This window comes from Sceloporus occidentalis, unplaced genomic scaffold, assembly GCF_023333645.1.
Source record: "Sceloporus occidentalis isolate IW3139 unplaced genomic scaffold, rSceOcc1.0.p SCAF_1, whole genome shotgun sequence".
In the NCBI taxonomy this organism is placed as follows: Eukaryota; Metazoa; Chordata; class Lepidosauria; order Squamata; family Phrynosomatidae; genus Sceloporus; species Sceloporus occidentalis.
In genome coordinates, this window is record NW_028316981.1 from 197,365,200 (window position 1) to 197,437,288 (window position 72,089).

The window sequence follows — 72,089 nt, forward strand, 5'->3', positions numbered from 1 at the left end:
CTATAGTGCAATCAACAGAAATGCTAATGAACCCTCCTAGTGAGTTGGAGATGCACATAAGGACACTGGCAAGAGTGTCCTGACATGCACTGGACTCTACCAATGAGCATCAACACACACACCCCAAGCTGGTGTTTGTGGTGTGTACCAGTCACTTGCTCCCCTACGTAGTAACGTAACAGCAGCCCCTTGCTGAATATGCACTTGTGAAGATGCAAGTCCTCAATTAAATTCTGGCCTGAATTCTCACTGGTTTTGCACTTCTGTGCTTAAAATGATTGGTACAGGGTTAAGACTAGTGGTTTGCTGATAGAGCAGCTGAAGTTTTAAAGGATTGTTCCAAGCTCTGCTTGCAGTTGCCCGGGATTGAACTGGGGCCTTCATACAAACCATGTGCTCTGTACCCTTGAGCTACAGCCTTTCCTTCAACTGTAAACAAAACTGTAGCAAACTTGATTGACTTGTCTGAGGCTAGCAGAGAGTGAGTCCTGTTTGACAGGTAATGTGATAAAATGGTTAAGAAAACATGTGTTAAGCTTTCTTCAAGCTTCCTGGAACTGAGAATCAGAAAAGCATGCTTGGAAACTTTTTTGGATGTCACAATGTCTCGGAAAGAATACAGATTACCAAACATGAAACAAAATAGAACTACATCCTAACAATTGGTGGTTTATCACATATGCTGAACCACGTGTGTTACCTGAAATTTTACATGGACATGTACTTAAGGGGTATCTTGCTAATATAATTTTAGCTGTTCCATTTTAAAAAGTTTATAAATTCTTAAACTTCCAAAGTAGGCTCGCAAAAGATATGTCAGTCTTAAAATGGTAACTTGCTTCAAAATATTGTAGTATGTGTTTGACAGAAGGTATCAGGCATGGTCATCATAATGCCAACCATTCAGACATTAATTGGAAAAATGAAATTTGAAGCATTCCTGTTCATTTTTTTGGAGGGGGGAATCTGTCTTTTTGTGATGGACAGCCTGTCCAGCATGTGTCACCAACCAACCACAGCTCTCAGAATATGGGAGGAGGGGCTGAAGAGGAAAATGAAAGGATTGGGTAGTCAATTTGGGAGCTTGGGGCTGGTAAGGTGGTGAGCTGGTAGTGGAGTGTCTGAGATGAAAGTTCAAGGAGGACTAAAGTTGATAAAAAAGTAGATACAAATGAAACACTGAGATAAGTAGACAATGAGTAGTGGTATAAAGGAAGTTTAACACCTCTTGTTGCCAATTCTTTCTAAACATGTGCAGAGGTGCTCACCTTCAACACAATTTTACTTTTGAGAAAGAAAGTAACTACAGTGGTTCAACCCTAGATATATTCAGTCAGGAGGAAGCACCACTGTGTTCAATGTGGCTTTTCTGTTACGTGCTTTAAATCATTTCCCAACTTAGGGCAACTTTAAGGCAAACCTATCAGGGTTTTCTTGGCAAGATGTGTTCAGATAGAGTTTGCCTTCCTCTGAGGCTGAGAGAATGTGACTTGCCCAAAGTCACCAAGTGGATTCCCGTGGCTAAGTGGGGATTTGAACTCTGGTCCATTGAGTCATAGTCATATGTTCAAATCACAATGCCACATGACACTGGCTCTTACTTTCAATAAGGGGAAAGAACAGTTTGCAGATACCAGGGGCCGACATTGTGATGATTCCACTTCATGTGACATGGCTGCATCCTATGGGATCTTGAGATCTGTAGTTTGATGGAGACATTAGTACTATGTGGCTTAAGCTCTTAAATGCCCCTCCCTAAACTTCCACAGGATGTTGTCAAGCCAGTTAAAGTAGAATTATAGGGCTTTAACTATGTAGTACGAATGAGCCCCAAGACATTCGCACAGACTCTAACCTGGGCTTCCATTACCTACCTGTTCTCTGATTTCTCTAACTACCCTGGGTTTGCTACTAAGGGGGCCGAAAGGTGGCTACCAGTGTGGGCCAACAGATAGTATGTGTCTGTATGAGAGAAAGAGACTACTTACTTACATTATTGCACATGGCTTTTAAACTGGAATTTCACTGGGAAAGCAACAGCTTTGGCAATATTGCACAACAACGCTTCAGACCTGTAGCTGCCATGCGTCTCCAAACCCATCCTTTTTTGCACACAATAATGCCAAAACTCAACCCCAATTGATGATAATGGTCTAGGACTGGCTCTGCCATGAAACAGCATAAGGCATCTTCCTCAGATGGCAGATTTTGGCATGCCTTGAAAAGGCAGCAAATACTTACTTCAATAGTTCTATCCCACCTTACGTCAAAAGTTCTTAGGAATGGGCAGGTAAAAATCAAGGCTAACAGGCTAAAAATCAAGGCTATATCACTAACAGTTTTTTTTTTAAAAAAAACTGTTTTATTGTAAATTATAATAAAAATAATTTCAGTAGAATAAAAACATTAAAACACTTTAACAAGTCAAAGCAGCATTTGACAACTGAAACAGGTGCAGCAATGGCTGCTCTACAAGCGGTTGTTACCATTTTATCAACTGCGCAACTCCTGCAAGAATGGGGCTTGTGCAGAAGACTTCTAATATTCTCACAATCATTTCACATAAACGCTTAGATGGCGATCGACAACAAAACACCAAATGTTTTATTTAATGAATGCCATTTCAAAGCATCACTACTCACTGGCTACTTATTTCAGTGCTGCAATTTGTATCTACTTTAACTCTCCTTGGACTTTCATCTCAGACACTACTACCAGCCCACCTCCTTAACAGCCCAAGCTCCCAAACTGATGGCCAATCCTTTCCTTTTATTTTTCCTTTTCAGTCCCTCCTCCCACATTCTGAGAGTTGTGATTGGTTGGTGACACATGCTGGATAGGCTGTCCATCACAAAAACCCAGATTCCCCCTCCCTCCACTGCCAAAAAAATAAACAGGAATGCTCCGAATTTCATCTTTCCAATTAATATCTGAATGTTTGGCATTATGGTGGCCGTGCCTGATACCTTCTGTCATACACATACTAAAATATATTGAAGCAGGTTAACGTTTTGTAAAGACTGACATGCTTTCAGGAGTCTATTTTGGAGGTTTCTCAAGATTAAGATCAATTTTGTAAAATAGAATAGATAAAATTACAATTATTTTAGTAAGATACATCTTAAAATACATTGCCTCCTTTAGGACAGTTTAAAACAGTTCCCTCCCTTTTTGTCTTAGGGCCTTTTTACACTGCACAGCCACAGAGCTATTATTTCACTTTAGCCGTCATGGCAACATTTCTTGGGATGTGCAGTTTAGGGAAGGGTATTAGGAATTCTTAGCCATAGAGTTCTAGTGCCTCACCAAATGACAAACGCCAGGATTTCAAAGGATGCAGCTGTGGCAGTTAAAGTGGAATCAATGTCTTGTAACAGTAAGGTGAAAGACCCTTATGCTGGGGTGAGCAGCTGTTCCTTTCCCTCTCTATGCTCAAGAGCATGTGGAACAAGTGTGGGCACACTGTCATTGCTGATCAGTGGCAAGGAAAACAGCTGAACTGGACACCTTCCCTTACCCTTTGCTCTATTCCAAATGATGCAAGCAGGCAGAAGGAGAAACCTCCCATAAGTACACTGGCAGACTTACACCCGCCAGCACATTGCAGCCCATGTTTCAAAGGAGGCGCAATTCTTCTGGTATAAAGGACTGCAAAGGAATTGCACTTTAAGGGAACCAAAAACAGAAAGGTGGGCCTGCCTGATTTCTACCTCTAGGCTAGGAGAAAAATGTAAGTAAGAACTCTATGTTCACTACTTGCCTTTTATTAAAATTGGGCTACTGCATAGTTACATCAAATAGTTTTTAAAGGCATGTATCTGCTTCTTTCACATCTAGTTTGGTCCTCGGAAATCATGTGAGAAACCTGTTTTCATCAGGTTTTTACCACCATCAAATTATACTCTGATTTTTTTAACTAACAGGTGACTTGTGTATTCATGAATGCGTTTCTGGCAAGAAGGCTGTCTGCAATTAAAGAAGGTGCGGTCAGGCATGTATCGTGCTGACTTTTTTGGAGGAAGGAGTACGAGACAGTTAAACTTTTACTATTGCCTTCCCAGTGTTTTCTCCTTTCAGCATTCCCATGAATGCTGCTGGCATGTTGTCAAATCCTTCAGTGATGTGTTCAGGACACTTTAGTTTTCCCTGTTTAAAAAGAGAGAGAAAAGAATGAAAAAATGGCTTTTGTGAATTGAGTTTTTTCTTTTTAAAATCTAAGAACAAAAGTCAGGTTTAAAAGATCAGCAAATGTAAGCCATGCTAACCTGTTACAAATAAATAAATAGCCTCATGGCACCATTACTCTTTAAAGTACCATGGGACTCTTTCTTTTGCTTTAAATGACTATTTCAACGAAGGCTGAAATAATCAGGAAAGCTGCTGTTGTTGTGTGCCTTCATCTTTCTGCTAGTGTTACCCAAAAAGGTGGGGGGCACTTGGGTCCCCACCAACTGTGTCAGCATCTCCTTAAATGTTGGGGGAATTGCTTAATTCAAGGTTTGTGAGAGGTTGGGTAACTACAGGACCATGTTCACATATGTATGCCAGTACTAACTGTGGGAGGACTCTCAAGTTTGGTGAAAAAAGGTTTTCATTCAGAAATATGAAAAAGTGCAACTGAATACACAATAGCAATTCAAGCAGAAATGCCATATATGGCTAACCAAAATAAAGGTGTGGAAATTAGATAGTAGAGGCTTAAGGATGTAGAGGGGGTGGTATTTACCAGTTCTGAAAGGGAATCCATGGGTGTGTCTCAGACAGCGTCTGAGGGCAAAACAGAGAGTGGAAGAGGCAGTCTGCACACATGTGGTGGAGCTGATAAAGCTGGGGCTGATATTTATATCTGGTACACTAGTCTTGAGGAGCACTTAACATTCTCACCTGAACTCCAAAGAGTTTCAGTGCTTTCTCACAGAATTGACAAAAAGGGCAATTGGAGTACATGGACTTAACTGCAGATTAACAAAATAGTGATTGGATGTAGGACCCCAAAATATAGGGATAGGGAAATTGGCTGAGAACTTGGCAGGGGGTTACGTTGGAGATATAGGGCCCGAACAGAAAGGCCAAAATAAAGCTGCTTGGGGTCACTTTGGAGGTATGCTGTTTAAATGATACATGTGTCCTAAGAGGCTGGAAGCCACACCAAAGTCACGCTCCAGTCTTAAGGACCGGAGCACAGCTTTGATGCAGCTTCTGGCCTCTTAAGATGCATGTGTCATTTAAGCAGCATATCTTCAAAGTGACCCAAAGCAGCTTTATTTTGGCCTGTCTGGGCCCATAATCTTCAACTTTGTCTCCAGTGCGAGAGGATATGCGGAAAGCCAGTGGGGGCAGGACAGAGTGGAGTGATCAGCAAACCCATTTAACCTTTATCTTGGTATTTCCTGGGTCCTTTATTCAAGTTTTCAAGTCAAAATGCCCTTCCCATGAGAAAGCTTCCAAGTGTTTCAAAGGTCATTGTGATTCTCTTAAAGCACGCCTGACATCAGATATGAAACTACAAATCCCCATATACAGCACGGGAGTGGGGGGGGTGTATGTGTGTCAGGTTTCCTAACAGCAGAATGTAAGTATTACAAACAAAATCTTAACCAGCAGCTACTATAGACTGATCATGGGTGGTCCTTCAGATGTTCTGAGCTTCAGCTTCCACAGTTCATTGCTCTTGGCCATACTGACTGGAGTTTCTGGATAATGAAATCCAAAATACCTGGAGGACCAAAGGTTCCTCAACCCTAGCTTTGAGAAGCAAGAAAACACCAAAAATAAGTTAAACTTCATTGGACTTCCTGAACCCTGTTTATTGCCTTCTGATCCTCTCCCATTTTGCATGTGTGATTGACATTTGAGTGATCAGTATAAACTTCATCCAACTGACAATCCACTTACCTCTACCACCAGTTTCAACAAAGCGTTCAGACCTTCCTCCTTCCTGTTTTCCCAGCGTTGGACCAGGAACCCTTCCATGCACAGTTGGTTCATGAGGATTGGCCACTGGATGTAAGGTCCTGGAAGGGGAGAGTAGACAGCCTTAGTGAAATTCAATCTCCAATGACCTTGTATGGGAGCTTCTTGCTGTTGCTGTGTCACGTTCTGGCAAAGCAACCTTGTTCAAGCTTCATTTGTTTCTGTATGCAAAACTACCCCTTTTAAAAACTAGTACCCATTATTTGACTCATCCAGACCGTTTTTAAAAAGAGCAGAAAGTCCCAAGGTTTTGTTCCTGTTTTTTCTGATTTTCTTTTGGAGATCCATACACATTTTGTTTATCCCATAATATTTTCTGTCAGCTCCTGATATGATCAGAGACCATTTATACCAGCTCCCTAGATCAGTTTATTTTAACCCAGGGATTGTCTGCACACACCAAATTGGCCCAGCTTCCCCACAGCCTCGCACTGTCTGGTTTAGATGACGCAGACCTAAATATCTGGGGTAGGTTCAGGCCCAATCCTGCTTGTTTATACATGGATCTGGAAGATCCAGCCCAATCTCGTGGGAAATACCCTTTATCCCAGGATTTAAAAAGGCATGGTTTTGCACAGTTTTCTTGAAACTCCACTGCAAAACGAGGCTGTTTATACCTCCACTGGTTTTCCTTTCCTTAACAGCTGGAAATCCATCTGGGAAGATGTGTTTGAGTCTCGTGTTTTAGGCAGAAACGGGTTGGCTGGCCACATCAGTACAGCTAGGCACGTTGTTTCTGCATTAGATGTGGCAATTGGGGGGCTTCTCACATGAATCTTCAGCTGTTATGGTAAAGAGAGGCGCACAGGTCCCAGATCAGTGCGGGGACAAGTGTCTGAACAGCTACCCCATGCTGATCCAGGAACAAAGCTGTGTGAACACCAGAGCCAGAAAAGCATGGGCTCGACCCGTGCTTTCCTGGCCAATCTGCTCCAGCCCCCAGTATAAAATAAAAAAGAACAGGAACAAAATCTGGGACTTTTCCGTCAGTTTGGATGTGCCCTGAAGTTGGGTTAACTGCAACCTTGTATTGTGGATCTTCCAACCCAATGGCCTACCTCTTTCTTGTTGGTCACACGCTTCCTATTTTCAACCATCCTAATTTCTTCTTGTTACAGACAGAGGCAACAATAACACTTTCTCTTGCAGAAGTAATTTAGGCTCTAATTAACTGTGATCAGGTAATATTTCCACCCTTTTCCTATAAAATCCAGAAATGCTTCCATACTGTGTTCATACTCAGTTCATGTGTGTGTGTGTGTATCATGTCCATGTTTGCCCTGCCAACTTCTTCTGCTATACTTTTATTCTGGGTGGGGAAGAATAAAACAGCTATGTTCCTGTTATCGAAGAAATGGCTGCTCCGCAAACGCTTTGAGGACAGGAGAGATGCAGGATGCCTCAATGATGATTTACAAGCGTAACAGCTATCACACCTTTGTGCTTCAGGAACGCTTCAGGAATGTTTTACCGACATTTTAGCAATGGTAAGCGCCGCCACGTGATAAGAGCCATAAGTCCAGCACTCAAACCACTACTCCATACTGGCTCCTAACAATATATATATATATATATGTACAGGAGTCCTATCTTCTTCATGTACCACCTGAGCATGATGTAGACTGGACAACAAATTCTGGAACTTTCTACCCATGGAAGCAAAATGGTTTGTCCATGCAGTCCCACGTCTGCTCCCATGTATGTGCTGTGGGTTTTTTTTAATGGTGTGCAAGGGGATATGCTCTTGTGCATTCTGCTATGTCCAACCACCCCCATCCCCCACACTAATAGAATTGTCATGTCCTTGAAGGGGCTGTGGTGGTAGCAATGGAGAAAAGGAGGGAACAGGAATAACAAATCTTTCACAGGAACTATGCCACTTCTTCTTTACAGCTATTTCTAATGGACATTTAAAATTCCTTTCCTGAATCAATTTAACGGCTGAGAGCAGATGATAATTTTCTTTTCTTTACACAACCAAACTTTGCCCATCCTGAGAATAAGTGATTGAAGCACGCTAGGCTAAGGACTTTATCACATGAGGAAAATTGGGGATTTAAACAGTGAAAATCACACAATTATGATTAACATTTTCACACAACACCTCATTAAAGTGCCATTATCCCAGGAATAAACAGGCAATAAACAGCAACAAATCATTCACAGGGAAATCCTGTGAATGATTTATTGCTGTTTATTGCCTGTTGGTTCTGGGGATAAGAGCCCTTTAATCATGATGTGTGTGAAATTGTTAATTGCGATTGCATGATTTGTATGTGATTTTCGCTGTTTAAACCCCCAATATTCCCCGTGTGATAAAGTCCTAAGACATGATCTCCTCCCTAATTCTACTGCAGCTCCACTGTTGGCGAGTTTTTCTCAACACAGATTTCCATCTCCAATGCTCTTTCTATGACATCACACTCTCTTAAAGAGCACAAGTCCCATGTTTTAAACAATCTGATCATCCCAAATCTATGGTAAATAAAATTAGCTACAGCATGAAATACAGTGTGGAAGATGAACAATGAAAGAGCCAACAGGTCACCAACAACTCCAGAGATTGTAGAAAGTATTTAGGAATTCTGAGGGCAGTGGCAGTTAATAAGTTTCTCAGTGTGTTGCTCAAACAGCCTGAGGTAAAGGAATATCAAGTTAGGAGTGAATTGCTCAACTGTGCTTCCGCTGGAAAATTCCCAAAAGCTGAAATGCTTTACGAAGAGAAGGCATCTCTCTTCCGTCTCAATACTGACTTCTTGTGGTGTGAAACTGTATTACAGTCAGCCCTCCATATCCACCAATTTTTAATCCGTGGATCCACAGATTGAAAATATTAAAAAATATATAATTCTAAAAAGCAAATCTTGATTTTGCCATTTTATATAAGGGACATCATTCTACTACACCATTGTATATAATGGGACTTGAGCATCCATGGATCTTGGTATCCACGGGGGGTTCTGGAATCAAACCCAAGCAGATCTCAAGGGCCCACTGTATTTGTTTGTTTATAATTGTATCATCAATACATTTAACAGCATCCAACAAGCCAAAATCTGCTGAATGGCCAACATTGGCTACCTTGGAAATGTTTTCATTCAATTTAAGATTGCACATAATCAGAAATATTGCCCTAGGCCTTTACTATTAATTTTCTGGGTTTTACTTTTGCAGGAATCCTAGGGTTGCCAGAGTGAAAATTTCAGAGGCTCCTGTACATTAATGGATGTGTGGAAGAGAAAATTTCAGCAGTTGTTGCTTGTTGTGAGATAATAACGAGTTAACAGCAATGCCTGCTGAAACTCCCTCTTCTATACAACCATTAAAGATACAGGAGCCCTTTCCAGTTTTCACTCTGACAATGCTAACAAAGAAGATTTTCATACCAGTGCTTACCATGGGGTAAGCACTGGTAAAACGCCAGTAAATTGTTTAGGAAGCACCTGTGTCTGAAAGCCTTACGCACTAACTAAACGTCTGAGAATCGTTCCCTTGCCTCCAGCACCCCTGAATTGTTCAGGGAGCAGTCATTTCCCATGAAAGGAAACTTTGTGTTCATGGAAAATGACTGCTCCCCAAACGATTCAAGGATGCTGGAGGCGCCGTTTTACCAGTGGTAAAGCGCTGGTATGAAAATCTTTAATGACTCCTTATTTCCGACACCTGCTTGTAAGAAAAATGTAATTAACTCCTGTTAAAAATACATCTGCTCCATCAGTACAGATGTGAATCTGCACTCATTGTCTTCTCAAAAGCAGTTATGAGTAATTTAGCTTTTTTTTCCCCTGCTGCAGGAAAAAGGCCATCAAAAACAGCACAGCAAAGAGTATTCACAATTCTGGACTTATTCCGTGCAGAATTTGCACGTGGTTGTGGTGATACACATAGGAGATTATCACACACGGTCTGGAATGTCGCCCAAACATCATCAAAATGAGGTGGAAGTGTCACGGAAACAGAAACGTTATCATCATGGAATCGTCAGCGGAGAAGCTCTTTTCTTATTATTAACGGATTAATCCGTGAATAAGAAAAGGGCTGCTTCCCTGATGATTCCATGACAATAACACTTCTGTTTCAGTTTAGGCGTGCCAGGCATGATCACACTGTGAGGCTTCCACCCCATTTTGATGATGTTTGGGCAATGATGGTGCCACATGTGATACTCTCCATAGCTACAGGAATAACCAAATTCAAATTTTGTGTAAAATCCTTCTTGACCTGTTAAGATTTTCTTTAGTGCAAGATTCTTCTTGTTGGAGTTTTTCAAGAAGCATGTTTTTTGAACATTTTTTTCATATTTTCAAATATTCTTTCCATCCCTCTCTGTCAACCACATCTGGGTTGCTTCCAGAGCTGGAGCCATGGCTCAACACTATAGAATTCTAGGAATTCCAGTTTGTTGTGGCACCAGAGCTCTCTGACAGAGAAGGCTAAATATCTCACAAAATTACAATTCCCAATATTCCATAGCATTCAATCATGGCACTTAAAGTGGTGTCAAACTGGATTGTTTCTGCAGTGTGGATGCAGCCTTTGGAAACTTCTTTTTTGGAGTATAACATTGCACACTTGAGGAATGAACTTCTGCATTTTCTGGCAACAATGTGTTCACTCACAGAACCCTGCCATTGTAGCTGAATGGTGGCATTTCTTTTGTGCTTTTATAGGTCTGATTTGTGGCACTTTCTCATTTGTCATGTCCTTCAATACAACTGCAATGTCAACCTCCACATTATAGGCAAGCATGCTGCTATTTTAAATTTTAAGGATTGTGTTTTCACTTGAAAGATTCCTCCTGCAACTTCAGCATCTCTTGAATATGGCAATACAATCTACATTAACAGGGGTTAGAGACAAACTTCTCACCCACAAAAGTGGAAAAAACATTAATATAAATAAATATAAATCACAAGCGCATTTTTTTTACCTGCCAGAATACTTCTCTAGGAATTTCTAGGTCTTCCAATGTGACCTACCAGGTCAATTTCCGCTAAAAGTTGACCATGTTGGAGGACCCAGAAATTCCTACAGATAATATTGTATATTAATCAAATCATCAAATCTGAAAAACAGAAACCAGAGAAGGTGAAGAGACAACTGTATTACTGAAGGAGAGCTTCTCAAATATTGTTTAAGCTTGAATCCTTTTGGTCCAACTACAGCAGACCTATGGTCAGCAATGGAGTCAATAGATGACACTATCAGTACAAATCAGGCCAAAAGATCAATTCCTATTCTGACAGAGATGGTTGCTAATTACTGTTTTCATGTTATTTTGGAATAAAAATGCAGCACCATTTCACTGTAAAAGAAACCGAGGAAAATGCTGAAAGGGAACAAATAATGAAGTCCTCCCCCTACTATGGGAATAGGAGTTAATACTAAGGGGTAATTTATATATAAGTGAGTAAGCAGTGGCAAGTGCCTCTCTGCAGATATCAAAACCAGCCAGGAGAAGGAAGAGAATCAATGAAGCTACTGATACCCATTAGCCAGTTCTTTTCTTTTGCCCTGGCTTACATCCATTGAAGCCAGTAATGAGATTACCTTAGAAGAAATACCTAGGAGCTTCAATAGCAGTATTAGCCCACCATGAGACACTGTTCTAGGACATTTCTATGAGGGTTTTTAAAAGGTAGCTGACATGAAAAGTGTTCACTGACTATGCAGTCTCCCACCAAATTTCACTCATGTCACTCAAACCAAATTCCAGAATTGGTCTCCATCCCTCGCTCCTCAATTTTTACTAGTTACAGTCAAGCCTGGTCGGGGTGATCCAGCAGTTCTATCAGTTTTCTCTCCTTTCAAAAGTTTTGATGGAAAAAACAAAAAGGAACTGAGTTTTGGGTTGTTTTTTTTTCTTTACCTTGCTGGGGTTCCTTGTCATTGTACAATGAGATCATGCCACACACAGCTATTCTCCCAAATTTTCTCATCTGGTTCAGAACAACGGTGGAAAATGCTCCTCCCACCTGAGTAGACAAAGACAACCACTAGACTTCAGTCAAACATAAATAGTTACTAAATGTATTATAGTCAATGAGACAGTAAATATCATAGTTTCTAACCTGCTATCAGTAAGTACATTTTAAGCTTTGTTGTTGTGGTTATGTGCCTTCAAGTCATTTCTGACTTACAGCGACCCTTATATGGGTTTTCCTGGCACGATTTGTTCAGAGGAGGGTTGCCACTACCATTTAAATATAATTTTAATAGTAATCAAGTATGAGTCAAGGAATTTTCATTACTAATGAGTGCTGGCATTTGATTTGTTAATAAAGAGAATTAACACATTCAGATACTAATCAATAAAGTGTGAATGTGGGGAAACTGTATTTGTTGATACAGGTTCAGTCATTCTTATGTAAGATGCTTGGGATGAGAAGGGTTTTAGGTTTCAGGGTTTTTTTTATTTTGGAATATTTGAATATACATAATAAGGTATCATGGAGATGGGACCCAAGTCAAAACAGAAAATACATTTATGTTTCAGATACACCTTATAAACATACCCGAAAGCTAATTTTACGCACAATATTTTTTAAAATTCTGTACATGAAAGAAAGTATGTGTACACTAAACCATCAGAAAAGCAAAGGCGTCACTATCTCAACCACCCATGTGGACAATTTTGGATTTTGGAGTATTTTGGCTTTTGGAATTCTGGATAAGGGATACTTGCCTATATTGAGATTTATGATCAAAAATGATTAAAATAAAAAAGTAACCTATTATATGTTGTCTATGTACTTTTCATTGTAAGAGCTCAGTCATACCAGTGGTTTCAATCAGCTGCTTTGACTCAGTTAAATTCTTAATAGACATGGAGAGGTCAAAAGGGGAGACCGGAGTGTATGAGAAGGATGGAGAAGTAAGAGGGTCAGAGGAGAGGAATGGATGTCTGGACCCTTGGGGACAGCTAGTAATATGGATTATCCAGCACAGCTGCTATGAGGCTGGAGGAAACACCAGTCAGATGTGGAGCTAGGATCCCAGCAGGGAAGCAGCAAATGGCTCCAGATGAAATGAGACTGGTAGGGCACATTTACATACGTAGGTTTAAAAAAAAACAACAGAATTCATTGTTAATTATTTTGATTGACACCACTGGGCCACACTACCTGGACGTGTTGTATTTGAACATCTGTTGAAAACAGTGAGAAGACAAACTCCACATGAACACCTGGAAAGTACCCCCCTCTCATCCCACAGAAGTTGCCCGCTCCTGTTATATACTCTGCTTCCTCCAATGCAGTTCTAGTCATGCTTTGATTAAATTACAAACCAGACTGATGGTTTTATCAAAAATGAGATTCATAGTGTGCACGCACAAGCACGCACACACACACAAATCTTTGCTAAGTGTTCTCAAAAAAGTGCTGGGCAACAACACAGAATTTTTCTTTTTACACCCATTCTCATCATTTACAGCAGTGGTTCCCAACCTTCCTAATGCTGTGACCCCTTAATACAGTTCCTCATGTTGTGGTGACCCAAATCCATGAAATTATTTTCATTGCTACTTCATAACTGTAATTAAATAGGTGTTTTCCAATGGTCTTAGGCGACCCCCATGAAAGGGTCATTCGACCCCCAAGGGGGTCCCGACCCACAGGTTAGGAACCACTGATTTACAGGGAAATGTCGTGAAAAGTTTTACATCTCATGGGTGAGTATGTAGCCACAATACAGAAATAAAGCAATTTGACACCACTTTCACTGTCATGACTATTCTGTGGAATCCAGTGTTATGTAGTTTGATGATGTATTGAGCTGGATCTGTCAGAGCACTCTGGTGCCTCACCAAACTGCAGATCCCAAGATTCTATAGAATAGAGTCATGACAGAGTAGTGTCAAACTGCCTTATTTCTGTGGTGTGACCACATCTTGAGATGCTGTTCAATATATGTAGTTCCACCACCACACCCGAGACACCAGTGCCATTCTAGTGCAGAAATGTTCACCTTCATTTTCATTCAAGGGAGGGAAAGGGAAAAAGCCTGGTCCCTATGCAAAACAGCCTTTAAGGCAGATCAGCGCAAAGCAGGCAAACAGAAAGCATTCATGTAAGGAGTTATGAGATCAGGAGTTACGCCAGTGTAATGTTCCACAGGACTCTAGTATGCAGGACGATGCTCCATATTCTCAATTCACTTCACTTTAACCCCTCCCAAAGTCTGAACTCCCATTTCAAGGAAATATGCAATATGGAAGCTTTTATGGGAGCTAGGAGGAGGGTTTCAAGATCAGACCTTGTGCCAGGGGGAGATCCTCTAGGACACCCTCCCGGGGTCACAGGATTGCAAGCCTAAGTAAATCCAGACTTCTCCAGAAAGGACTAAAGGATCGGGTAGTTGCAGTATTTGCTGTTGTAGTTTTCTTTTTTTCTTTTTAAGAATATTGGCCAAATCCACATGGGAAGTTATGAATGAACATCTGTGACTGTTTTGTATCCAGGATCCCTTTGTGAAAGTCCCTCAAACCTCACTGCAATTGATTGGGGGGGGGGGGTCTGTTCTCCTGTTGCTCTGGAAGGAGTTGATTGATATTTCCTCCCCACAACCATGTGAGTAATCTCCGGTGTGCAAGGAAGAACTGCAACAGGAGCCCTGCTTCTGCCTATCATCGCTCATTGGAAGAGGTGGGAAAATCAGTCAACTGCTTCCCAAGTGACAGAGTAAGACACCCCCATTGATCACAGCCCTTGCTGTCCAGTAAGTGAGTATGGGGAGGGGTTTCTCTTCTCCTGGACTATTTTCTGGCCATTCCCAGCACCAGTAGTGAGATTTATTCCCTCTCCTAAGTGGGCTTGTTTTTCATTTTAAAAGAGATTGGAACAGTTATATTCCCTTCTCTTCTTCACCTTTCTACTTAGTAGTGTATTTTAAATTTAAGGGTTATACTGCTGTAGTGCCATCAATGAAATGGCACTTTTACACTAATGTTAAAAATTTGTTCTTCAATTTAGAGGCGAAAATATGCCCTGCAACCTATAGGACCACATCACAAACCATGCCCTAGCTTCTTCTTCTTCTTCTTCTTGTAAGAAGTGCACTAAAGAAGAGCAGATCCAAGAAATCACAAGAATCAGCCGCTCAGAAGATAAAATGAATGGATGTGGAGTGTAACATGGGCACACAAGTAATTTTGTTGTTTCCAGTGTTAAGTAACAGAGTAAAAAATCTTTGCTGATCTACTGTAGAAATCTTTTCTGTCCACATCAAAGCTTCTGTTGCATTGTGCTGGGATACCCTCAGGTTCCTCCACTACCAAGGACTGTAGCAGCTTCCCTTTGTCAGAGCAAAGTCTGTGCATACACAGAACTTTGCCCTGCCAAAGTCAACCCAATGGCTCTCAACAAGGTGAGTCTGTTTTATGATCCATCTCAAGGGCAGCACAGAGCACTGCTCAGTCTGAACTTACATTATCAAAGTAGCAGTCATAGCCCTCTGGGGATGCTTTCTTCAGGGCCTCTGCCAGGGACCCCACTGTCTTATAGTTGAAGACTTCATCAAAGCCAAGTTTTTTTAGGAAGGCCACTTTCTCTTCAGAACCTGCACAGCCAACCACTTTGCAACCCTGCCAGATCAGAATAAATGGAAAATATAACATATTTGTGTCACTCATCAGGCTCCTGGCACTTTAATAGGAAGCAATCTTACAAAATCAAAGAAAGCTACCTTACATGCCACTAAGAAACAAGTTTGGCAACTCTTCTTACACTCATTCATTATCAGAGTACTTAGGTTCTTGGATCTCCTGAGTGAGCAAGTTCACACTCAAGGTTACATGTGGTGTCAAAATCTAGTGTTGAGTGCTGTATTGTGTTAGGATGGGATGACATGAGAAGAACCTTCCCCTCTAATTCTCTGAGTCATCATATGGGCCAACATTTCAGGTGGAAAGATATGCCACAGGATAAAGGAGTAGATGGGGGCAGAAGACTACTGCCAAGCTTCAGGTGCAATAGCACACTCCTTGAAACAGCCCCCATTGACTGAGGTTTGTGACTGAGAGCATATACCTCCTCAGTTACAACAGCTTCACTGGCCACCAGTCTGTCTCTGGGCACAGTTCAAAGTGCTAATTATGACCTCAAAAGCCCTACAAAAGTGTTGGTTCATGATATCTGGAAGAATCTCTTTCCCCATGTGAATTTGCCTAGGTTTCTGAGATCTCTCGGGGAAGGCTTTCTGTCAGTTTTACCAACATCACAGGCAAGAGCCTTCTCAGTGGTTACTCCCAGACTGTGGAATTCTCTTCCACAGGATGCCAGTCCAATCTCTGGTCACCTTCCATCAGCAGGCAAAGATCTATTTTTTGCCCATTAACTTGGTGGCAAGGAAGGGTCTTTTAATGGGGATTGCTGTACATGTATCTCATTGCTATGCTTTAAATGCTTTTCAACTGTTTTAAAATCAATGTTATCTCAGCTTGATAGCTTTTAATTATTAGATCAAGTACACAAAATGGTACTCCCTACAGATTTTGGACTATAACTCTGATAAGACCGACTCAGCATAGCCAATGATAAACAATTGTGGGATCTATAGCCAAAAACACCTAGAAATGTTCCTCAGTCCTAGTTCACATGTTTTTGCAACCACTTACCTTTAATTTAGCAAGCTGCCCTGCTACAGTGCCCACAGCACCAGCTGCTGCATTTATCATGATGATCTCTCCTGGTTTCAGGCGGCAAATCTCAGACAAGGCAAAGTAGGCAGTAAGCCTGTGAAAAATAAAAAGGCAACCATTTGTTCATTAAAAAATTTCTGACAGGTTAAAGTTGCTGCCACACTGCATAAATAATACAGTCTGACACTGTTTTAACTGCCTCCGCATCCTATGGAATCCTGGGACCTGTAGTTTGCCCTCTGACAGAAATATATAGCATTGAGCCATGGTAGTTAAAGCAGTGTCAAACTGCATTAATTCTGCAGCGTAAATGCCACTAAACATGTGTTTGGTATACATGTCCAAATGACATTGTTTGGAAGGAGAGTGAACCACTACTGATCAGATCAAAATGGTCAAAGACACAAGACAGCTGAGCAGCTCTGCTTCTACACAGGAGGGGGAATTTTGATATGCAGCTTTTGCACCCACCTGAAGAGCCTTTTTTACACAGCTTATCTTTTCTCCCCTTTTTGCCACTGGCGCTCTAGCATTTCATGTATCTCTTAAACAGAGAAGGGGGTTGTTTCATTTTAAAAATTTATTTACAATTATAAACAGTAACACAAAATCAATACAACCAAAAAAGAAAAACAAGAGAAAATACTAAAACAAAACCAGCAACATTGTCAATCAAGCAAAGGAAACATCAGATGGCATTCTGTTAGTGATTTATAAGAGTGCAAGTCCCAACTTATACTATCATAGCCCACTTTTGTGGTCATTGCCAAGGTTGGAATTCTTCACCAAGACCACACAAGCACCAAACCCCTCCAAACCCACCTTTTAAGTGATGTATCACTCCCAAAATGGCCATTTCTGCATAACTGGAGAGTCAGCAGAGAAACGTTCAGCTATTCTTCTGTAGCTGCAAGTGCTATAAGGACATAATTTGCAGGGGTCTCCCAAGCTGCCTTTTGTAGCATGTCCAGCTACAAGAAAACAGCTAGATATGTCTCTACTAATCTCTCAGCTCTTCAATGACATGGAAATGGCCATGTTTGGGAGGGGATGCATTGCTTCAAAGGCTGGCATTGCAGGGAGAACTGGGGAGATGTAGTACATACCAAACATACATCTCCCAATGCAAGAGGAAAGCCACTGTTAAGTTTAGCCCTATGCAGTAATGATTAAACCATATTCCTTTAAATACATATGAGAGAGACAAGCCCAAATGTTTGTTGATGTGATGGTGGAATACAGGACAACTCTTAATCAGTTATGGATGAAATAAAAGGTACCAAATTATACAAATATGTGGGTTTTTTTAATTCCTTGAGTATGAGCCAAGAATTATAAAGTGTGTCTTCCCATAAAAATTGTCCTCATTTCCCAAAGAGAAAGCCAATTTATCACCAAATTTGGCTCAACTCCCTGAAATGCTAATTCAAGAATTTTTCAGGCCTGTCTTACTTTGTTCTCCCCTGAGCCTAAGTTAAAGGTTTTTTTGTTTGAAGATCCCTCATAAACCTGGAGTACTGCTGGGAACGGTGGGTTGCCTGCAACTGCCTCCACCCAAATATCCAGGTTAAGGGCCATATGGCAGAGCCCAAAGAGGAAGAAGCTACCAGAGCATGGAAGTAACTAGCCACAGACAACATGTTACTGGTAATTTATTCATTTTTGTCATAACTAAAACATAAACAAAAATGACTCATGATCTGAGCAGGCGTATGGGTGCCTCCCCCCAAACACATAACTAAGCCTTCTGTCGCTCCACAGAATTAATGCAGTTTGCAACTGCTGTAACTGTCATGGCTCCATGTGCTGGAATGTATAGTTTGTTGTGGCACCAGAGCTCTCTGACAGAGAAGGCTAAATATCTTACAAAACTACAGACCCAGAATTCCATAGCACTGAGCTGTGGTCATTAAAGTGGTTTCAAACTGCATTAATTTTGCAATGTAGATGGAGCCTAAGAGCCTTATCGCATGAGAAAAGAAAGCCAAAATGGAGCAGGAGACTAACTTTCTCTGTGCCTCTCCACATGCTCTACTTCCGTTCTCTTCCAGAAAGAAACGGTCATAAAAGTGTGCCTTTTGTCATACTGGAAAATCTGTTTGACAAAAGGCATACTTTTATGACCGTCTCCCTTGGGAAGAGAAGTGTTATGATGGCATGTAGAGAGACATGGAGAAAGCCACCACTTTCCCGCTCCGTTTCGGCTTTCTTTTCTCATGCAATAAGGCTCTAAGTTACATTACAACTATAATATAAAAAGGGATAAGGATCAACTATTTTATCCTCACAATACCTACACTAGATTTCTCCCCATTGGAGGAGAAAACAAATATTCCTCCACAGTATTCTTCTCATAGTCAAACATACCAAGATGCTGCAGAGGAATTATTCTGCTAAAGAAATGTTGTTGTTGTTGTTGTTTTTTGTTCAGAAAATAGGATTCCTGCACGGGAAACAGTTTTTATGCAAAAAAATTAATAACAATGACCATGTGTTTTTCTCTACAGAATAATTCCTCTGCAACACTTTGAGATGTTTGAATACTGCAAGAAACTTGCACAGAATTCTCACTAGTCTATTATTCCTGACTGTTGGTAAACCTGTTTTTCAATTCAGGAATGAATTATTATAAATATTATTTCCATCCCTAGCGAGAAATAACTTCACTTTTTCAATACAGCTGTTATAGTTACATCTATAGTTACAGGGCTGTGTTCTTACTTCTTAGGAGTGTTTTACACTGCAGGTCAGTTACTAAAACTAATTGGTATTGCTACTTTTAGTCAGCACAACCAAGAGCTACTTTGAGAGTGGGAAATAATTACTATAATAAGTTGCCAGGTTTTGCTCTGTAAAGGTAACTACTTACTTCTAAAAATCAATTCTACAAGTTCTGGAAGCCATGTATATTAAGTACATCCAATGCATGGATAAGTTATTTTCTAAAACTACAAATCCCAGTCGCTATACTAACTAGGAGACTCTGGAAACTGTACATTTTTATCATAACACAATGAAGCACACTCACCCTGGCATGCCAACTGTTCCAAGAGCCAGAGATCTGGAAAGATTTTTTGGCCAGTTAGGAGGCATTAATGATAGGTCTTTGCCATCAGAAATGAAATGTGTCGTCCAGCCTGCCTGAGCAACAATGTATGATCCCACTGGATATGAGGGATTCTTGCTTTCCAGAACCCTGTAAACCCAGAAAAGAAAAAAGCAGGCACACATAAGCCAACAAAGATACTATTGCAAAATGAAAGCAGCAGGCTTGATAAATGCAGGAGCACAATAATGCATAGCAGGATCTGGACTGGATGGCCTTTGTGGTCTCTTCCAATTTTATGATTCTATAAGCCATTACTCAGCCCTGGTGGCGCAGTGGTTAAATGCCTATACTGCAGCCAATCACTCACAAACGCAAAAGGGCTGAAGCTCGACCAGGCTTGCATCCTTCTGAGGAGGTTACTAAAATGAGTACCCAGATTGTTGGGGGCAATTAGCTTACACTTTGTAAACCGCTTAGGGAGTGCTTAAGTGCACTGAGAAGCGATATAGAACTGTACTTGCTATTGCTATTGGTACCCTTCTTTAAATTACTGCAGAGGTTCCTGTACTGAGTTATCAACATGCTACATAATGCTCTTGGTACTAGGACAGAAAATTCTCATTATACTGCTAGTCACTGTGCTCAGTGGTAAGGTCCATGCTTTGTACCCAGAAAGTCCCAAGTTCACTCCCTGGTATGCTCACATATAGCTGGGAAATGTAACCTTTGTTTTAACCATACAATTAACCTCTAAGGATAATTTTCCCAGTCAAATCCTAATTCCCCACATACAAAATGAAGGTGGAGCACTTGAGAAGACAGGAAACGAACCAAAGAAAATCTTACTTTGCAACTTGAGAGCCAATAACTTTGTCCCCTTCCTTCATTTTAATCTTACTGTATGGTCTGAAAATAAAAACAAAGAAAATCAAGAAAATGCCTGTACAACAGTGGAGACACAGACATTTAGTTAAACTGAAGCCTCATTGATTCCAATTGTAAATAAGTAAAGCCATGGTTAATTTGTCCAATTGTTTCCCGTGGAATTTTAGGTCACTAAAACTAATCCAAGACTGTTTTAAAGTGGAGTACATCTTAGAATCAGCCTTTCACTATTATATTTGTTTTATGTTTGCGCATCATGCTAACAATAAACACTTGGGTTGATACATGTTTTCGTACACTTTACTTTCTGATTTCATCTTATGCTACATGCCTCATAACTGCTAGCTGACCAGAATAATGGTCTTTTTGTGCAATTAACCACAGCTCAAGAATGGAAAAATCACTCGGATGAATTTTAATGGCCTGAAAGATAATTAAAATCTGTAAAGGGTATGCAGATGAGGACTTGGTAATCGCATGTGTGGTTACAAATAAGTGGCCTGCAACTTGGCAGTAGGAACCAGGACTAGACAAAAATGGAACTGAATAGCAGCTTAACCCTTGGAGGATTAAAAGCACATGCATCCTGGACAGCATGTGCAGTTACAATGTCTATGTCTTCTTATTATTTTTCTATAAGGCACTGCTCTCGTAGCATTTGAATTCTTCATAAGGACCAAACTACATATTAAGGATACATTTACACTGTAGAAATAATGTAGTTTGACACCACTTAAACTGCCATGGCTCCATCCTACAGAATCCTGGGATTTGTAGTTTTGTGAGCATTCTTTGGAAGCCCTTGTAAAACTAAAGCCCCCCACCACCACTCCCTTCTCCTTTTGTGTCGTGTCTTTTTAGATTGTAAGCCTGAGGGCAGGGAACCGTCCAATTAAAAAGACTGTATGTACAGCGCTGTGTAAATTTACAGCGCTTTATAAACAAAGGTTAATAATAATAATAATAATAATAATAATAGATCCCAGGATTCCATTGGATGGAGCTACAGCACTTATAATAGTATCAAACTGCATTATTTCTAGTGTAGATACACCCTAACATAACTATAATTCTGACCCCTTACAAACTGCCAGTCTATCCTGGAAATCTAAATTGCCCCAAAACCCCATTGCTGCCCCAGCCAAGATCAATCTCTCTTGACTGCAGTTTCAGCTATGGTTAGAACTGTTCAATAGCTGCCTTGGATCCTATTTTGGGGGGAATAGGCTGGATAGTACAATCACTAACTAAATAAATAAAATAAAGCTGAAACAGAGTTGGGCAACACCTGAGGACTGGGATTTTCACTTAGGGAACCTTGCAGGACCATGCCTATTCCTGCTATGACCCCAGATTTCTTTTTTTCACTAGTGAGCCCCTGGTTAATCTTTCTAAGAGGAGGTCTTTCTTTCTACAGATCCTGTGATAATTTCACTATTCTATGTTCAGCTTCCTTGGGCTGCTTCAGGCGCAAGAGAGGCCTTCTTGCAATAACGAAATAAACTGGAAGTCAGCTTCTCATTCACATCTTGACTGAAAAAAGTTATTCCTTGGGCTTAAAACAGCCTGGATATGTGGAATTGCCTACCAATTTCTTGTAACTCCCTCATGAAAGACGTTGTTAATGAGAAGACAAATATTAAGCCATTACAAGAAGACGGACCTCGTCATGCAGAGCTCTTCATTTAGAATGTGTTATTTCAAAGGATAATTGATTTTAAAAGGTTAATACCTCAAGTAGGGATCAACACTGAGGAATACAGCTTCAAGTAGCACTTCTGAAACAAAGAAGACAAATTAAAGCTCAGACTACTGTACCTTTGAGATCTACTGCATGATCTGTCTTTTATTTTTCTTTTAAAAATAGCCATGTGGGGCAAGAGAGTGCATTGGTTAGGTGCACATGTGCACACTCATGAGAAAAGATGTCAACCCCCCTACTGGCCATGATCATTTCCAAACCATGCCAAAAATGGTACTGCCTTCCATGGGTGGTCTGGTTAGTAGCCTTCCTGCACTCTTTCCATTAGTTAAGATCTTCTTGTTTAGGCAAGCCTTTGATTTGGTTTTTTAAAATCTTATGATGAAATAGTGTTTGTGGTGGCATGGTATGTTTTTATCTTGTATGTTTTAATTATATTTTAAATTTATGTTAAACTGTTTTAACTATCTGCTTTTAATAGTATGATTTAATCGTTTTCTTTTTAAAAAACTTTTGTAATGTAACATTTCAACCGATTTCTGTTTTAAAATTTTGTAAGGCACCTTGGATCCCTTGCTGGAAGAAAAGAAGGGTATAAACTGAATACATACATAAATAAAATGTTTCCTCCCATCATTGTGCACTTCAGAGACTGTTTCAAGTAACTTTGATAGGATTGCATTCCAAGTTTGGCAAAGAATTGGAATTCAAACTCTAGTCAGGCTGTAAAATTTTAGCCATTTAGTAACACACCAGTTGCTAGTGTGAGGACCAATGAAAACCAAATGCAAATGAAGATGCCAGCCACAGATGCAGGTGAAATGTCAGGAATCATTTCTTCCAGAACATGGCAACATAGCCTGAAAGCCCACAAAAAACAACAAATGTACTGTTTTACATGTAAATTACATAGTTTATTCATTTTAATTTAAGTACTTACTGTAAGCATTTATTTTTGTGTAAGGGCACTGTTTATTTTCTCTTAGGGTGTTTAGTTACCAATGAAAGGGCACTATGCACTTTTTCCATCTTTTCCTCCATGATCAGATTTTTGTATGTATTACTGAAAAAGAAAAAAGTATGTGGAGGGCAAAAACAGCAGGATCACAAGTAGAAGGCGATAGTTATCTGATCTGCCTCTCCCTCCATATAAAGTGCACCCTTCTTTTACGCGGGGATCCATTCTGGACACACACACCCCATGTAAAAGAAATTGCGTGTATGCTTCAGCCCCATTACAAGTAATGGGGCTCATGCTCGTGGTGGTGCAGCGGTGCATGTGCACCACAGGCGTGCATGCCAGTGTTACTTCCGGTGCACAGCGCTGCTTCTTCTGATGCTGCTTTCAGCGTATAATGCGGGTGCACTGTAATTCCAAGAATGTAACATGGCCTGTATGATCATAAAAAAAATCATTGGTAAGCACCCTTAGAATAGTTGATGTGTGAAGTAGTTCTATGAACCAATTATTTGAGTGCTGTGGTGGTAGTGGAGAATTAGTATATTTTGTTATGATGAGAGATTTGAAAAGGGACAAATTAACAAATCCACAGAATTTTTCTGGGCAAGTCTAGGAAAAGGCTACCTCTTTTTCTTTTTCTTCTTTTCTTTTTGTTTCTTTTGCTTTGCTAACTTTTCACTTCTAAAATGCAGATATTGAAAAACAGGGCTTTAGAAAGATACTGTTTTGGGGTGACTTCTCCAAGAACGGCCATGTTTGGTGGAGGATTTAGGGAGATGTAGTGTCCAAAAGTTCTTTTCCAGGTTCAACCAAAACCTGAAAGAGCACATCCAACATGCAAAGATTCTATGTCTACAACTACTCTGAAACTCAGCCAATCAATTAAGTTTATTGCACAGCCCCAAGGACATGATGGGGGTGGAACGAAAGGGAGCGGGATGGGAACAGAATGGGGCAAGGGAAGCATTTTACTGCACACCGGAATGCAGCCGATGCCGCCGGACACGCCTCTGAACAGTTCCTGAATATCACCTCCTCCAGGACAGATCTGGAATGGAAATGTTCGGCGGCATTGGTGGCATGCGGTAAAATACGTCCCTTGTGCTATTCTGTTCCCATCCCGCTCCCGTAGTGTATATATACTATTAAGAGGGTTGGAGAGGGATTGATTGTCCTCTCTTCCTCATCTCACTCTCCTGGGACTGGCTGTGCTCAGTAGCTCATGGGTGAATAAACTTACTGCTCTTACTTGAAGACTGGACTCTGTGGATTCTTATAAGATTGGATTCCAGCAGCAGACATCACACTCTCATTCCACCCCCATCACGTCCCCAGGGGCTGTGTGATAAACTTAAATATCTGAATGCACTGAAGTAAGGGCCTCCTAAAAGACTGAAGTTTTAATGGAAACAAAGGCGGGGTACAGACCGCCCAAAAAGGGTCGTCTGCCGGCGCCTTGTTTTGCCGCGTGAGGAAGCCGCAGTGGACAAACCAAAAAGCGGGTTCTTTCTGCAGCGCCCTTGTGACATCACAATGTCACAAGGGGGCACAATGTGCGGACATTAAGCGTGTCATGTCAAAATGACAGCGCCCGTGTGTACAGGGTGCCGCCATTTTGATGCCCTCATCACGTGCTAGGGGTGAGGCACGTATGGGCGGTGCACCCTTGGCTAACCCCTACCACGTGACGAGGGCACACTATAGGCCCGTTTGTCCAGGGCCAAAGAAAAGCCAAGCCAGTTAGCCTTGTTATTGTTGCTGATGTATGCCTTCAAGTTGTTGTTTTTTACTTATGGTGACCAAAAGTGAACCTATTATGGAGTTTTCTTGGAAAGATTTATTCAATAGGGGATTTTGCCTTCGGTTTTCTCTGAGGCTGAGTGTGTGACTTGCCCGTGCCATGTTCAGCCAGGCTGAGGATGAGGAGGATGAGTTTGAGCCCCAGGGGGAGGTGGAACCTGAAGCTGAGCTGGGTCCTAGCTCTGCTCTGCCAGCTCAAGCCTCCCACCAGCAGAGATTCCAGGCACAGAAAATATGGATGAGCAGGATGCTGAGGTACCTATCTTTAGCCAGCAAAGGTCTGAAAGGGTGCACCTCTGCCAGTCCAGGAGGCTTCATGAGAAACGTGCAGCAGTTGGGAAGCACATGTGATTGGGAATTGGGTAATATAAGCAAGTACAGGACTCTGAGCTTCCTGGAGAAAGCACATTTCTCTGACTCCCTTGGACTTTGTGGCTCTTGGATTACTGACTGACTTGGACTCTCTGGAACCTTTGACCTCTGGACTGCCTGGCTAAGCCTGCCTTTCTGGAACCCTGGACCCAAGGATTGCCTGACCTTTCTCTATTGGACACTGAATTGGTACTTTGACACTGTACTTTGGTTCTTGTATTTGCAAAGACCTTTTGCTTTCATTATAAAGCTCTGCTAGGCTGTGTGAGATGTTATCAACAGTCTTGGCAGCTTTCTCAGACAGCCCAAAGTTTTCATGGCTCAGCAGTGAGTTGGTTTCCAGAGTCACAGTCCCATGCTCAAACTACTACACCACCCTGTCTATCAGTGATAGCCATCTTTTATTATTAAGTGTGTCACAAGTCAAGTACCCAGGGAATGTTTATTCACTGGGTTTCTGATCCAATTCAGGCATGTCATTAACTGTTGCTGCCTGTTCCATATGCAGCACTTCAGACACACCCAATTCTATGGGTCCTTTTCAACACCCCATTGTATTGGCTACTGTTTGTCAAATCTTTGTTTGATATTATTAGAGATAGAAGATTAAAGTATACTGGAGAAAGGAAAGTAGAAGCTTGGAATTTGGGTTGGGAATTCCTGTTTGAGAAGGTTAAAGGGAATACGAAGTACAACGAAGTCAATAATGTAATTAAATCCCACATATTGAATGTTAGGTATTAATTGTAAACAGTACTGATTCTAAACTCTATAAAGCCGTACAGGAGGGGGAGTAGGGAATGGGGCATATGCAACATTGTATATATGTTAAAATAATTTAATAAAGACTTAATAAAATAAAAAACAAAAAACTGATCTATAAAAAAATCTTTGTTCAAACGTTTTTCAAAGGATTAAGCAACAACTCTGGACCTGTTTACTGAACAGGAAAACACACGGAGTTTCTCAGGAAGAAACAGGTTCAAATGCTATCAACTGACAGTTTTTTCCTAGACAATGAAATTTCTCAAAGATATCACCACAGAGGAGCTTTCTAAATTCATGGGGCAAAACCTAGTCACTGGACTCACCTGTTTGGCTCATTCTCACAAACATTTGGAGTACAAAACCCAAGACACATTCTTCTTACCTCCATCTTTCAGCGGTGGTAATTCAGCCACTTTTAGTTCAAAATCGCTTTGCTTAGGAAACCCCTCAAAGTGTTTCTTCAGGATCCATGTTTTTGCACGCACCATCTTCCACTGCCTAAATGATTAAACGACATCACCCAATATTATATTATAAACTGCTCAGCAAGTTTGTACCATACATACTCAACTATAAATTGACCTCATGTATAAATTGTGGAAAGATTTTGGGGCTCAAATTATAGATGTGGATATGACTCATGGCTAAGTCAAGGTTCAAACCTAGAGGCATGTAACAGGATCTAAAAGATGAAGCACAGGAAAACAGTGCCAAAGAACTTACAAAATTCCAACAGGCATAAATGTTTGTGCTTTCCCGAAAAGGCTGGATGGATGAGAGAGAGAAGGGGATCAGTGCTTCCAGGACAGATTACACTCTTGCCTTTCATCAGGCAATGGTTTCATCTTTAAAAAATAAGAGTTAAAAGTACAGTACAGTACTTACACTGACTCATGGTAAGTCAACTTAGTTTTTTTCAGTCAACTTTTTGACTAAAATATCTAGCCTTCTGCAGGAATATATACTATAATTCTTCCAACAGAATGGAGGAATTCTGGGGGAAAGGTTGTGTTTTCAGGATTAGAAAAGGAAACACATGGCATCCGCAGAAAGACTCATGTTAATTTTCTTAATCATCTTCCTCAACAAGGGACAGACATCTCCCTTGCAGTTGTGTGTGTGTGTTTTTCTTCAAGTCTGTCCACTTATGGTGACACTATTAATTTCATACCATTTTCTCAGGCAAGGATTACTCAGAGGTGGTTCTTCCAGTCTCTTACTCTGAAATATAGCCAATTAGTAGAGTTTATATTCCTTTTTGATTACCAGCCTTACCCTTTGACATTCAGGCTTCATGACTGGGAGAGTATTCTCTGAGGGAAGCAGGCTTCCAAAGATTCATGAAACAGGGTACTGACAGCACAGCCTAAGTTAGCAAATCCCAGGCTGCATCTGCACTTAATACAGATTGATTCTGCTTTAACTTCCTTGATTCAATGCTATGGAATTCTGGGATTTTTAGTTGTATGCAATCTTTAGTTTTCACTGTCAAAGAGCTCTGATGCCATAACAAACTACAAATCTCAGGATTCCACAGAATGGAGCCATGATAATCAAAGCAGTGTCAAACTCAGTGCTGGAGAAAAATAATAGAAAGAAATCCCTTAAGTTATGTTGCAAAGTTCCCAGTGCATTTACCTAGCTGGAACTTTTCTGTCAGAGCCAAACACGTGTCTCGGCACTGAACAGGGACGGCTTGGCGCTGGGGGACGGAACGGGGCCCTTTTGAGAACGATTTGCTGTGCGATAAAATCCGTTTTTTCCAGATTGCGCGTGGCTCCAAGTGCTCCCTTCCAGTTCTCAGAATGGAGGGGGAAAGGAATGCAATAGGCTTCAGGATCAATCTTCCTCAACTTGGCAACCTTTTAAATTGGTGAGATGCCATGTCCCACGATCCCCACCTAGTTTGCTCAGGAGCGGTTAGAGCTGCAAGCCAACACACCTCTTAATACCCACCCCAACCACAGAAAGGCAAATGTGCCCAGGCGATTCCTCTCGCTTGCCATTCAATGCTGCAAATCCAAAGAGGCTGAAAGGAACCCTTCCCATAGAGATTAAACTGGCATTAGAAACAGTTAGCAGTTTACAAAGAGAGCTTGAGTAACAATACAGGCTGTGGTCATAGCATGCACCTATTCTCTCTAGTTAGGTTCCCCTTTTCACCACATTTTTTAAAACAATGCTAAGAATCATCACCATTGCAATTCCAGTTTCAAGACTCCTCCCAAAGAATCAAAATTTGGCAGTGCCACCTTATGCATATCTGTTCAGAAATAAGTCTCAACAAGTAGAATGGGGATTATTCTCAGGTGGGTAAGTATAGGATTAAAGTTTAAACTATTTTTTTTATAAAAAAAAAAGCTGTTATCAGCCATTAGAACACAATTCTCAGCATCTATTATGGACCACCTAAATGCCTGGCAAATTGCCATTGTTTAACGATTGATTAATTAACATTTCTTTCTATCTGATTTTTGAACAACATGAATCCACTTCACAGGGCACTGTCATTTTATGTAGCCAGTAAGTGCAGGTCAGCATGACACAGCAGTATCACAAAAACGACTGTTGTAATGCCTGTATCACAATAATATACACTGCCAAGGGGTTGTACCTTTTATTGTTGCTATAACAGACTGCTGGCAAAATGGATTATTGCACTCTATGATACATACCCCAAATCTGTTCAACAAGGTCAGGGATCTGCCAGATCAATGACATGGGGGCAAAGGGAGCACAATCTTGAATGAAGCACGAAGTGCCGCATAAATGTAAGCTCCCCAGAGAAAGGTGTGCTTATCACTGAACAATGTCAACATAACACAGTCACATATTTCTAAAGCAGACCAAAGCAAGATTGGCTTCATAGAGGTATTTAGTTGCTAAAGTCTGCCGTTTTCTAGGGATTATGGGATTTATGTCCGAGTAACCATGCCTACAGACTGTACAAGGGGGAGTGAGGATGGGTCTAATGCAAATCCCATGATTCTGTAGGATAGAAACATGGCAGTTAAAATGGTGTCAAACTGCATTATTTCTACACTATAGACCAGTGATTCCCAATCTTTGGCCCTCCAGGTGTTTTGTACTTCAGCTCCCAGAATTCCTGACTGCTGGACAAGGTGGCTGGGGCTTCTGGGAGTTGAATTCCAAAACACCTAAAGGACCAATGTTTGGGAATCACTAGTCAATACTGTAGAAATAATGCATTTTAACTGCCATGCTTCTATCCTACAGAATCGTGGGATTTGCAGTTTTGTGAGTCACCAGCACTCTTTGGCAGAGATCTTATAAAACTACAAATCCCAGGATTCCATAGGATGGAGCCACAGCACTTAAAAAGTTGTGTCAAACTCCATTATTTCCAGCGTAGATGCACTCTGAATCTCTTCCTTCACGAGTCATCCAGCAAAGATATCAGACACTCCGCATTCTAAACAACTCTAACAAGCAGAAAGTCCTATTGACTTAAGTCAATAGTACACATGGCTACAGTTAAAGAATGTCATTCATATGTACATTGGCTGCATCCACACTGCAGAAATAACCAGGTTTGAGTTTAACTGGTACTCCAAATAGTCTTAGAAATAGGTCCTATTGAGCCCAGCAGGAGCTACTGTATAAGTCTAGAAATTTTAGTCAAAAAATTGACCCCAAAAAATCTGAGTCGGCTTATCCATGGGTCAAAATAAGTACTGTATTTAAACTCTCATAAAAATAGAAACCATCTCCTGGTGAAACGCAAGACTGTAATCTTCCTGGAAACACTAACCTTCCTCTACCCTCTCATTCATCTATCCTTCAGTGTGAACACAAAAAGGTATGGCTCCTGCAACTTTGTAAGTTCTTTGGCATTATTTTCCCTTGCTTCATCCTTTAGATCCAATTTAAATGACCCTAAGTCTTACTCTCAACTTATCCACAGTTAATATCAAAATCCATCATTTTGGCCCCTAAACCTGCCCTCAACTTATACAGGTGATCGGTCAACTTATAGTTGAGTATGTGCGGTACTTCTGAATAAATGCATATAGGACTCAGCTACAGTGGAGGAAGGATAGAGATTGGTAAGCAAGAAAGGATCCCCAATAATAATAATAATAATAATAATTCTTTCTAAGCATGTAAAGTTGTTTTGCCAGGATACCTACCGTTTTGGTTAACTATCAAAAATCCACCACCGTCCCTTCTGCCCCTTTTGAAACTGAACAAGACAAGTGTCCAGTTGTCTTGTTGAATTGGATCAAAATTCAGGATAGTATAAAATCATTCTGAGCTGCATAAAGAGTTCCTTTGTTTTGTTCTAGTCAAAGCTCAAAAACAAGCTAACAATCCTTCCTTATGTACTTTGCCTGAACTGCTCATTGAGTCAGATCAGGAGTGGGGAGAGATCAGCTGCAAGTAAGGAGATGGTTAAAACAATCCAGGCATGCCAAAGTCAATTAACTCAGGAGTTAGCAAGAGTTAAAGACACAGACCACACATTACAACACAGTTGTTTCCTTTCAGGGACAGACAGAACAGTTTTAAAAGAAGGTGTTATTCCGGATCTTCTCTGGAAGCAAGAAGGTGCAGACAGGTTGCAGATACTGCGACAAGAAAAGTTATCTTCAAAGAATCTGTCAGGCATTTGCTGTGCAAGAAAGTTTTTCATGCCAGAATCCTTTCCTCCTTAACAAAGGAACTCTGGGCCTTTCCCATAACAAAAAGGCAGTTTGAAAACTCCTACAAGACTAAAATAGGCTCCAGAAAAGGAACTATGAGATACCTCCTAGTTCAAGTTGCAAAATCTCCTGATCCTCCCATGGCCCTCTACTCACCTGTGTGTGCAACCTAAAAGTAAAAGTCTCTCTTGCAACCAGCTGCTTCTTTCCTTAAGGATATTCTCCTCTGAGCCTGGAAGGAAGTTGCTTCTTTGAAGCCATTTATATTCTTGGATGCCACCTGCTGTTCTTTTGGAATACTACAGGTCCAAATCAGCAAAATAAGATTTTTTTTTCCATTTCCCCTCCGCCTTCAAAAATGATATTCCTTCTATCCAGCACAGTGATGCAGTATATTTGCAGAAGCACACAGTCGCCTCAAGAATCTAGTTCTAATATTCAAAAGTGATTGCCCCTGTTCAGAGCTGCTTTTGCATAGCTTGAAAAGTTGCTTTTTGGGACAAGTTCTTCTTGTTATTGATTATATTTGCAAAAGAATTTGTTGCTGTTTATTTGTGGTACTGTCAAGACACAACGTACTGCATTAAATTGTGCAGTAAATACAGGGATGACTGTATTTAGGAATGGTGAAAGGCTCTGCGGGTGTTTTGTTTGTCTGGGGCAGCTTTCTGTGCAGATTTTGGGTGAAAAGTGCACAAATAATAGTTTTTCCAAAAACAAAAAATCTTGACTTTGAGGGACTGACAGGATACTTTCAGCTGGAAAGTGGGATCCAGAAGGCCATGTGTGCTCTGTAGTGCTTTCTGTTTCCCTAATGTATATTACTCTATGCATATTAATTTGGAGGAAAGTCTCATGTGTGTTCAACAGGGCTTGTTCCCTTAAAAGGGGGTACGCAGGCTTGCACTTCTAACAGTAGTATCTTGTTTCTACTCAGAAGTAATCCCAGTGAGTAGAATGTAAATTACTTCCAAATTAAGAGTTTACAGTCCTCCAAATTCACAGGCAATCCATTCCAGACCCCCCATAAATTTGGAAATTCACATATATTCAAGCCCCATAGCTTTGAATGGCCACGTGCTCCTGCATGTGGCCATGTGCATGTGTCACGGGCGTGTGCACATTAACTTTAATGAAGGTTGCCCCTCTGTGAATAATCAAAACTGCAGATCTTAAGTCCGTGAAAACGGAGGGGCAACTGTAAACTCACACTAATCACTCCCATTCAAGCCACTGAATTCAACTGATTAGATATAATACCTTTTGTAGAATTCAAATATTGAACAAAAAGGAGTTGCCCACAATGATTCAACAATTACTCAACAGTTTTTTCAAACAAGCTAATACCTTTAATCGCTCTGTTTGCCTCCTAAGCTGAATGGTTAAAGCACCACTCCCTTAGCACTACTCCCTTAGGTAGAGCACAAACCTCAGTGCCAGCCATCAACACCCACAAGTGTCAAACGTCTAGGTACACTTAATGAAATAGAAGTATATGTTTGGAAGGGATGAGTGCGTTTACATGTGGGTGTCTGCTGCAAGAAAAAGGCTACAGAATTTTCTGCAGTGTTGCTTGTCAGATTTTGCAAATTTACCTTCTCTACAAAGTTCAGATTTCAGAGTCATCGTGTTGGAAGGGTTCCTTTGGGTCATCAGGACCAAGCCTTTGCTCATTTTCTCCTCATCACTTCTCTAAATGAACTTCTCTCACTATCAAGAAGTTCCTTCTAATTTCCAATTGAAATCTACCCTCCTGTTAACTTAAAACCATTTTTGTTGTTAACTACCCCCGAGTCAATCGCAACTCATGTTGCCCCTGTGGATAAGACACCTCCAAGAATTCCTATCTTCCACTTCACTGCTTCGTTCTTGCAATCCCATGCCTGTATCCTACCTGGCTGAGTCTATCCATCTGGCATGTGGTCTTCCTCTCCTTCTTCTGCCCTCTACCTTTCCTGGCATTATTGTCTTTTCCAGTGATCCATGCCTTCCCATTATATGGCCAAAGTTTTATCATCTTGGCTTCCAATGAAACCTCTGGCTTGATCTGTTCCAAGACCCATCTGTTTGTCTTGTACCTATATATACTGCCACCTCTTTGTGGCAGCCCTTGAGGTATATTTAAAGAGTGTGCTCACGTTACATCTAAGTCTTCTCTTCTCCAAGCTGAGCGTACCCAAATCCTTCAACTTCTCTTCATAGCAATAGAATTCAAAGACATAGCCATGATAGTCTGGGATATTACTATGCAAAGAGATCTTGTAGCACCTTTGAGGCTAACTTATACACAGTTAGCTTCAAAGGTGCTACAAGATCCCTTTCATAATTTCATTTCATGCATCTGATGAAGTAGACCAAGTCTACAAATGCTTGTGCTACAACTTCTACACAGTCGTAGCACAAGCATTGTAGACTTGGTCTACTTCCTCAGATGCATGGAATGAAATTATGCCCAAGAAGGGCCCCATTTCAGGAGCTCAGGCTCTCTGGAGAACTATTGAGAGCCATTGCCCCAAGTTGGGTGATGAGGAGAAGGGGCGCATGAAGTTGTCAAAAAGCAATCCAGAAACCCCATCCTGGTTTCAAGCACACAGAAACCAGCCTGTCTTGCTGGGGAGAGAAGATGAAAAAGAGTAGGCTGCAGGAAAGGATGCAGAGCTGCGTACATCCCACAAAGCAACAGGGTTTGTGGGGTGGTTGGCACTGCTGCTTTGCCCTCACCAAGACCCATGTAGTTGTGTGAATGTGCACACAGCAGCGTTGGGCTTGGGGAGGGTGGGATACCAGGGATGGCCACAGCTGTGATCATTCATCCCCCCCTTCCTCTCAAAGTGTAGGACTCATCTTATAATACACACATGGCGGCTCCAGGCTTCAGAAGGGGCAGCATCTGTGCAGCCTGGCCACCAGGGGCACATTCTTTGCACTCCCCCTCCAAGGATCCTGCCAGTTGCCCACTTCACAAGCCTGAATAGCCTTCCTGGGAGGGAGCCTTGCCACCACCTCCACCGTATTTGCAGTTTTTTCATTTTTGTGGGGGTCCTGCATTTCTCACCCCCACAAATGTGGCGGGCTGACTGTAGTTTAAAATAGCACAGTGGGACCTTGCCATCTGCAGGCTTACCATTCATGGATCTGAGCATTCGTAGATGGCTAGCCCTGTTATCTCAAATTGTGGCACATGCATGCAGCCACGCTAGCCATTAGGAACAATGGGGCTTGAGGTCCCACATTTTTTTTGCATCTGCAAGGGGTCTAGAATGGATCCCCCATGGATACAAAGGTTCAGCCATTTAGGATATGAAGATCTGACTGTATAGGATAGTGTTATAGTTGCTTGCGTATGCATGTATGTCGTTTGTGAAAAAGGCAACAAGTATATGTTATGTTATCATACGTATTATATGTCAATAATAATAATAAAAATTCTTGGAGAAATGAATCCTGGAAAATGCTCAGATGTAGGTGAAAGGTGGCAAGGTTATCTAGAGTCACCCAGCTGCCATGATGAGTAAGCATTTGGGCTGCACTGAGTCACAGGAGGTGGCATCCTCATGGGCAGAAATCTGCAAAATCATGCTGAATGGGAGAATTGTATAGAGGATACACACAGGAAGAGGCGGAATTAAAGTGCTTGGGAGATGCACATTTAGATAAGGCAGGAGCCTCAATGTACAGTGTGGGTGTTTATGGTGTCTAGTGTATTGCAAGTAGCTTGGTTGGTCAGGACAAGCTTGTATACAGAGGAACGAAGATTAAACAACCTCCTTGAGAGATATCTGCCTGGTGTCTCATTTGTCTGCTTCTGGGGAGAGAGAGGAGATTCTCCAGCCTACACAGAGCTGTGTGTCACTTCTCAGGTGGCCACCCAGGTGCACAGTTTGGTGTGGTGCACACAGCTCACGCAATCACTCTTAACAAAAATATTTTTTTTAAAAAAAGAAAGAAAAATCTGGCAACCCTAGGCCTCACAGAATGGTCCAAAGAATGCTAGTGATCTGAGCAAAGACAGATTAAGGAGAGTGGGGTCCTGGAGCAGCCTCCTTTATTTGCCTCTGAGAATTATTCTGCGAATGATAGCATAACAATTAAATAAATGTGAAATCTTCTACTCTGAAACTTCAGTGAGACTAAATGCATGGTACCCTGTAGTCTGGCTCATTCTCTCAAGTAATTTGTGCCAAATCAATGTGTTCACGATCCCAGAATCATGATGGTGAAGTTACTAGGAAAGGAGAGGGAGGAAGTTTCACAAACACACCTCTATTAGCATTGGGCCTCTGGTGTATGAGGCGCCTGGAGCAATGCCATTTGAACCTTCAGCCTTGGATCTGAGGTCCTCTACAATGCTGAAAAACATTAAAGACCAGATCACCAGACTATAATGTCTTTCTTTTCTTCTTCCCCACCTTCATACAGAAACAACACAAAAAGCTTCTGGGAAATGTACACTGAAGTAAAGAATTCCTCTGCAGCTGTCCATCTTTGCTGCCTCTCGCAGTAATCTGATCTCTCTGATTGATTCATGCACAAGAAGGGTCACAATAGTGGTTTACTTTCCAAATGCGCTGTGCAGGATTTAGCAATATAGCACTCATATACCCTATCTTGGCAAGTTTAACACACATATTGCTGTTTCAGTTTGTGAAATATTAAAAGATATATTCTAGAAATTCACAGAAATGCAAAAGGATAACATTGGGCCAGAGTAGATTGGCAGGAAAAAGCAGCTTGATCCTGCTTTTTCCAAAAGCAGTGTTTATCAGGTAGTCCAGGGCGGAAGAATCCAGCAAGGTCATCAGGTAGTTCAGAGATTAGTGTTACAGAAATCACAAAATAAAAATGCCAACCAGAAAACAGACAAGTTGCTTCCAGCCATTTGCACCACTGGCTTTTAAATGTGGTCAGCTGGCTCTAATCAGGAATACTTTTGTTGCTTGGAAAGGAGGCACACTGAGTGTCTCTGTTCTACTCTCCACTTCACACACCAGATCCATGGACTTGGGGGCCACACTGTTTCTTCAGCCAACCAGGATTACCCAACATAAAAGTAAAATAAGGAACATGGCAAGGGACACTCCCTTTGGAGAACACTGTTGGTATTTTAACCATCATCCAAATTCTTAAAAGATTTTTAACTATAGAAATAGCATGCAAACGTTGGTATCAAGGTTTAGATTTCGAAAGGCTGATGCAGTTATTTTGTTTGATCGATTGATTTCTATGCCACCTTTCTCCCCGAAAGGGACCCAAAGTGGGTAACAAGATAAAAACATTTAAAAAGATGTTGCAATAAAAATTTAAAAACAATTAAAAACATCTACATAAAACTAAAACACACACCCCATATTAAAAAGGAGATCCTTTTGGATATTCAGGTCACGTACAGGTGCTTCTTCAGGTCTGTGGTTTTAATTTTATTGATAATCTAATTACATGTTTAACTTTTGTGTGAGATAAATTTTTAGGTATGTTTGTTTTAGCTGTTGATTGTAAGCCATCTTGAGTCCCATAGGGGAGGAAAGATGGTGTATAAATACTTCCACTACTATCTACTCAGAAGCATGAAGGACCACAGTACTCAGAAGGAAGCATAGGCAGCAAGTTTCAAAAGCATGAAGAATCCAACAACCACAATTCTATTGAAGTTCAGAGTGGCTTCCTGCCCATCCCCATCTCTGCTGCATGAAACAGAACAAAGATAATTATATTTACCCTCATTTATTTAATACAATATATCCCTGTACTCAGGCCTAATGTATTTCGTTTTCCACTCTGTTCCTGGCACCAATTTTGCTGGGAAACGTTATACAAGCAGAAAAGGGGAAGGCAGAGGTAGTTCCTTTGAGCTTTTCTTAAAGGAGCACTTTTGTGCTTCATTAAATCAATAAATGGAGGAAAATGTGTTTTCTATCCATCATGTTGATGACAATTTTCCTACAATTACCTACAGATGACTGGCACCCAAACAGTACATGTTGTTTGAGGCACCAGTTGTTTAACAAATTGGCCTGAGGAGATTTAAAATCCATATTTAGTGATAAGGGGAAAGGCTATTGTTTGCATATTCTAGGTTAAAACTGCTGCTGCTGCTGTTGCTGTTGCTAGCTTTTCCTCTCTCACAAGACAGACTCTTCCCAATGCTCCCTGGAGGGGAATTGTTTCACCAGGCCTACTTCAGCTAGGGTTGCCATATCCCGCCTGGGGGCTGGACTTTCCCGGTTTGGGGCGTGGCCACACGGTCCCGCCCCGGTTTGGTCCCGCCCCCAGGATCCCCCTCCCCCGACGGACGCCAGGCAGGGAAAGGAGCCTCGGCTCAGCGAGGCCCGTTCCCTGCTTGGCCTCCTCCGCCGGCCAGGGAGGCGGCCTGGCAGGGCTAGGGGAAAGGGTCTCGCCTCAGCGAGGCCCTTTTCCCCTCCCTTGCCGCTTCCTCCGCCGGCCAGGGAGGCTGCAAGGCAGGGAGAAAGGGTCTCGCCTCGGCAGGGCCCTTTCCCCCTCCCTTGGCGCTTCCTCCGCCGGCCAGGGAGGCTGCAAGGCAGGGAGAAAGGGTCTCGCCTCGGCAGGGCCCTTTCCCCCTCCCTTGCCGCTTCCTCCGCTGGCCAGGGAGGCTGCAAGGCAGGGAGAAAGGGTCTTGCCTCGGCAGGGCCCTTTTCAGCTCCCTTGCCACTTCCTCCGCTGGCCAGGGAGGCTGCAAGGCAGGGAGAAAGGGTCTCGCCTCGGAATGGTTTTTTTAAAAAAATCATCAATTTTTTGCATGTCCTCCATTTTTAAAAAATGTACCCTACATTTGAAAATTTTGTCGTACATTTGTCCTACATTTGTCCCAGTTTGGAGGTCCTGACTTATGGCAACTCTATGTGCAAGCAAAACAAGGCACAGCCTGGGAAAAGACCACATAACTGAGAGGCTATTAGGCTGCATTTTAAAACTAAATCCACATGAGAAGATGTCCAGGGCGCCTCCTTCCAGCAGCAGGCATCATTATCAACAGAAGATTTCTCTCATCCCCAGGAACAGAGTCATCGCTCATCATGAGAAACATGTGCTTGCTGTTCTTTTATGATTACTGATAAATTTGGATAACACTGATATAATGAAATATGTTTGGGATTAATAAAAATGACTTTAGCCAGAGTTGTTGCTCTTGGGTTTTTGTGCATTTGGAGGTCACATCTGCTAATTCAGCATTTATTTTTGATAGATGCTTTACATGAACCACGTCCCCAAATATAGCACTGATACCACTGCATGTTCCACTGTGTGTACCCATGTGGTTTGTAACATTCCCCATCCCTAAATGTAGTTTTGATACCACTAAGTGGTCTCTGTTCTTAACACTGGTCCATCTCAACACTCTCCCCCCATATTGTTGCGACAACAAGTTCACATTTCCATTTGCACACTTCCAGGCATTCTCAGACACTGCTAAGAACACAAAATGGACCCCCTGTGCCAAATGTGTGATATATTTTTCTAGATGTTCTAGATTTGCCAGTGCTTCTTCTCTCACTGCCAGCCTTCCGCTTAGAATTTGGAATGTTTGGAGGTGAAGAGGATCCACCCTTTAACCATTTGGACTAAGATAATGCAGCAAAGAAGAGTTGTTGTTAACTGCCTTTAAGTTGACCTCGACTCATGGGGATCCTATGAATGAAATACTTCCAGGGCCCCTTGTCCTCCACTGCTCTGCTCTGCTCAAGTTCTGCAAGCTCAGGCCTGTGGCCTCTCTGATTGAATCTAGCCATCTGGCATGTGGTGTTCCCCTCTTTCTGCTGCCTTCTACCTTTTCTATCATCATTGCCTTTTCTAATGATTTATGTCTTCTCATGATGTGGCCCAACTATGATAGCCTCAATATACAACTTAGTCAGCACATGACGTGCTCAATCAGTACTCATATTATGTCTTCTCAGTTCTTTACCTCGAACTCATTAAAGACATAGGAAGTTGTAAGATACGTCTCAAGGAAAGTTGCTGGAGAAGTCTCTGGGGAAAAGTGTAAACTTTATGTAGGTTCAGCCTTAAGAGCCATTGCTGCCACTGATCTGTATTTTGGAACACTGATATTCATGTAAGCACTCAATTATTTTCACAAGAAGTATATCAATCACTAGTGCCCAAATACATCACAAAGGAACATATACTGTTCTTGTTGTCTGCCTTCAAGTCATTTCCAACTTCTGGCAGCCATATAGTGTGGTTTTCTTGGCAAAATTTGTTCAGAGGAGGTTTACCATTGGATTCCTGAGGCTCAGAGAGTGTGACTTCATAAACACTACTTGAAAAAATGCTTAGGTTGACTATTCATTCCTATAACCTGAATTCCTTTCAGCCTTTGCTATAACTTTTCCCATTCTACATAAGCTGATGCTTATGGTGATGCAGGGAGGGGACAGAGGGAGTGGAGGGGACACTGAACCCACATGGCTGCCAGTATCACAACTGCCCCAGATGTGAGGACATCTCATTTTGTACCCAGGGCCTAGTGTGATTGGAAGATCATTGACAGATTTCCCTGTCAATGACTGAGATGCCCACACTGCATTTCACGAACACAACAGCTATGGGTCAGAGGCATCCTTGTGTGATAGGTATCATCAAAGCCACTTTTTCCCCCTGGCTGTAATCATGATTTCGAAGCCCCACGTAATAATATTGCTGGTCTCTAACAACCATATATATATATATATATATATATATATATATATATATATTGTACTCAGAGTACTATATGGGGGAGCATACTCCAATTATCTCCTCTCCCACCTCAACTCATGACTCGTCCTGTTTAAGGCTGGTTTCTAGTGCAAGTCTGATAGTGAAGTAAGCCAACAAGGAGAAAGGGTTTAAAGATGGGAAGCGCATCAGGATAAGGTGGTGAGCCTTTTCGTCCACATAGATGTCAAGTCCTTTTTTGTTGCTAATACTATCTGGAGCAATGGATTCAGACGAGAAGAAAACAAAGAAAACAAAACCGTTTGTTACCCCAAGGACCAGCCCTCTGTCACCCTTAGTTCTCCTTTTATATTAGTTTAATATTATAAGGAATGTTTTGATCATGTAGCCACAAAGGGCTCCCGTTGCGAATAAGTAGCCTGCCCAAATAAGATCAAGAAGGCTCAGTTTGGAAGCCCTGGTGCATGCAGGAAAATTGCACTATTGAGACAGGAATCTGCATAATCCCTTCACATTGAAGTGTCATAGTGGGTGATGCACTGAGTAATTGCCAGAAGGTTGGAAATCAAAGGGTATTTCTTTCTGTAGATGGCACCTCTTTGTATGGCTGTCATTTCCACCCATCTCTGGCCATTCTTCCTTCTGGATTATCCACTAAAATCCTGAGAAACTGCTACAGGATACATTTTACCCTATAAATATGCCTGTTTGGACATTTTTGATTCAATCTAGTTTAGAATCAGGCAGGCACTCTTCTAGACTTTAGCTTGCACTTCAGGGCCTTGGATTAGATAACACTTGTGATCTCTTCCAACTCTACAATTCTATGACTCTGTGATCTTGGAGATGTGATCCAAGGCTAAAAACACTTATGATTCATATATACATTTATATATATAGCCTGAAAGAAATTTTATACAATATTTTAAAATAATTCTGTGCATGAAAGAAAGTTTGTGTACATTGAACCATCAGAAAGCAAAGGAGTCACTATATCAGCCACTCATGAAAAAAAGTTTTGGTTTTTAGAATATTTTGGGTTTTGAAATATTTTCAGAATGCGAGAGACTCAGCCAGTATTAAAATTGTACTGCAACTCACTTGTCCTGAAGAAAACCCTGACTCCTCTGGACACATCTCTGGATTGAATTTACTGATTTACTGTTCTTGTAAGATAACCCTCAACTTGGATGCTTAGTGACTGGAGGATAGGAAAACAGGAAAGCACTCCTGCTCTCTGGCAGATAGTTCAAGGCCCTCCACCAGAGTACAGATCCCAGGATGATATAGGATGAAGTCTTCTGGAGTCCAGTTTTGATGTAAACACAATGTGACATAGTTCTAGGTCTGAACCTGTCCCAAAGCAGAGATAATTGGCACTTGCACACTTGCTTAAGGTGGGCAAGGCACCTTGGTTATGGTCTGCTATATGGTCCTTCAGAAGCCAAGCAAGGTCTAGCTTGTGATCTTTGGCCCAGTACATACCTCCCCATCAGGGCAGGCTGGAGGTGTCTGGTTTCCCCCGGAGGGACGCTGCAGCAGCCAAACTACATGGCATCCCTCCGCCCCAAAAAGAACCTGGAAGAAACAGGTTCTTTTTCTGATGCAGTGTGAACGTCATGAGTGTGCCATTGGTGTGACGCGCAGTGACATATGTACAGTGTGCATTGCTTACATCATCATGGTGACACCCGTGTGGACGGTATGCTGCCATGATGCCGCCACCGTCACGTGCTAGGATTTCGGAGCATGAGGATACTGGGCGCTCCAGAACCCAAGTATCGGCGGTGGCACGCCGCTTTTGGCCCATCTGTCCCGGGCCTTTATCTTTAAAGAAAATGGCCAACTTGTCCTACCTTGGACAGATTGAAATGCTTTATCTGGAGAAGTTACACATAACAGCCAAGAAGACCTGTATATTCAATTTGTTTGGTTAATCTTTATATTTAACCTCCAGTTTGTTAAAACTCATCCATCTTATTACTGGTCAAGGCATCAACACCTTTTCTACAATCAGATGGATCAACAGAGTTGTGTTTCACCTGAACACTCATGTCCAGTGCACCTTAGATCTTCACGTTCAGATGTTTCATGTGATATTAAAGAGCACAGGAGACAAAAAGGGAACCCAGTGGGATGCCACAGGCCACAGGGCCAAGGTTTGAATAGCTCCATATTTTGGAACTGGCTTTTCAAGAATGATGAAAATCTTCTCTAAACAGTGCCTTTGCTGCATCTTGACATGTGAACCCAAATGTAAATGACAGTAAACTGCAATAAGAAGTCCAAAGGACCAACAGGAATGCTACCTTGGAGCTGCCTTGGATCCCATTTCAGGAGAAAGGCAGGACATGAGTTGAATAAACAAACAAACAAACAAACAAACAATCCTATCATGTTCCTGGTGTAGGTGGTCTATCAGAGAGATCAAAGTAATTTCCATCCCAGATCCCAAACAATTCCAGATAATCCATTTAACTGGAGAATCTGTGAACCTAGAATGACAGTAGAGGCTTGACTGACTTGCCTAAACATGGAATGTAAGGTGCAATATTTCTTTCTTTTCCTGTGCTAACTCTCTGACAAGCACCAAAGGCAGCTTACAGTTTCAAATGGCAGTTTCTCAGAAACCATTCCTGTCAATACAGGTGTTTGCCAAGGCTGTCTAAAAGCAGTTCTTTTATTTAATTTCTGTATGAACGGTATAATCTCTTCTCTATTAGATGCAATGTTTTGCTCCCCTTGTTTGAAGGATAAAGATATCCCCATTTTATTATATGTCAATGATGCCATCCTTCTTTCTTATGCACAGGCGGACTTGCATAGGCTTTTGAGGACTCTAGGAGAATATTACGAAAAAGAATTTCTAGAGGTTAATTCTTCAAAAGCTAAAATCATGGTGTTTGGAAGGAGAAAGCAGAAATATCAATGGCAGCTTAAATCACCAACAACTGGAGCAAGTTAGTCATTCTAAATAGCTATTGGTAACATTTAAGGACTCTGGATGCTGGTCTACACTCTTGAAAGCTGCTGCAGCTAATACAACAGCTAATCCTATTTTTCAATATGCAACACATTCTGGTGGTAGGTTTGTGTTGCCATGCCTTGAGCTCTACAAGAGTAAGCTAATGCCTCAGTTGTTGTATGGGGCTGAAGTGTGGGTTTACTATGAAGTGGTTTAGAAATGTAAAAGCTATTACTCTTTCCATTGCTATAAATCATAATTCCCATATATCACTGCATGGAATGGCAATTGTTGTGGTATGAGCAACTAACAACATTAAAATAAAACCTTAAAATGACAATATCGAACACACAGCCTAAATGTATTTGGAGTCAGCCCTCCCTTTTCGTGGGGGATCCATTCCAGACCCGTGCGCGAAAATGGAAACTCGCAGATATTCAAGCCCCACAGGCTTGAATGCGGGTTTATGGCTGCAAGTGGTTGTGGACGTGTGCCTTGGGTGTATCCCCCAATTTTAACCCCCTCCATATGCTCCTTGGGAGTAAGCAAGAGTTACGGATCTGAAGTATGCAAAAATGGAGGGGCAACTGAACATGTAAATACCTCCATGTGGTAAAAGTCAAAATTTAATAGGAAGAGATGTTTTTAAAGAAATTTTAAAAGAAGAAAAAAATAAATTAAATTAATACAACCCTGGGGTCTCTCCTTCACCACCGACCCCACCCCCAGCCCTGGCCACAAAGCCTATCTCCACTCACCCCATCTCTTCAGACCTTTACAGGGACACAGGCAAGTGCCACAGCTTATTGCTGCAGTGGTGTCAGCCCCACTTTGGGTGTCCCCTGGTGCAGCTCTCTTCCCCCACATTCCCCTAGTGATTATACTGCTTAAACTACAAGGCTGACACAATCCAGATTTCTAATATATAAGCCCATATACCTAGCTAGCTGGCACAGAAAGCCATGTTGTCCCAGAATCCATGCAACAGTGGGTAATAGCACTGTGCTTAACAGATTAGTGAAAAAGGCAAAGGAAACGAGAAATAGTTTTAAATCAATAAATTTATTTTCCTTGTATCAGCTCTTATTTCTCTTTATGTTGGGTTTCTTATTTTTATTATCTTCACCATGATTTTTTAAAATGGATTTGAATGTGCCAATTAACCTCGCAAAGTGACTCCTGCTCAGTGCCCAGGGGAAGGCGAAAAACCTCCAGGATCTCCGGCCAATCCGCCCTGGAGGAAAATTCCTTCCCGACTCCAAAAGTGGCAGTCAGCACTAGCCTGGGCAAGCCATGAGCAAGAGCCATACACAAGTGCCCCCGATACTCCTTCTCCCTATTTATATATTATTTGTATTGCCTTCTTGAAATGATATTATTTTCTGAACTCAATATGCCAATTAACCTCGCAAAGTGACTCCTGCTCAGTGCCCAGGGGAAGGCGAAAAACCTCCAGGATCTCCGGCCAATCCGCCCTGGAGGAAAATTCCTTCCCGACTCCAAAAGTGGCAGTCAGCACTAGCCTGGGCATGCCATGAGCAAGAGCCATACACAAGTGTCCTCTGATACTCCTTCTTCCAATTTATATTTGATTTGATTTGCCTTCTTGAAATGATATTATTTACTGAACTCAGTATGCCGACTAACCTCCCAAAGGGACTCCTGCTCAGTGCCCAGGGGAAGGCGAAAAACCTCCAGGATCTCAGGCCAATCCGCCCTGGAGGAAAATTCCTTCCCGACCCCAAAAGTGGCAGTCAGCACTAGCCTGGGCATGCCATGAGCAAGAGCCATGCGCAAGCGCACCACCCATGCTCCCTCTTAACCCGCCAGTTCTTGTACTGTGCTCCTTGCTGGCTCCTGTGAAGAAAACATTGTGAGAAGACACATGGAAGTGAGGATGTATAGCCTTCTTTGAACTGATGCTTTGGTGAACAGCTCTGAACATTGACTCTGGAAAGTTCACCTTCCTATTAAAATTAGCAGAGAAATCACATATACGTTCTTTAAAAAAGTTCAGCAGTATTTTGGGTACATAGGATTTTGAATCGGCATCAACATCAAGAAATCTTTTCCTGTCTTTTCTTCCTAAGGACTCACCTCCATGATGGGAATGTTCATTTATGATGCTTTACACTCCATTTTAAAGAAATAGGTTGTGCATCTTATATTACTCGAAACTTGTTTTTGGAGCTGACTGCTTTTTCAACCATATTCATCCTTTACAGTAGATTTCTTTATCCTTCATTAACTAAGCTAATCCCTGCAAGTAAAAATGGTCTTGTCAAATTCTATATACTTCTGTTTATTGCAGATGAAAATTTACCTTAAAGATCTCTCTCTCTCTTTCTCTTCAGAAAACAGAGGGATTCCACTTCTTAGCCTGAAAAATACTTTCAGATCAACAAAGACGTTATTTACAAAATGAGGACATAACCCTTCAACCATAAAATGTTTCCCGGTTCTTAGTTGCAAGATGCTGTCAAGTGAGGAAAACCAGGAACCTGTTCTCTTCCAAATAAAGGGACCTACCTTTTAGGGACTTACCAAAATGTTGGAGATGTTCATTGGGAATGCTTCTCACTTTTCCTTTCTTGAAGGAAGATGAGTTCTATACCTTATATTGGATAATTTCTTATTAAATGTGCAGAGAAGTCACAAACATGCTTGTAAAAATGGTTAACCACTATTTTCGGTACATAGGATTTTGAGCCCGCCAATCATCAGGGAATATGAACTAGAAATCTTTTTCCTTTTTCCTCTCTTCCTACAGACTCACCTTTATGATGGGGAAATCCACTGAGGATGCTTAATGCTCCATCTTTGAAGAAATACGTTGTGCATCTTATATTTACTCCATACATGTTATTAAAAGCTGATTACTTTCTGAATCATGTTTATGCTTCACAGTAGATTGATTTATCCCTTTTAAACTAAAGTAATCCCTGCAAGTAAAAATGCTCTTGTCAAAATGTGTATTCTTCTGTTTATTACAACTGAAAATTTACCTTAAAGATTTAGCTTTCTTTCTTCAGAGAACAGAAGGATTCCATTTCTTCTTAACCTGAAATGTTTCTTTCAAATCTACAAAGAGCTCATTTATTTAAAGAAAAGATGCTGTCACCCTTTAACTGTAATAAATATTTCCCAATTCCTGGCTCTAAGCGACTGACAAGTGAAGGAAAACCAGGAATCTGTTCTCTTCCTAATAAAGGAACCTACCTTTTAGGGACTTACCAAAGTGATGGAGATGTTTTTTGGAAATGCTTTTCACTTTTCCATTCTCGAAGAAGATGACTTCTATACCTTGTGTCACGTATTTTGGTTCATGTCTTGAACTTCCATCCTTTTCCTACTCAAATGTTATTTAGAGAGCCAGACAAAACAGAGCACATAGAACTAGAAATACTACAATATGCACCACATCTGCTGGATTGTTGTGTTTAAGTCTCTCCACAGCATACAACCGTTTGTTCAAGAGCTACGTCTTTTAAATCTCACCTGACAACTTTGCTATAATATTGTGCATTTTAAATGAAAAACAGCCTTTTTCAACTGATACTCTTTAAATCATTTGGCTTCTGTTCTTCAACCTATGTTCATGTATCATCCATTGAACTTTCCTGTTGCAATTCTTCCAAGATTAGATAAATAACAATGAAAAATATAAAGACTGTCTCTGTGTAGATGAGATCTTTAAATATTATTAAAACACTAAAAGTTCTCATAGCTTCCTTTTTCTCACCTATTCCCTGTTGAAGTTGTTGCAGTTCACAAATTTAGCTTCACTTCCATAGAGTTTGCTTTTGGAGGTCAAGAGTTACTTACTCCGTTCCTCTCCTGGCTGAGCTGTGAATATTTGCTATATCCATGGCTGGAGAGACGTACAAAAGCAGCATTTATTTTGTGTCTTATATACAAGAACATAAACCCTTTCCTGTTTATTAAAAGAAGAGCATCCATGTCTGGTGATAACATTTTTAGGAAAGGAATTGGCTATGACTTTTTTAAAAACAGAAACAATTACCTTCTCAGAGAGAAAGACGTCACATAAATTATCAAAACCATTTCAGCAAACAGCCAGAAAAAGTGACCATGTACCTGTTTTCCTTCGCAATCCATACGCCATAAAGACCTTCTTCTAAGTTTCTCAAGTTCATCTATAATGTTTCTCATTCTCCTCTTTTGGAACGCTCTTAAAAAAGATTAACCAGGATTTGGGGTACATAAGATTTTCAACCTGCTTATCATCAAGGAAAATTAATCAGGAACCTTTTCCCTTTTCCCTTCCTTCCTACGGACTCACCTCCATGACGGGAATATTCACTTACGATGCTTTGCAATCCTTTATTGAAGAAATATGTTGTGTATCTTATATTGCTCCAGATTTTATATTAGGAGCCAATTGCTTTCTTAATCAGGTTTATACTTTACAGCAGATTTCTTTATCCTTTTTAAACTAAGCTAATCCCTGCAAGTAGAAATGATATGGTCAAATTCTGTGTTCTTCTAAGATTATTGCAGATGAAAATGTACCTTAAAGATGTATCTTTCTCTCTCTCTTCATAGGATTCCACTTCTTCTTGACCTGAAAATTTCCTTTCAGATCCACAAAGAGGTCATTTGAAAAAAGATGGTGTAACCCTTTAACCGTAATAAATATTTCCCAGAGCCAGGCACCAAGTGAAATGTAAAATGAAGGAAAATAAGAACTGTTCTCTTCCCAATAAAGGGACCTACCTCTCATAGACTTACCAAAATATTGGAGATGTTCCTTGAAAATGCTGTTCACATTTCTCTTTTTGAGAGAAGGTCTGTTTTATACCTCTTTTCAGATACTTTGGTGCATGTTTGTGCTTTTCTTAACATTGACAGGAACTTTCATCTCTCTCCTAGTTAAATGTTCTTTAGAGAGTCAGGCAGAACAGAGTATCTAGAACTACAAATACTACAATGTCTACTACATTTGATGGATTATTATGTTTCAATCTCTCCGTAGTATATAACTTTTTGTTCTAGAACTACATCTCTTAAATCTCACCTGACTTCCTTGATATAGTGTTGTGTATTTTAAAGGAGCAGAACTTCTTACCTCATCCGATTTATTCTTCATGTCATTTAACCTCTGTCGTTCTGCCAATGTTAATATATGATCCACTGAGCTTTCTTTTGTTTCAGTTCTCCTAATAGTAGATAAATAACATATGAAATGTGGAGAGCGTACCAGTGTAGCTGAGGTCTTTATATTTTGCATTTGTTTTTTTAAACAAGGAAAGTTCTCACGTTTGCCTCCTTCTTACATACATATTATTGTAGTTATTCCAGTGCACACATTTAGCTTCAGTTTCATCTAGTTTGACTTTTACAGTTGGTAAGTACTTACTCAGTTCCTCTCCTGGAGGAGATGCAAATCTGTGCTTTAAAGAGCCCTGAAGAGGCTTACAAAAGCTGCATTTCTCTTGTATGTTCTGCTCAAGGCTGTAATCTCTTTCCTGCTTAGGTGTTTATTAAATGGAGATGAGTTATGCCAGGTGATAACTTCTTTAGAGAATGGACACAGAAAATTACCTTTCAGAATACAAGAGCTCACAAAAATTGTCAAAACCATTTCAACAGCCAGAAGAAGTGACTATGAATCTGTTTTCCTTAGCAATGGACACATCATAAAGCTCTTCCAGGTTTCTGAATGCAAAGAGATATTGCAGTACCTTTGAGATTAACTGAAAGATAGAAGTCGGTACCATGAATATTTGTAGAGTTGAGCCTACCTCTTCAGACGCAGGTTTATGAGGTTCATCTCTGGTTATGTTTCCCATTCTCCTCTTTTTGGAACAGTCTTCTGTTCGGTTCCTTGCCTTGCTCTGGGCTTTTTGATACTCACATATATTGCTTAAACTCATTTTATTAACTTGGGTCCCTGTTGAACTTGCAAAGTCACAAAGGTTATCTTAAACTGTTTAACCACTGTAGATATTTTCAGGCCTTGGGACACTGAACAATTCCACTCTATTTCTTTCTACAGAACCTACTTCCAAGGTCTCACTTCCGCCTTATATTAACTTATGATATTTTAAGCACTCTTGTGAAGAATAAATATGTCTTATACTTGCTACATTGCACTGGACTTTTTGTTCTGAGTTTCTTGCTTAATTAAGTTGAAGCTGCCATTCTCTTTATACTTTTTCAAGCCATGGCATTTCCTGAATCGTCAAGGAAAACAAGCCAAGGATCTTTTCCCTTTTCCCTTCCTTTGTAAAGACTCACCTCCAGGATGGGAACATTCATTTATGATGCTTGATGCTCCAGTTTTGAAGCAATATGATGGTAATCTAATATTACTGCAGACTTTTTCTTAGGAGCTGATTGCTTTCTTAATTATGCTTCTGTTTTACAGTAGATTTCATTATCCTTTTTAAACTGAAGTAATCCCTGCAAGTTAAAAGGGTCTTGTCAAATTCTGGGTTCTTCTGAGTTTTCTGCAGATGAAAATTTACCTGAAAGATGTATCTTTCTCTCTCTCTTCAGAGAACGAGAGGAATCCATTTCCTTTCAGATCTACAAAGAGGTCATTTATAAAAAGATGGCAGAACCCTTTAACCATAATAAATATTTCGCAGTGCTTTAGTTACAAGATACTATCAAATGAGGAAAACCTGGAATCACTTCTCTTCCCAATAAAGGGACCTACATTTTATGCACTTACCAAAATGTTGGAGATGTTTTTGGAAATGCTTCTCACTTTTCCATTTCATTCTGTACCTCGTGTCATATATACTTTGGTGCATGTTTGTTCTTTTCGTAACATTCAGAGAAACCTGAACTTCCCTCCTTCTCCTAGAGAAAGGTTATTTAAAGAACCAGGCAAAACAAAGCACATAGAAGTACAAATACTACAATGTGTACCACATCTGCTGGATTGTTGTATTCCAGTCTGTCCAGAGTATACCTCTTTCTGTTCTAGAGCTGTTCTCATACTTGCCTCCTTCTCACCTGCAGATTGTTGTAGTCATTGCAGTGCATCAATTTAGCTCTCATTTCCAATAGTTTGACTTTTCCAGTCAATAGTTTCTTAATCAATTCCTCTCCTGGATAAACTGGGCTTTAAAGAGGCCTGAAGAGATTCAACAAAAGCAGCATTTATTTTGTATTTTATACACAAGTTTGTAAACCCTTTCCTGCTTCGGAGTTTATTAAATGGAGAGCAGCCACGTCAGGAGATACTGATAACATCTTTACGGAAGGAAAAGACTATGGATGTTTTTTTAAAAAACAGAGAAAATTACCTTTCAGAGGGAGAGGACACAGAAATTATCCAAATAATGTCAGCAGACAGACAGAAGGAGTGATTATGTATCTCTTTTCCTTAGCAATGGACACATCACAAAGATCTTCTTCTAGCCTTCTGAAGTTCATCTGTGATGCTTTCCATTCTTCACATTTTGGAACAGTATCTTCTGTTAGGTTCCTTGTCTTGCACTGAGCTTTTTTGATATAAATACATTTCTTAATCTCATTTTATTAATTTAGGTCCCTGTTAAATTTTCAATGTCACAAACATTATCTTCAAAATGTTGAACCACTGTAGATATTTTCAGGTCTTGAGATATTGAACAGTTCAGAATTCCACTTTCTTTCTCTCTATAGAACTATTTCTAAGTACTCACTTCCACCTCACATTAACTTATGATATTTCAAACACTCTTGTGGGAAAAAAGTCTTATATATCTTAGATTGCACTGGACTATTTGTTCTGAGATTATCGCTCAAATAAATTGAAGTTGTGAAAAGCCATGGCATTTCCTGTAAAGAAACATTGTCATGCTATCGCCATCTCATTCTTCTATATCAATGACAATTAAAAACATACCTCAATTTGGAAGGTGGTACTGCTCCATCTTATAAAACAGAGGTGTTTGCAGTTCTTTTTAAATCTGAAAATTGCCTTTGAAATCTGCAGAGAGGTCATTTAGAAAACGGTGAAATAAAACGTTCCACTTTCTTTCTTTCTATAGAACCGACTTCTAAGGTCTCACCTCCACCTCATATTAACCTAAGATGCTTTTAAACACTCTTCTTGAAAAAATACTTCTCACGTTGCACTGGCTATTTTGTTCTAAGAGTAATGCTTAAACTTGAAGCTGTGAATCTGAAAAGAAACATTGCTATGCTGTCACCATCTCAGTCTTTTATTACCATCACATTTGAAAACATACCTTAAGTTACCTGGAAGGTGTTACCAGTCCTCCTTATAAAAGAGATCTATTGCAGTTCTTGTTAAATTCCTTTGAAATTTGAAAATTTCCTTTTAAATCTGCAGTGAGGTCATTTAGAAAATGCTGAAATAAAAGGTTAACCATGGAAAATACTTCCCTATAAATAGTTTGAAGAAGCTATTAAGAAAAGGGTTAACAAGCACCAATAACCTGCTTTTTTCCCCAGGACCTGCTCTGTAGAGACTTACCAGAAACTTGATATTCACTGGAAATGCTCTTTCCTTCTAGAATATTTTTTTCTTTACTGTGCTTTATATCATATCTTTTAAGACCATGGGAAATCTCATCATTTTTCTAGACAGAGGACATTTGGAGAGCCAGGCCATCTAAAAGATAGAGTTTGGCAACTCACCTCAGCTGCTGGATCCCTTTGCTCCCATCTCCTTGGGAATCTACAACTGTTCATTCTAGAACTGAACTGCCAGCCTTGCCTTTTGTTCTGCGTATCTGAGAAGGATTATTCCACATTGATTGCATCATTTTGCCTCCATCTCCTGAGTAGTGGAGGCCCATTAAATAACATCACTTTCTAAGCTTAGGCTATTCTTACATCTCAATATCCTTGATTTGAGACAAATAAAAGAAATATATAGAAAGTTCACTTGGCTACATGAAGTTTGGGAGTTTTGATGAGGAAATGGTTGGTTGGTTTGGGTTGTATGTCTCCTTCCCCCTTTTTTTGTGTGTGTATCTAACACATATGTACACAGTATCTTCTCTTCTCTTATTTGTTGCTGAATCTCCTCCTCCTTTAACAGAAATGTGGCCCCCAAGAAAGGTCAAGTGTCTCCCATGAAAGCTCCCTTCCTCCTTCCCCTTGCTTTCTACTATGTTTGATGCATCACTGAAAGCTTTATGAATGCGCCTCAGCAGAAACATCACCAATTTCATCACAATCACAATGTGCAAATGGCAAAGTTTGGGAGCAGGGGAGACTAAGTGGAAGTTATTTATTTTGTTTTATTTTATTTTATATCCCACCTTTTCCTAATATGGGACTCAAATGGTTTGCAATATATTAAACCAAAACAGCTAAAACAATATACAGGTTGAGTCTTCCGTATCTGGAATACTTAAATATTCCAAAAACCAAAACCTTTTCATGTATGGCTAAGATAGTGGCATTTTTGCTTTCTAGTGGTTCAGTGTAAACAAACTTTGTTTCATACACAAATTTATTTGAAATACGGGATCAGAGGACCTCTAGGCTACGTCTATAGGATGTATATGAAACATAAATCAATTTATAGTTTTTTGTGGGTTTTTCGGGCTATGTGGCATGTTCTAGAAGACTTTCTGAAGATGCCAACCACAGATACTGGGGAAACGTCAGGAAGAAACTCTTCTAGAACATGGCCACATAGCCTGAAAAACCCATAAAAGCTATGGATGCTGGCCAGGAAAGCCTTCAACTTCACATAAATCAATTTTATGTGTAGACTTGGATCACATCTCCAAGGTATCTCATTATTTACATATATGCGAATACAGGTATTCCAGAATTCAACAAAATCTGAAATCCAAAACACCCCTGGTCCAAAGCATTCAGGATAAGGGAGACACAACTTGTACAGTACAAAGGTTTTAAAACTGTTAAACAATGAATGAAATTAAACCATTAAATGATTTTTAAAAATTCAACATATTTAAAAATATATAGCACACCCAGTGAATATGCCTCTGTCCCAACCAGTTAAAAGCTGAAGGCCTGTTTAAATAAAAAGGGTTGCTCTGGCAGCAGAAAGAGAGCAGAGAGGGGTCCAAAAGAGGAGCTCTTGAGAGGGAGCACCATAACTTAGGAGCAGCCATCAAGAAAGCTCTTTCTTGACCGACCATGGAATAATGAGACCAGACACAACATTTGTGGTTAAACAAGGGCCATCTTTATTGATCTAAAACCTCATTCACTGTTTGAGACCTGGGGTCTGATAAATGAAGGGAGGAAGAACCTGGCACAGGTTTAGCTGGGGCCACAGCTGTCAACCTGTGAGACCTCCCCAGCCACCCGTGGTTGAAACACCAGACCCCAAGGGCAATCCAAAGAGACCGGTTGCCATCTTGAACAATAATTTTTGGAAGGCCAACCCTCCCAAGCCCCACAACTTTATAAGAGAGAGTAAGGTGCGTTACAGACCGCCCAGAAGGGACAGTCTCGCGCCGCTGCTGGTTGCTACAGCAAAGAAGAAGTGCCGAAATGGCACTTCTTTTTCCACCCTGGATGAGACGCCGCGAGGTGCTACTCACGCACTAGCGGCGTCACATCCGGTGCGCGACGTGCGGATGTTATGCATCCAGCACGTAAAGATGGCAGCGCCCATGTTTATAGGGTGCTGCCATCTTTACGCCCTCATCACGTGCTAGGGGTGAGGCCGGTATGGACGCTAGGTCCTCGGCCGACCCCTAGCACGTGACGGGGACACCGGAAGAGCCCCTCTGTAACGGGCCTTAGTGCACAGATCAGCCCCAAGGATAGACTCTTTTTCCAACTCAATGGTCTTATCTGGAGACAGTTCACAACATTTGGAGAGCCAAATGATTTTTGCCCCTGGGCTATAGTAATAGCCCCAAGAACTGGGAAACAGCTGAGCAGAGAAAGAGGAGAAGAAAAAGTATTTGCAACTACAGGAGAACAACAACTGGTTTAATGTTTCATTATACTCTTGTGTTAATTCCATAAACTTTATGATGTAACATCATATAACTCAATGACAGAGGCAATCCTTTACATGAGGAGATAAGAAAGAAAATTGATGATGAAGATGATGATGAAGAGGTTTCCAGATTCACTTCCTGCAATGGCTCAGAGCTGGGAGGGATCTAAGAGAGAAATCTAAGAGACCTGCTGCCAGTTATCTTAGGCCCCATTCCCACTGGCCCAATTAACGTGGGTGGAACTGGGTAGATCCGGCTGCCACTCCCCCGAATCTCTCCATTAGCGAGTGCCCACTACGATTGAGGGGCATTTTAACCCAAATGCCTTATTGGGTTTAACTTGAGGGCGCCTGCTATCAATCAAGCAATCATCATAGGTGACATTTGCAGGGGCATCGGAAGTGTGCTTCGCCCCCCCCCTCCTTTTTTTAAAGAGCCATGCACAAAATGCCCCAAAGTGCGCACATTTTGTCGATTTAAAATCTCGTGTGTGTGTGTGTGTGTGTGTGTGGGCATTTGGGAGAGTGCAAGGTATGATCTGCCCTTGGCCGCATTTTCAACCCCAAAATGCAAGTTAATGCATCCTGTATCCCCCACTCCTTGCCACCCCAGAATGTCTCTTACACATGTAATAATAATAATGACAATAATAATAATAATAAATTCCTCACCTCAGAAATGCCAGAAAAGGATGCGATTGCCTTGCATTCTTTTTTGCTTTTAAAAGCAATTCAAGGGCTGCCCCTGAAGAGACAGTAGCAAAGCATCTATCATTTTGTCAGTTGCCTAATTGACAAGAGCAACAAATGTAACATTCGCATTTTTGGATTGATTCGCAAAGGAAAAAAAGTCTAGCCCATTTGCAACATTTCCCCTTTGCTGGAAGCCAGCAAATGAAAGGGAAAGGGAACACGCTGCCAGCCACGTTCTATCTATCTATATATCTGCCGCAAGAAAAAACAAAACAAAACATGCGCACATTTTGTCAAAATTAATTTTTTTTTAAAAAAAGGGAGGAAAGTGCCTGATGGGAGCTCCGTTCGTGCCCTGCCTTTGACCTGACCTGAACTGACCCCTTTCCTCCTGCTTACACTTTGCCATTGCCTTCCACTGAGGCTGAGAGAGAGTGACCTGTCAGTTTCAACCCACCCATGGAATCAATTGGGAATAAAAGGGAAATGCAGCGCAGGCATTCTGACTGTAGCATCCGCTAATAATATTAATAATAATAATAATGGCTCTTAAGTTCCAGGAGCAAGAGGAAAGCAAGCAACCAAAAAATCATACGCATAAATTGTCAAAAGAGGCTGCTTCTGCTGCATCCATTTCCCTACATTCCCCAACTTGGCCCCACAGCCCTATTTCCCTGGGCAGTTCTCCTCCTCCTTCCTTCCTACCCTCACCTCCCTCTGCCCTGGCTCCTTCATCCTCCTCCTCTTGCTCCATTATATGATGCCCTCCATGGCTCCCTTCTTCCCACAGCTCCCTCCTCCTCCTCCTCCTCCTCCTCCTCCACTTTCTCCATCTCCCCCCCGCCAGCCCTTTGCAGCCCAGTCACCCTGATTTCCCCTTTGCCCTCCTGTCACCCTTTGCATCCAGATTCCCCTTTTTCCTTGGGCTCTTTCCTCCTCTCCCTCCTCTCCGATGAGGGGAGGGACTGCTCTAATCCATGGAATCAATTGGGAATAAAAGGGAAATGCAGCGCAGGCATTCTGACTGTAACATCCTCATATAACACTAATAATAATAATAATAATAATAATAATAATAATAATCCAGGAGCAAGAGGAAATAAAGCACAAGCAAGTACACAGACATGTCACCCAAACAAACATGCGCATAAATTGTCAAATATAAAAGCCTGATTTTACAGCCTGATTTCCCTACATCCCTCCTCCGGCTTGGCCCCAGAGCCTAATTTCCTGTTAGAGAATGCCCTCCATGGCTCCCTTCTTCCCACGGCTCCTTTCTCCTCCTCCTCCTCCTTCATCACTTTCTCTCTCCCCCCCCCCCCGCCCTCCCTCTTACAGCCCTTTGCATCCCCCGTCAGTCACCCTGATTTCCCCTTTTGCCTCCTCTCAGCCTCCAGTCCTTCAGCTCTTTCCTCCTCCTCCTCCTCCTCCTCCTCCTCTTCCTCCCCTCAGATGAGGGGAGGGAATGCTCTGCCCGCCCTCTGAACCTAATCCCTCCCTGAATTTGCCCCGATCGTGATCGAGGGCAAGTTCATATTTTGCAGAATCCAGGTCTTTTTGGAAAAGACAGATTTTAGCCCGATTCTGGATACCCCGGGGTAAGAGGCATTTCCTTGTGCAAGCCTCGACATGGATTCTGACAGAATCGGGCCCAATATGAACTTCACGTGCAAATTTCAAATCCGGGACCGGGTTAAACGGTAGTCTGAATGGCCCCTTAGAAATGCTAACCAAAACAGTTCAGCAGTCTGACTCTACATAAGGCAATGTTGTGTGTGTTTTGTGCAATTCCCCAGTCAACATATGGTGACCCCATGAAGTTCAGAGGGTTTTCTTTGGAAAGGAATATTCAGACATGGTTTACCCTGTTTAGTTTTCAAGATCAGATGAGATCTAGTGGCTTTAGAGTCTTTCGGCCTCTTATATATCTGTGGAGTAATCCTGTTTGTACACTACTCTAGCATAGCTATGCTAGCATTTAAATGATGACAGCAAAAAGAGAAAGGCTGTAAAGGAAGGAAGAGGCTGGAGAAACAGACCACTCAGAGCTGGCAAATTTTGTCTGTCTTCTCTGTCCAACTCTGTGCAAACATGGAGGAAGTGTGACCACAGTCACAAGGCACCAGGATTCTGCCCTGCATATTTTTTAAACGAAATAGACCAGAAGGCCTTCATTGGATAACACACAATTGTCACATTGCAGAAGTAGGCCCCAACAATGGGAATAATCCACTGCTCTGTGTTATAAGGGGGAAACAGGCAATAGAGTCCACACACACAGATACACAAATGGGCTGGTGGCTGCTTGAGTAGAGTGCTCTGTTGGTGCTACAGAATATGATCCCAGGCTCAAATTCTTGAGGGCCTAGATCTACTGGTTAGAGGAACAGGCAATGCTGGTTCTCATGTCAGTGGCTGGGATAAAGCTGCTCTGGCTCTTACTGTGATCTTTAAAGGAACTGTCCAGGTAGTGTTCAGAGGGAACACTACTTCTGAAGATTAAAACCAAGAGGGGATTCACTACACTGACTTTGGTCCCCATGCATCTGAGGAAGTAGCTCAAGTCTGCAAAAGCTCATGCTACCAGCCTCTTTCTTTTAGTTAGTCTCAAAGGTGCGAAGATACCTTTACATACCGATTTTCCACACTAACAAGGTTATGTCTTTGAATTCTTGGATTCAACCAGGAACAGGCCATACCAGAATCTACAAGAAACTAGGACAGCATGCCTGTGCCATACATGAGCACACCATATGTGGCTTTCAGCTTAGTCTGAAGCCATGAGACGGAAGTAAGAATGGCGTGTGTGCCATGTTTTCAATGGGGATCAAGCATTCACAGTATTTCCATGACACGCGAGGTATGTGTGTCCAGAATGGATCCCCGCATAAGGGAAGGGCTGACTGTATAGAAGTGCTTGTAAGAAATGAAAATAATTGCATTTTCCACATTATGTAGTAGACCCAAATTGATTTATGGTCATGGCATACCAATGTGCAAGCAAAACGAGGCACAGCCTGGCAAAAGACCACTTAACTGAGAGGCTGTTGGGCTGCATTTTAAAACTAAATCCACATGACAAGTTGTCCAGGGCACCTCCTTCCAGCAGCAGGCATGACTATCCACAGAAGATTCTCTCATCCCCAGGAACAGAGTCACAGCTCATCATGAGAAACATGTGCTTGCTGTTCTTTTATGATTACTGATAAATTTGGATAACACTGATATAATGAAATATGTTTGGGATTAATAAAAATGACTTTAGCCAGAGTTGTTTCTCTTGGGGTTTTGTGCATTTGGAGGTCACACCTGCTAATTCAGCATTTATTATTGATAGATGCTTTACATGAACCACATCCCCAAATATAGCACTGATACCACTGCATGTTCCACTGTGTGTACCCATGTGGTTTGTAACACTCCCCATTCCTAAATGTAGTTTTGATACCACTAAGTGGTCTCTGTTCTTAACACTGGTTCATCTCAACACTCTCCCCTCATCTTGTTGCGACAGCAAGTTCACATTTCCATTTGCACACTTCCAGGCATTCTCACACACTGCTAAGAACACAAAATAGACCCCCTGTGCCAAATGTGTGATATATTTTTCTAGATGTTCTAGATTTGCCAGTGCTTCTTCTCTCACTGTCAGCCTTCCGCTTAGAATTTGGAATGTTTGGAGGTGAAGAGGATACACCCTTTAACCATTTGGACTAAGATAATGCAGCAAAGAAGAGTTGTTGTTAACTGCCTTTGAGTTGACCTCGACTCATGGGGATCCCATGAATGAAATACCTCCAGGGCCCCTTGTCCTCCACTGCTCTGCTCAGCCCTGTGGCCTCTCTGATTGAATCTAGCCATCTGGCATGTGGTCTTCCCCTTTTTCTGCTGCCTTCTACCTTTCCTATCATCATTGCCTTTTCTAATGATGTATGCATTCTCATGATGTGGCCAAACTATGATAGCCTCAGTTTACAACTTAATCAGCACAAGACGTGCTCAGTCAGTACTCATACTTAGTCTTTCTTCTCAATTCTTTACCTCCAACTCATTAAAGACATAGGAAGCTTCAAGATTCATTTCATGGAAAGTTGCTGGAGAAGACTCTGGAGAAAAGTATATAGTTTAGGTAGGTTCAGCCTAAAGAGCCATTGATGCCACTGATCTGTATTTTGGAACACTGATATTCATGCAAGCACTCCATTATTTTTACAAGAAGTATATCAGTCACTAGTGCCCAAATACATCCCAAAGGAACATATACTGTTCTTGTCTGCTTTCAAGTCATTTCCAACTTCTGGCAACTATATAGTGTGGTTTTCTTGGCAAAATTGGTTCAGAGGGGGTTTACAAGTGTGACTTCATAAACACTACTTGAAAAAAATGCTTCGGTTGACTATTCATTCCTATAACCTGAATTCCTTTCAGCCTTCGCTATAACTTTCTCCATTCTACATAAGCTGATGCTTATAGTGAGTCTGGGGAGGGGCAGAGGGAGTGGAGGGGGCACTGAACCCACATGGCTGCCAGTATCACAACTGCCCTGGCAGTGAGGGCATCTCATTTTGTACCCAGGGCCTAGTGTGATTGGAAGATCATTGTCTTTCCCCCTAAGCCCACCCTTCAACACTCCTTTTCTGTCTCTGTGGACAACATTTCTATTCAACCAGTCCAGCAAGCCCGCAGTCTTGGTTTTATCTTTGATTCTTCTCTGTCGTGTATCCCGCAGATCCAGACCACAGCCAAGGCTTGCCGATTCTTACTATACAATATTGCCAAAATCCGACCTTATCTCTCCGCCTCTTCTGCCAAGATCCTGGTCCATGCCCTTGTGGGCTCACAACTTGATTACTGTAACGTCATCCTGGCTGGGCTTCCTCTTTCTCACCTCCGTCCTTTAATCTCTGTCCAGCATTCAGCTGCATGCATTATCACTTCCGCCCACCGCTCTGACCACATCTCTCCTGTGCTGGCATCCCTTCACTGGCTCCCCCTCCCTTTCCGCATTCAGTACAAGCTCCTGCTGTCGACATTTAAAGCCCTCCATGGACTGGCCCCTCCTTACTTATCAGACCTTCTTTCTCCTCACCTTCCCACTAGGGCCCTCCGTTCTGGTAGTCAAGGTCTGCTGTCCCAGTCCATGATTTCCTCTGCCCCATCTCGAATTCACCCCTTTTCACTCGCTGCCCCTCACTCCTGGAACCTTCTTCCCCCGCGAGCAAGAGCCATCACTTCTTTAACCAGCTTCAAAACGGAGTTGAAGACCATCCTGTTCAGAGAAGCGTTCCCAGGCACTGCATAATTGTCACTTGCTATTTGATGTTCCTTTGTTGCCTGTTTTATTGAATCATTTCCTGTATTGCTATGTCCTCCCTCCAGTTCCTCTCCCCTGATCCAGGCCTCGGAGGTAGAGAAGAGCTGTTGGCCCTCATCCCCTTCCCCTTCTCCTTTTGTGTTGTGTCTTTTTAGATTGTAAGCCTTAGGGCAGGGAACCGTCCAATTAAAAAGATTGTATGTACATCGCTGTGTAAATTTACAGCGCTTTATAAATAAAGGATAATAATAATAATAATAATAATAATAATAATAATAATAATTTACAGATATCCCTGTCAATGAATGAGATGCCCTCACTGCATTTCACGAACACAACAGCTATGGGTCAGAGGCATCCTTGTGTGATAGGTATCATCAAAGCCACTTTTTCCCCCTGGCTGTAATCATGATTTCAAAGCCCCATGTAATAATATTGCTAGTCTCTAACAACCATATATATATATTGTACTCAGAGTACTACATGGGGGAGCATACTCCAATTATCTCCTCTCCCACCTCAACTCATGACTCGTCCTGTTTTCTGAAAGCTGATTTCTAGTGCAAGTCTGATAGTGAATTAATCCAAGGAGAAAGGGTTTAAAGATGGGAAGCGCATCAGGATAAGGTGGTGAGCCTCTTCTTCCACATAGATATCAAGTCCTTTTTTGTTGCTAATACTATTTGGAGCAATGGATTCAGACGAGAAGAAAACAAAGAAAACAAAACCATTTGTTACCCCAAGGACCAGCCCTCTGTCACCCTTAGTTCTCCTTTTATATTAGTTTAATATTATAAGGAATGTTTTGATCATGTAGCCACAAAGGGCTCCCGTTGCGAATAAGTAGCCTGCCCAAATAAGATCAAGAAGGCTCAGTTTGGAAGCCCTGGTGCATGCAGGCAAAATTGCACTATTGAGACAGGAATCTGCATAATCCCTTCACATTGAAGTGTCATAGTGGGTGATGCACTGAGTAATTGCCAGAAGGTTGGAAATCAAAGGGCATTTCCTTCTGGAGATGGCACCTCTTTGTATGGCTGTCATTTCCAACCATCTCTGGCCATTCTTCCTTCTGGATTATCCACTAAAATCCTGAGAAACTGCTACAGGATACATTTTACCCTATAAATATGCCTGTTTGGACATTTTTGATTCAGTCTAGTTTAGGATCAGGCAGGCACTCTTCTAGAGTTTCGCTTGACTCCTCAGTATTGTTGTCTGGCCTCACTTTTCTAGGCAATGTTCACAGCCTTCTCCCAATCAGAACTTCACTTCTGGAACTGGTATAGTATTCTCCTCTGCCACCCACAAGTCATTCTCCACTACCACCTTTTGTATCTTGCTTGTTGTGTGTGTGCATGTCTTGCATCAATGTTGAATTCCTCTAAATTAACAAACTGAACTGATTTGGAATCTGCTGTCTAGATTTCTTGCTTTGGAACCGTTATACTAAACCCTGGTTTAAACATTACCCAGAGCCCTCTCACAGCTTCCTATTGCGCTAAATGTATTCCTCCTTTGAATACAATTGTGGGTGCCCTTCCAGGACCCTAGCATTTTGGGTAACAACTAGAAAGAACCTGACAGTAAGAGCAGTTCAACAGTGAAATGTGCTGCCTCTGAAAGTGGTAGAGTCTGGATGCCAGTCTATCAGGAATGCTTTGATTGTGTCTTCTTGCACTTCAGGGCCTTAGATTAGATGACACTTTTGATCTCTTCCAACTCTACAATTCTATGACTCTGTGATCTTGGAGATGTGATCCAAGGCTAAAAACACTTATGTTTCATATATACATTTATACATATATCCTGAAAGAAATTTTATACAATATTTTAAAATAATTCTGTTCATGAAAGAAAGTTTGTGTACATTGAACCATCAGAAAGCAAAGGAGTCACTATATCAGCCACTCATGAAAAAAAGTTTTGGTTTTTAGAATATTTTGGGTTTTGAAATATTTTCAGAATGAGAGAGACTCAACCAGTATTAAAATTGTACTGCAACTCACTTGTCCTGAAGAAAACCCTGACTCCTCTGGACACATCTCTGGATTGAATTTACTGATTTACTGTTCTTGTAAGATAACCCTCAACTTGGATGCTTAGTGACTGGAGGATAGGAAAACAGGAAAGCACTCCTGCTCTCTGGCAGATAGTTCAAGGCCCTCCACCAGAGTACAGATCCCAGGATGATATAGGATGAAGTCTTCTGGAGTCCAGTTTTGATGTAAACACAATGTGACATAGTTCTAGGTCTGAACCTGTCCCAAAGCAGAGATAATTGGCACTTGCACACTTGCTTAAGGTGGGCAAGGCACCTTGGTTATGGTCTGCTATATGGTCCTTCAGAAGCCAAGCAAGGTCTAGCTTGTGATCTTTGGCCCAGTACATACCTCCCCATCAGGGCAGGCTGGAGGTGTCTGGTTTCCCCCGGAGGGACGCTGCAGCAGCCAAACTACATGGCATCCGTCCGCCCCAAAAAGAACCTGGAAGAAACAGGTTCTTTTTCTGATGCAGTGTGAACGTCATGAGTGTGCCATTGGTGTGACGCGCAGTGACATATGTACAGTGTGCATTGCTTACATCATCATGGTGACACCCGTGTGGACGGTATGCTGCCATGATGCCGCCACCGTCACGTGCTAGGATTTCGGAGCATGAGGATACTGGGCGCTCCAGAACCCAAGTATCGGCGGTGGCACGCCGCTTTTGGCCCATCTGTCCCGGGCCTTTATCTTTAAAGAAAATGGCCACCTTGTCCTACCTTGGACAGATTGAAATGCTTTATCTGGAGAAGTTACACATAACAGCCAAGAAGACCTGTATATTCAATTTGTTTGGTTAATCTTTAGATTTAACCTCCAGTTTGTTAAAACTCATCCATCTTATTACTGGTCAAGGCATCAACACCTTTTCTACAATCAGATGGATCAACAGAGTTGTGTTTCACCTGAACACTCATGTCCAGTGCACCTTAGATCTTCACGTTCAGATGTTTCATGTGATATTAAAGAGCACAGGAGACAAAAAGGGAACCCAGTGGGATGCCACAGGCCAAAGGGCCAAGGTTTGAATAGCTCCATATTTTGGAACTGGCTTTTCAAGAATGATGAAAATCTTCTCTAAACAGTGCCTTTGCTGCATCTTGACATGTGAACCCAAATGTAAATGACAGTAAACTGCAATAAGAAGTCCAAAGGACCAACAGGAATGCTACCTTGGAGCTGCCTTGGATCCCATTTCAGGAGAAAGGCAGGACATGAGTTGAATAAACAAACAAACAAACAATCCTATCATGTTCCTGGTGTAGGTGGTCTATCAGAGTGATCAAAGGCCTGTTACAGACAGGCCAAAATAAAGCTGCTTCGGGTCACTTTGGAGGTATGGTATTTCAATGATGCATGCATCCTAAGAGTCCAAAAGCCACACCAAAGCCACGCTCCAGTCCTAAGGACTGGAGTGCAGCTTTGGGGCAGCTTCCAGACTCTTAGGACTCATGTATCACTGAAATACCATACCTCCAAAGTGACTCGAAGCAGCTTTATTTTGGTCTGTCTGTAACAGGCCAAAGTAATTTCCATCCCAGATCCCAAACAATTCCAGATAATCCATTTAACTGGAGAATCTGTGAACCTAGAATGACAGTAGAGGCTTGACTGACTTGCCTAAAAATGGAATGTAAGGTGCAATATTTCTTTCTTTTCCTGTGCTAACTCTTTGACAAGCACCAAAGGCAGCTTACAGTTTCAAATGGCAGTTTCTCAGAAACCATTCCTCTCAATACAGGTGTTTGCCAAGGCTGTCTAAAAGCAGTTCTTTTATTTAATTTCTGTATGAACGGTATAATAAAGCTCCTGCAGCTAATACAACAGCTAATGCTATTTTTCAATATGCAACACATTCTGGTGGTAGGTTTGTGTTGCCATGCCTTGAGCTCTACAAGACTAAGCTAATGCCTCAGTTGTTGTATGGGGCTGAAGTGTGGGTTTACTATGAAGTGGTTTAGAAATGTAAATGCTATTACTCTTTCCATTGCTATAAATCATAATTCCCATATATCACTGCATGCAATGGCAATTGTTGTGGTATGAGCAACTAACAAAATTAAAATAAAACCTTAAAATGACAATATCGAACACACAGCCTAAATGTATTTGGAGTCAGCCCTCCCTTTTCGTGGGGGATCCATTCCAGACCCGTGCGCAAAAATGGAAACTCGCAGATATTCAAGCCCCACAGGCTTGAATGCGGGTTTATGGCTGCAAGTGGTTGTGGACGTGTGCCTTGGGTGTATCCCCCAATTTTAACCCCCTCCATATGCTCCTTGGGAGTAAGCAAGAGTTACGGATCTGAAGTATGCAAAAATGGAGGGGCAACTGAACATGTAAATACCTCCATGTGGTAAAAGTCAAAATTTAATAGGAAGAGATGTTTTTAAAGAAATTTTAAAAGAAGAAAAAATTAAATTAAATTAATACAACCCTGGGGTCTCTCCTTCACCACCGACCCCACCCCCAGCCCTGGCCACAAAGCCTATCTCCACTCACCCCATCTCTTCAGACCTTTACAGGGACACAGGCAAGTGTCACAGCTTATTGCTGCAGTGGTGTCAGCCCCACTTTGGGTGTCCCCTGGTGCAGCTCTCTTCCCCCACATTCCCCTAGTGATTATACTGCTTAAACTACAAGGCTGACACAATCCAGATTTCTAATATATAAGCCCATATACCTAGCTAGCTGGCACAGAAAGCCATGTTGTCCCAGAATCCATGCAACAGTGGGTAATAGCACTGTGCTTAACAGATTAGTGAAAAAGGCAAAGGAAACGAGAAATAGTTTTAAATCAATAAATTTATTTTCCTTGTATCAGCTCTTATTTCTCTTTATGTTGGGTTTCTTATTTTTATTATCTTCACCATGATTTTTTAAAATGGATTTGAATGTGCCAATTAACCTCGCAAAGTGACTCCTGCTCAGTGCCCAGGGGAAGGCGAAAAACCTCCAGGATCTCCGGCCAATCCGCCCTGGAGGAAAATTCCTTCCCGACTCCAAAAGTGGCAGTCAGCACTAGCCTGGGCAAGCCATGAGCAAGAGCCATACACAAGTGGACGCTAATATTCCTTCTTCCCATTTATATATTAATTGTATTGCCTTCTTGAAATGATATTATTTTCTGAACTCAGTATGCCAACTAACCTCCCAAAAGGACTCCTGCTCAGTGCCCAGGGGAAGGCGAAAAACCTCCAGGATCTCAGGCCAATCCGCCCTGGAGGAAAATTCCTTCCCGACCCCAAAAGTGGCAGTCAGCACTAGCCTGGGCATGCCATGAGCAAGAGCCATACACAAGGGACCCCTGATACTCCTTCTCCCCATTTATATATTAATTATATTGCCTTCTTTAAATGATATTATTTTCTGAACTCAATATGCCAACTAACCTCCCAAAGGGACTCCTGCTCAGTGCCCAGGGGAAGGCGAAAAACCTCCAGGATCTCAGGCCAATCCGCCCTGGAGGAAAATTCCTTCCCGACCCCAAAAGTGGCAGTCAGCACTAGCCTGGGCATGCCATGAGCAAGAGCCATGCGCAAGCGCACTACCCATGCTCCCTTCCTATTAAAATTAGCAGAGAAATCACATATATGTTCTTTAAAAAAGTTCAGCAGTATTTTGGGTACATAGGATTTTGAATCGGCATCAACATCAAGAAATCTTTTCCTGTCTTTTCTTCCTAAGGACTCACCTCCATGATGGGAATGTTCATTTATGATGCTTTACACTCCATTTTAAAGAAATAGGTTGTGCATCTTATATTACTCGAAACTTGTTTTTGGAGCTGACTGCTTTTTCAACCATATTCATCCTTTACAGTAGATTTCTTTATCCTTCATTAACTAAGCTAATCCCTGCAAGTAAAAATGGTCTTGTCAAATTCTATATACTTCTGTTTATTGCAGATGAAAATTTACCTTAAAGATCTCTGTCTCTCTCTTTCTCTTCAGAAAACAGAGGGATTCCACTTCTTAGCCTGAAAAATACTTTCAGATCAACAAAGATGTTATTTACAAAATGAGGACATAACACTTCAACCATAAAATGTTTCCCGGTTCTTAGTTGCAAGATGCTGTCAAGTGAGGAAAACCAGGAACCTGTTCTCTTCCAAATAAAGGGACCTACCTTTTAGGGACTTACCAAAATGTTGGAGATGTTCATTGGGAATGCTTCTCACTTTTCCTTTCTTGAAAGAAGATGAGTTCTATACCTTATATTGGATAATTTCTTATTAAATGTGCAGAGAAGTCACAAACATGCTTGTAAAAATGGTTAACCACTATTTTCGGTACATAGGATTTTGAGCCCGCCAATCATCAGGGAATATGAACTAGAAATCTTTTTCCTTTTTCCTCTCTTCCTACAGACTCACCTTTATGATGGGGAAATCCACTGAGGATGCTTAATGCTCCATCTTTGAAGAAATACATTGTGCATCTTATATTTACTCCATACATGTTATTAAAAGCTGATTACTTTCTGAATCATGTTTATGCTTCACATTAGATTGATTTATCCCTTTTAAACTAAAGTAATCCCTGCAAGTAAAAATGCTCTTGTCAAAATGTGTATTCTTCTGTTTATTACAACTGAAAATTTACCTTAAAGATTTAGCTTTCTTTCTTCAGAGAACAGAAGGATTCCATTTCTTCTTAACCTGAAATGTTTCTTTCAAATCTACAAAGAGCTCATTTATTTAAAGAAAAGATGCTGTCACCCTTTAACTGTAATAAATATTTCCCAATTCCTGGCTCTAAGCGACTGACAAGTGAAGGAAAACCAGGAATCTGTTCTCTTCCTAATAAAGGAACCTACCTTTTAGGGACTTACCAAAGTGATGGAGATGTTTTTTGGAAATGCTTTTCACTTTTCCATTCTCGAAGAAGATGACTTCTATACCTTGTGTCACGTATTTTGGTTCATGTCTTGAACTTCCATCCTTTTCCTACTCAAATGTTATTTAGAGAGCCAGACAAAACAGAGCACATAGAAGTAGAAATACTACAATATGCACCACATCTGCTGGATTGTTGTGTTTAAGTCTCTCCACAGCATACAACCGTTTGTTCAAGAGCTACGTCTTTTAAATCTCACCTGACAACTTTGCTATAATATTGTGCATTTTAAATGAAAAACAGCCTTTTTCAACTGATACTCTTTAAATCATTTGGCTTCTGTTCTTCAACCTATGTTCATGTATCATCCATTGAACTTTCCTGTTGCAATTCTTCCAAGATTAGATAAATAACAATGAAAAATATAAAGACTGTCTCTGTGTAGATGAGATCTTTAAATATTATTAAAACACTAAAAGTTCTCATAGCTTCCTTTTTCTCACCTATTCCCTGTTGTAGTTGTTGCAGTTCACAAATTTAGCTTCACTTCCATAGAGTTTGCTTTTGGAGGTCAAGAGTTACTTACTCCGTTCCTCTCCTGGTTGAGCTGTGAATATTTGCTATATCCATGGCTGGAGAGACGTACAAAAGCAGCATTTATTTTGTGTCTTATATACAAGAACATAAACCCTTTACTGTTTATTAAAAGAAGAGCATCCATGTCTGGTGATAACATTTTTAGGAAAGGAATTGGCTATGACTTTTTTAAAAACAGAAACAATTACCTTCTCAGAGAGAAAGACGTCACATAAATTATCAAAACCATTTCAGCAAACAGCCAGAAAAAGTGACCATGTACCTGTTTTCCTTCGCAATCCATACGCCATAAAGACCTTCTTCTAAGTTTCTCAAGTTCATCTATAATGTTTCTCATTCTCCTCTTTTGGAACGCTCTTAAAAAAGATTAACCAGGATTTGGGGTACATAAGATTTTCAACCTGCTTATCATCAAGGAAAATTAATCAGGAACCTTTTTCCTTTTCCCTTCCTTCCTACGGACTCACCTCCATGACGGGAATATTCACTTACGATGCTTTGCAATCCTTTATTGAAGAAATATGTTGTGTATCTTATATTGCTCCAGATTTTATATTAGGAGCCAATTGCTTTCTTAATCAGGTTTATACTTTACAGCAGATTTCTTTATCCTTTTTAAACTAAGCTAATCCCTGCAAGTAGAAATGATATGGTCAAATTCTGTGTTCTTCTAAGATTATTGCAGATGAAAATGTACCTTAAAGATGTATCTTTCTCTCTCTCTTCATAGGATTCCACTTCTTCTTGACCTGAAAATTTCCTTTCAGATCCACAAAGAGGTCATTTGAAAAAAGATGGTGTAACCCTTTAACCGTAATAAATATTTCCCAGAGCCAGGCACCAAGTGAAATGTAAAATGAAGGAAAATAAGAACTGTTCTCTTCCCAATAAAGGGACCTACCTCTCATAGACTTACCAAAATATTGGAGATGTTCCTTGAAAATGCTGTTCACATTTCTCTTTTTGAGAGAAGGTCTGTTTTATACCTCTTTTCAGATACTTTGGTGCATGTTTGTGCTTTTCTTAACATTGACAGGAACTTTCATCTCTCTCCTAGTTAAATGTTCTTTAGAGAGTCAGGCAGAACAGAGTATCTAGAACTACAAATACTACAATGTCTACTACATTTGATGGATTATTATGTTTCAATCTCTCCGTAGTATATAACTTTTTGTTCTAGAACTACATCTCTTAAATCTCACCTGACTTCCTTGATATAGTGTTGTGTATTTTAAAGGAGCAGAACTTCTTACCTCATCCGATTTATTCTTCATGTCATTTAACCTCTGTCGTTCTGCCAATGTTAATATATGATCCACTGAGCTTTCTTTTGTTTCAGTTCTCCTAATAGTAGATAAATAACATATGAAATGTGGAGAGCGTACCAGTGTAGCTGAGGTCTTTATATTTTGCATTTGTTTTTTTAAACAAGGAAAGTTCTCACGTTTGCCTCCTTCTTACATACATATTATTGTAGTTATTCCAGTGCACACATTTAGCTTCAGTTTCATCTAGTTTGACTTTTACAGTTGGTAAGTACTTACTCAGTTCCTCTCCTGGAGGAGATGCAAATCTGTGCTTTAAAGAGCCCTGAAGAGGCTTACAAAAGCTGCATTTCTCTTGTATGTTCTGCTCAAGGCTGTAATCTCTTTCCTGCTTAGGTGTTTATTAAATGGAGATGAGTTATGCCAGGTGATAACTTCTTTAGAGAATGGACACAGAAAATTACCTTTCAGAATACAAGAGCTCACAAAAATTGTCAAAACCATTTCAACAGCCAGAAGAAGTGACTATGAATCTGTTTTCCTTAGCAATGGACACATCATAAAGCTCTTCCAGGTTTCTGAATGCAAAGAGATATTGCAGTACCTTTGAGATTAACTGAAAGATAGAAGTCGGTACCATGAATATTTGTAGAGTTGAGCCTACCTCTTCAGACGCAGGTTTATGAGGTTCATCTCTGGTTATGTTTCCCATTCTCCTCTTTTTGGAACAGTCTTCTGTTCGGTTCCTTGCCTTGCTCTGGGCTTTTTGATACTCACATATATTGCTTAAACTCATTTTATTAACTTGGGTCCCTGTTGAACTTGCAAAGTCACAAAGGTTATCTTAAACTGTTTAACCACTGTAGATATTTTCAGGCCTTGGGACACTGAACAATTCCACTCTATTTCTTTCTACAGAACCTACTTCCAAGGTCTCACTTCCGCCTTATATTAACTTATGATATTTTAAGCACTCTTGTGAAGAATAAATATGTCTTATACTTGCTACATTGCACTGGACTTTTTGTTCTGAGTTTCTTGCTTAATTAAGTTGAAGCTGCCATTCTCTTTATACTTTTTCAAGCCATGGCATTTCCTGAATCGTCAAGGAAAACAAGCCAAGGATCTTTTCCCTTTTCCCTTCCTTTGTAAAGACTCACCTCCAGGATGGGAACATTCATTTATGATGCTTGATGCTCCAGTTTTGAAGCAATATGATGGTAATCTAATATTACTGCAGACTTTTTCTTAGGAGCTGATTGCTTTCTTAATTATGCTTCTGTTTTACAGTAGATTTCTTTATCCTTTATAAACTGAAGTAATCCCTGCAAGTTAAAAGGGTCTTGTCAAATTCTGGGTTCTTCTGAGTTTTCTGCAGATGAAAATTTACCTGAAAGATGTATCTTTCTCTCTCTCTTCAGAGAACGAGAGGAATCCATTTCCTTTCAGATCTACAAAGAGGTCATTTATAAAAAGATGGCAGAACCCTTTAACCATAATAAATATTTCGCAGTGCTTTAGTTACAAGATACTATCAAATGAGGAAAACCTGGAATCACTTCTCTTCCCAATAAAGGGACCTACATTTTATGCACTTACCAAAATGTTGGAGATGTTTTTGGAAATGCTTCTCACTTTTCCATTTCATTCTGTACCTCGTGTCATATATACTTTGGTGCATGTTTGTTCTTTTCGTAACATTCAGAGAAACCTGAACTTCCCTCCTTCTCCTAGAGAAAGGTTATTTAAAGAACCAGGCAAAACAAAGCACATAGAAGTACAAATACTACAATGTGTACCACATCTGCTGGATTGTTGTATTCCAGTCTGTCCAGAGTATACCTCTTTCTGTTCTAGAGCTGTTCTCATACTTGCCTCCTTCTCACCTGCAGATTGTTGTAGTCATTGCAGTGCATCAATTTAGCTCTCATTTCCAATAGTTTGACTTTTCCAGTCAATAGTTTCTTAATCAATTCCTCTCCTGGATAAACTGGGCTTTAAAGAGGCCTGAAGAGATTCAACAAAAGCAGCATTTATTTTGTATTTTATACACAAGTTTGTAAACCCTTTCCTGCTTCGGAGTTTATTAAATGGAGAGCAGCCACGTCAGGAGATACTGATAACATCTTTACGGAAGGAAAAGACTATGGATGTTTTTTTAAAAAACAGAGAAAATTACCTTTCAGAGGGAGAGGACACAGAAATTATCCAAATAATGTCAGCAGACAGACAGAAGGAGTGATTATGTATCTCTTTTCCTTAGCAATAGACACATCACAAAGATCTTCTTCTAGCCTTCTGAAGTTCATCTGTGATGCTTTCCATTCTTCACATTTTGGAACAGTATCTTCTGTTAGGTTCCTTGTCTTGCACTGAGCTTTTTTGATATAAATACATTTCTTAATCTCATTTTATTAATTTAGGTCCCTGTTAAATTTTCAATGTCACAAACATTATCTTCAAAATGTTGAACCACTGTAGATATTTTCAGGTCTTGAGATATTGAACAGTTCAGAATTCCACTTTCTTTCTCTCTATAGAACTATTTCTAAGTACTCACTTCCACCTCACATTAACTTATGATATTTCAAACACTCTTGTGGGAAAAAAGTCTTATATATCTTAGATTGCACTGGACTATTTGTTCTGAGATTATCGCTCAAATAAATTGAAGTTGTGAAAAGCCATGGCATTTCCTGTAAAGAAACATTGTCATGCTATCGCCATCTCATTCTTCTATATCAATGACAATTAAAAACATACCTCAATTTGGAAGGTGGTACTGCTCCATCTTATAAAACAGAGGTGTTTGCAGTTCTTTTTAAATCTGAAAATTGCCTTTGAAATCTGCAGAGAGGTCATTTAGAAAACGGTGAAATAAAACGTTCCACTTTCTTTCTTTCTATAGAACCGACTTCTAAGGTCTCACCTCCACCTCATATTAACCTAAGATGCTTTTAAACACTCTTCTTGAAAAAATACTTCTCACGTTGCACTGGCTATTTTGTTCTAAGAGTAATGCTTAAACTTGAAGCTGTGAATCTGAAAAGAAACATTGCTATGCTGTCACCATCTCAGTCTTTTATTACCATCACATTTGAAAACATACCTTAAGTTACCTGGAAGGTGTTACCAGTCCTCCTTATAAAAGAGATCTATTGCAGTTCTTGTTAAATTCCTTTGAAATTTGAAAATTTCCTTTTAAATCTGCAGTGAGGTCATTTAGAAAATGCTGAAATAAAAGGTTAACCATGGAAAATACTTCCCTATAAATAGTTTGAAGAAGCTATTAAGAAAAGGGTTAACAAGCACCAATAACCTGCTTTTTTCCCCAGGACCTGCTCTGTAGAGACTTACCAGAAACTTGATATTCACTGGAAATGCTCTTTCCTTCTAGAATATTTTTTTCTTTACTGTGCTTTATATCATATCTTTTAAGACCATGGGAAATCTCATCATTTTTCTAGACAGAGGACATTTGGAGAGCCAGGCCATCTAAAAGATAGAGTTTGGCAACTCACCTCAGCTGCTGGATCCCTTTGCTCCCATCTCCTTGGGAATCTACAACTGTTCATTCTAGAACTGAACTGCCAGCCTTGCCTTTTGTTCTGCGTATCTGAGAAGGATTATTCCACATTGATTGCATCATTTTGCCTCCATCTCCTGAGTAGTGGAGGCCCATTAAATAACATCACTTTCTAAGCTTAGGCTATTCTTACATCTCAATATCCTTGATTTGAGACAAATAAAAGAAATATATAGAAAGTTCACTTGGCTACATGAAGTTTGGGAGTTTTGATGAGGAAATGGTTGGTTGGTTTGGGTTGTATGTCTCCTTCCCCCTTTTTTTGTGTGTGTATCTAACACATATGTACACAGTATCTTCTCTTCTCTTATTTGTTGCTGAATCTCCTCCTCCTTTAACAGAAATGTGGCCCCCAAGAAAGGTCAAGTGTCTCCCA

The 72,089-nt window shown here is 40.9% G+C and overlaps 1 protein-coding gene across 2 annotated transcripts; it reads right to left on the reverse strand.

Moving 5' to 3' along the window:
• Positions 1-3,089: 3,089 nt before the first annotated feature.
• Positions 3,090-31,068, reverse strand: LOC149323193 (prostaglandin reductase 1-like). Of its 2 annotated transcripts, none has more exons than XM_089510335.1 (10): positions 30,301-30,899; positions 26,532-26,647; positions 22,279-22,324; positions 20,508-20,567; positions 19,641-19,808; positions 16,589-16,706; positions 15,401-15,556; positions 11,843-11,948; positions 5,896-6,014; positions 3,090-4,146 (listed from the first exon to the last, which is right to left on the reverse strand). In XM_089510335.1, exons 2-10 carry the CDS (start codon positions 26,635-26,637, stop codon positions 4,036-4,038), a joined length of 990 nt encoding a protein of 329 aa, XP_089366461.1. In that variant the 5' UTR covers positions 26,638-26,647; positions 30,301-30,899; the 3' UTR covers positions 3,090-4,035. The 2 variants fall into 2 exon arrangements, with proteins under 2 accessions (XP_089366461.1, XP_089366452.1); XM_089510326.1 differs by lacking the exon at positions 30,301-30,899 and adding an exon at positions 30,970-31,068 and having other exon boundaries at positions 3,091-4,146.
• Positions 31,069-72,089: the final 41,021 nt, after the last annotated feature.

Excerpts from the sequence above, each read along its gene's own strand:
- LOC149323193 (XM_089510335.1), bottom strand. The coding sequence starts at position 26,637 with ATGGTGCGTGCAAAAACATGGATCCTGAAGAAACACTTTGAGGGGTTT. Across the intron at positions 11,949-15,400 it reads ATGACTGCTACTTTGATAAT|GTGGGAGGAGCATTTTCCAC; the intron begins GTAAGTTCAGAC and ends TTGTCTACTCAG. Across the intron at positions 6,015-11,842 it reads TGACAAGGAACCCCAGCAAG|GACCTTACATCCAGTGGCCA; the intron begins GTAAAGAAAAAA and ends CTCCCCTTCCAG.